The sequence below is a fragment of the Salvelinus namaycush genome, chromosome 18 (assembly GCF_016432855.1).
Source record: "Salvelinus namaycush isolate Seneca chromosome 18, SaNama_1.0, whole genome shotgun sequence".
In the NCBI taxonomy this organism is placed as follows: Eukaryota; Metazoa; Chordata; class Actinopteri; order Salmoniformes; family Salmonidae; genus Salvelinus; species Salvelinus namaycush.
This window is the reverse complement of record NC_052324.1, coordinates 11,142,912-11,215,000: the sequence shown is the minus strand read 5'-3', so window position 1 is coordinate 11,215,000 and position 72,089 is coordinate 11,142,912. Positions and strand designations below refer to the sequence as shown.

Genomic DNA, 72,089 nt, shown 5'->3' with positions numbered 1-72,089 from the left:
TTCCATGAAGGCAGGCTTAATAGAGACGCCCTTACCTACACCGAGTCCTCCACTGCCCCTTCTTCACAAAGAGACCACACATCCCAGTCTCCGGCCCAACACAGGGCTGCTCTATGGGGCTTCTATTTCCAGAGGAAGGCTGGATGATGTGGCTGTTACACCTCCACGATTGGCCTTTACAGCTTGGAAACAGCAGTGCAGCACACCTATTTCTTCCATCCACTGTCTTAGGTCTAAGCACAATATACTCCCTGTCTAAAAAAAAAAAAACTTCACTCATCACACACTATGTCAGCCACTTTAAGATTTGCTGTTAGAATGGGATTTCACACTTTTGCCAGCATATCTCACATTCCGTGCGTCTGAAATTACTCCCTATGTAGTGCACTTTTTTCCCATAGGGCTCTGGTCAAAGGTAGTGCACTATATAGGGAATAGGATGCCATTTCAGACACAACCATAGTCCACCTCCACACAGTAATGAAGTAGTAGACAGATGGTGATTGCTGAGGAGCCCATGGCAGCCATATGGTCTACTTACTGTTGGTACAGGTCCCCTTTAATGAACATACAAGCCAGAAGGAATGTGTTTATGTCTGTATGCCTGTGTGCCATGACTGTTCACAGATTTGACACTGCAGCAGAACCAAGCCACCTTTGTTGACCATTAAAAAAACAAACATTTATTGATGAGATACAGGGACTTAGTGAATGTGGTATCGCCTTAGTTACAACAATACCATTGTTGAAATGTGGATAGGAGAGGAAAGCGGTTGACCTTCGACCCAGTCTTGGAATGGAGATTTTTGCGTCTTTGTCTGAGACCTCTAGTCAATGCACCTTTCCTCACTCCTCAAGGTAGAACTCAGCAGACAGTGAGAGATCAAACAATGCAATAAATCCACTGTAGAGTTCAATCCCTCTCAGTCAAGGCTGGAATAGAGAATATATGAATGATCTAAGAATCCCAATTTAACCACTTGTCCCTATACCCAATGTGTTGACTGACTGTTGTGTGGTTTGACAGGCCAGACGGCGCTCCACATCGCCATTGAGAGGCGCTGTAAGCAGTACGTGGAGCTGCTGGTGGAGAAGGGGGCAGATGTTCACGCCCAGGCCCGCGGACGCTTCTTCCAACCCAGGGACGAGGGGGGCTACTTCTACTTTGGTAAGACACCATAACGTTAGGATCAGATCTGATCCATTCTTCTGTCTACAGAAACCGCAAGATTCAGATTCGAGATTCAATATTTTCAAGTCCTCAGTCATCAGGGGCTTAAAGTGGCAGTACATTAAGTGTAGGAGTATAGTTTAAAACCTCTTGGATTTAAAGTTCCCTGTTTAGGGGACCTGCGTGGTCCTGGTACCGGTTCCGACTGACAGTTTTGCTTATAAATCGTCCCACGGACACAGTAGTATGTTTTTTGTGCCTGTGTGACTTGGGATGTGAAATCAAAAACCATTTGAAGCTTCTCTCCTATCATTTCATTCACTCTTCCACCTGTCCAACTCCTGGCTGAACCCTACGTCAAAGCCACTGACAAAGCGCAGGCCTGCAATCAACAGGTCACTTCCTGTTGAACGTGGAATGAGGCAGCGCTCGGTAAATTGGTTTGGAAAGGTTGAAAGCGTCTGAAAAAGTGTTCGGTTGGAAAAGCTTGGTTATTAGCTAGCTACTGTACCTTTTGATTTTGGATCCCGCGACACGATTGGCATCAGTTGCTGGGACCGCTGCTATCTGTCCAGGGATCCTGACGACCAAGGGTCTGATGATGAGCTGCTTGGCGTAGCAGCTAACCTAGCTGCCACTGTTAGCTGCCTATCAAGCTAGAGGGGTTTCCTTGAGGACTTGAACGCAGCCTACAACGCGATTAGCCATTGTGGCTGGGACCACGGATTATCCCAGGCTTGTGGTTGTCTAGATCCCTATTTTGTTGCTGTTTCCATCTTCCCTGCGACCTGCCCTGTCTGGAATTGCAGGGAGTAACAGCGTAGCCTACGTTGCTACCATGACAAAGACCAAAGCCGTTGGGAGTACCGTTGAGGACAGTGGTGTCTCTCTATCACAGGTAAAGGATCTTTTAAACAAACAAAAAGAGTTCTACAAGCAGTTGTTACAACAAGAAAATAGCTTCAAGTATTGTGTTCAAATACTAGTGCAGTCCATTATTTTATTAGTTGACAACTTGAGCAGAGAAGTCCAGGACCTGAAGAACAGTTTGCAGTTCTCACAGGGTCAGCTAGATGAGTTTAAGCAGGAAAACGGCAAGATGGCAAAAGTCTATAAGTCATTGAGAGAGGACATTAGTTCTATATGTGAATCCATGATAACAATGCCAGAGAAATCAGATTATCTCGAGGGACAATCAAAATGGAACAACATTGTTCTAGATGGAATTGCAGAATCTACACATGAGATCTGGACGGAGTTTGAGGACAAAGTGAGGAAAATTATCTCGGAGAAACTGAAGACGGACCACATGAAGATTGAGTTAGAATGCGCCCACAGGACTGGAGAACCCAACACCGGCCCAGGTGATAGGCCCAGGTTGATAGTCTTCAAGCTCCTGTATCAGGACTCAGATGCAGACACAGGAGGTGGATAGTACGAGTCTCTGAGTTTATTAAAGTACAAGGGGCAGGCAAAAGGTAAGTCAAGGCATGCAAAGGGTCGTAGTCCAAATCAGAGTCAGGCAGGTACAGGATGGCAGGCAATCGGTAGGTCAAGGATGGTGCCATGACTTTCACTCCTGGGTGAGGATCAAAGAGAGCCCCCCCCCCTCTCTCTCCCACCAGAGAGGAAGGGGGGTGGAGTTGGGTCGGTTTTATGACTTAACGACCAGTCGTAAATGGTTTCTAACTCTCTTCCCTCTGCCTCTCAGTATCCACGAATGGAATGTCTGAGTGGTATAGAGAAATTCTTGCCCAAAGAACTTCAACATCCAAAAGTGGATAATGAAACAATATTCCTAACATAAAGAATGTGGGAAATGGTTCGGTGGGGATCCAAACAATGATGATGTCGTATCATTTGTGATTTTGTGGTATCATTAAAGATGTTGTAACGGAAACATTGTAACTTTAAGATCTTTCACAATGTATATGTCAGAGTTACATCTAAATGTTGTAAATCTCATATGATTAAATATGAAACTATTTGTGAGAAGATGAAATGGGATTTTATCCTTCTAAATGAGAATTGTTTTTCATGTAAAGTTTTACCCAGTTAGTAACCACGCCCACGTGAGCACAGACATTATGCAAAAGGATGGAACGCCCCTTATTCCAGAGTGCTTATAAAACGACTCCTAACTAAATTTACAGTAGACCAGAAAACATGGAGTGGTGGCTACACATGGAAATGATTGCAATTTAAATACAGACCAGGGGCGGCAGGTAGCCTAGTGGTTAGAGCGTTGGGCCAGTAACGGAAAGGTTGCTGGATCAAATCCCCGAGCTGACAAGGTAAAAATCTGTCGAACCGCCTGAGCAAGGCACTATTCCCCGAGCAACGAAAGACATGGATGTTGATTATGGCAGCCCGCCACACCTCCTTGATTCAAACGGGTTGGGTTAAATGCAGAAGATACATTTCAGTTGTACAACTGACTAGGTATCCCCCTTTCCTATACGGACGGTAAGCAGGATGTCACAAATGGTTTAAAACTACTAGACCAGAAAGTGTAAAGCTATGGTTAGATGGTAAAATGGTTAGACTCTACCAGACCAGGAAAGGGTAACTCAACAGAGAGAAGACAAAGACTAGACATGCAGCTCTGCATGTAATGTAGTCTAGGAAACTCAACCGAAGATGAGAAAAGAAGAACATTTCCTTATCAAACAACCATTGGAACGTGTTGTATCCAGTCTAACGAACACTTCCAGCAAAGAAAGCTACTACTAAGGACAACCAGGTGAACAGGTGAACAACCAGAGACTTACACAACCAGAGACTTTCTTTTAAACTATTCGTCACATACTGATTGGGTGATTTCAACAGAGAGAGACGACAAAGACATACAAGCATAAATATGTACATTGCATTTCTAAATTTGAATGAGCGGTTGTTTGGGTGCTAAATATCCATATTTACGATGAGCGTATTATTCAACTGTATGTACGATAGTTGAATTCCTTTGTCTCTCCTTCTCCCACTCTTTCTAAGCCGTTATATCGGGTTAGTCTACCAGGGACTTTTCATTGCATTGTTAGTAATCAATGTATAATCGATCCTGTGTGTGTGTGTTTATGTAATTCTGTGTGATTATTTAGTTAGTAAATAAATAATTAGGCCACTTTGTGTATCGCTGAGTCATCATTTAGACTAGGGTTCGTGCAGATTTTACGGATTATGCGACATTCAGAATGAGACTGATATGAGGTAATAATAATTGGCTAAGATGGCTAAGATGATAACGATATTCTGATATTCTTGAGTTAACTCATTAAACAAACTTTTTCCGTGGTGCTCCAAGATTGCTTTTGAGTTAATTGTTACATGATGAATGTAATCATCGTAATAATTAAACATAGTTCATTAATTTCATAAAATAATCGTCATTGCATGAATTGTACCAACATCACGACACAGGCAAAGAGTCGTAATCCAAATCAGAGTTAGGCAGGTGCAGGACGGCAGGCAGGGTCAGGACAGGCAGAAAGGTCAGGGGAAGAGTAGGAAGAAACTAGAGCACAGGAACCACGGCAACATGCCGGTAGGACTTGACGGGACAAGACGAACTTGCAACAGACAAACAGAAACGCAGGTATAAATGCACAGGGGATAATGGGGAAAATGGGAGACACCTGGAGAGGGAGACAAGCACAAGACAGGTGAAACCGATCAGGGTGTGACATCCTGAGGTTCAAGGACAAGGTAGCGGTTCTGGAAAAAGCCAAGAACTTGAGGGGAACGTATATCTATTTTACAGTCATCTAAAGCCTATTCTTTTGGGGTGTTTCGCAATAGGCCAACAAGTGCTAACAGTCAGTATCTAAATAATGTGTATGAAATGCTTGATAGTGTATGTGATGTAAACAGAGAGGCCTACATTCTTAGGGACCTGAATATTGACTGGTTTTCATCAAGCTCTCCGCTCAAGAGGAAGTTTCTCACTGTAACAATGCCTGTAATCTGGTTCTGGTTATTAATCAACCTACCAGGGTGTTTACTAACACTACAGGAACAAGATCATTCAGGTCTTGATCACATTTTTACTAATACTGTAGAACTCTGAACTAAAGCTGTATCCGTACCCATTGGATGCAGTGATCACAATATAGTGGCTATATCTAGGAGAACCAAGGTTCCAAAAGATGGGCCTAAAATAGTGTATAAGAGATCTTACAATTTCATTTGCTGTGACTCTTATGTGGATGATGTAAAAAATATTTGTTGGTCTGATTTGATTAGCAAGGAGCATCCAGACGCTGCACTTGATGAATCTATGAAATTTCTTTTTCTAATTGATGATAAACATTCACCTGTTAACTGACTGGCAGCTTCAAACTGACTGGCAGCTTCATTAAATAGTACCCGCAAAACACCAGTCTCAATGTCAACAGTGAAGAGGCGACTCCGGGATGCTGGTCTTCTAGGCAGAGTTCCTCTATCCAGTGTCTGTGTTCTTTAGCCCATCTTAATCTTTTCTTTTTTTTGGCCAGTCTGAGATATGTCTTTTTCTTTGCAACTCTGCCTAGAAGGCCAGCATCCCGGAGTCGCCTCTTCACTGTTGACGTTGAGACTGGTGTTTTGCGGGTACTATTTAATGAAGCTGCCAGTTGAGGACTTGTGAGGCATCTGTTTCTCAAAGTAGACACTCTAATGTACTTGTTCTCTTGCTCAGTTGTGCAACTGGGCCTCCCACTCCCCTTTCTATTCTGGTTAGAGCCAGTTTGCGCTGTTCTGTGAAGGGAGTAGTACACAGCTTTGTATGAGATCTTCAGTTTCTTGGCAATTTCTCGCCTGGAATAGCCTTCATTACTCAGAACAAGAATAGACTGACGAGTTTCAGAAGAAAGGTCTTTGTTTCTGGCCATTTTGAGCATGTAATTGAACCCACAAATGCTGATGCTCAGATACTCAACTAGTCTAAAGAAGGCCAGTTTTATTGCTTCTTTAATCAGAACAACAGTTTTCAGCTGTGCTAACATAATCGCAAAAGGGTTTTCTAATGATCAATTAGCCTTTTAAAATGCTAAACTTGGATTAACTAACACAACGTGCCATTGGATCACAGGAGTGATGGTTGCTGATAATGGGCCTCTGTACGCCTATGTAGATATTCCCTAAAGAAATCAGCTGTTTCCAGCCACAGTATTCATTTACAACATTAACAATGTTTACACTGTATTTCTGATCAATTTGATGATATTTTAATGGACAATTTTTTGCTTTTCTTTCAAAAACAAGGACACATGAGTGATCCAAACTTTTGAACGGTAGTGAATGTTTCATTGCTTTTCAACCTCATATCGTGGATTCAGAGGAATCTATCTAAGATAACTCAGAGGGTTTCTTTAATGGAAGCTTGTCTAATGTCAAATATGTAGGGTGTGGTGTACCACCGGGAAGCTCTCTAGGCCCTCTACTTTTTTCTATTTTTTACCAATGACATGCCACTGGCATTAAACAAGCCAGTGTGTCCATGTATGCTGATGATTCAATCACATACGTGTCAGCAACCACAGCTAATGAAGTCACTGAAACTCTTAACAAGGAGTTGCAGTCAGTTTTGGAATGGATGGCTTGGAATAAACTGGTCCGGAACATCTCTAAAACTAAGAGCATTGTATTTGTTACAAATAATTTCCTAAGCTCTAGACCTCAGCTGAAACCTGTAATGATTGGTGTGGCTGTTGAACAAGTTGAAGAGACTAAATTACTTGGTGTTACCTTCGATTGTAAACTGTCATGGTCAAAACATATAGATTCAATGGTTGTAAAGGGTGGCTATTTGAAGTATAAATATAAAATATATTTTGATTTGTTTAACACTTTTTTGGTTACTACATGATTCGATATGTGTTATTTCATAGTTTAATTGTCTTCACTATTTTTCTACAATGTAGAAAATAGTAGAAATGAAGAAAACCCTTGAATGAGTAGGTGTACTATTTTACTATTTTACAAAGTTATCAGGTGAAATCTTATAGTTAGTGATTTTATAATTTGACGATACTATATTTAGAAAGCATATAAGTCATTTCAAGCCTTATTCAAACAGTTTTGTTGAATAGGAAATACGTCATATGAAATATTTCATGTTTTCATATTTTTATCATATTTGCACTGTTTACTTGAGCTTGTGTCCTCAAAAGTGACTACACCGCAGCAATTTCAAACTTTTTTACCAGAAAGATGAGATTTTAGCCTTTATTGGAGTATGCAGCGTTACTAGTTATTGTTTATGGTCCTCTCATGATAAATAATTACTTTCGGGATCACGTAGTTTACATTTTAGATTACATGTAGTTACATTTAAGAGTTAAGCACATGATGAGACTTCATACATGTCCTATTTATGGTAACATTCTTGCCCTAGCATTGTATTATTGAACTTTGGCAGTATTTTGATACTGTTAAAGTCATATTCTATTCCTCTTGGTTTTTTAATGACATGTCTGTAGTTTTCCATGACAGGCGCCTGTGTTCCTGACATTGTGAGGTCATGTCAGCGTATCTTAAAGCAGTGCACTTGAAAAGTGGTTTTCTAGCTACCTCAGTGTGCCTTTATTTTACATGCCCAGAGGTTTGGGCTACAAAGACTGGATCGCTGCGCAGTTGGATAACTTGGAGTACTATACCACTATTAAGGTAGAGTTAAGCATCTTTTGGAAAATGCTCTCAGTTACCATGGTAAGCAGCAGTGGAAAAATTACCCAATTGTGATACTTGAGTAAAAGTATAGATACCTTAATAGAAAGTTACTCAAGTAAAAGTTAGTCACCCATTAAAATACTACTTGAGTAAAAGTCTAAAAGTATTTGGTAATAAATATACTTAAGTATCAAATTAAAATTAAAAGTATAAAGTTGTCCAAAAAAAATAGTAAAGTACAGATACCCCCAAAAACGACTTAAGTAGTACTTTATAGTATTTTTACTTAAGTACCTTACACCACTGATGGTAAGATTAAGTGACATTAGAGCCCACCCTTCCCTTTTTACATGGCAGGTTTGGGCTGGGAAAACGCAGTCAGAACAGTTCGCTAGGCTAATGATAAACTCATATAACCACCCAAAACTAGTCTGAAGTCATATCATCAGAAATGTCATTATTAGTAGGAGGCTTCTCCAAAAAAGAAAAGAAAACAATGATGTCACAAGTTCAACAAGTATTTCCGAACAGTTTAATGAAAGGTGTCTGTGTCTTGCTGCTGAAAAACCCCCAACATACATACTTCCCTTCAAATGGGCGGGCTGCCTCTGTTTTGCTGACCTCACCGAGGTTGCTGGTCCATTGACAGAGAGCCTCCAAATGAAACTTTGCCCTCTGCTAATTGGAGAGTATCCCTGCAACTCTCATCCCTGAACCAAACATCCCACTACAGGTGTAGGATCTTAATTGATCACCCTGTTGCAGGAGAACTTTCCTGCAATACACTACAAGTTTTACATTTCCTGCATTTTTGAGGTTTAAAAATGTACACTTTGAAATTTAAGACTTGATTTTCCCTTTACGAAAAATGTATCAACCCCTACAAAAATTGGCATTAATTATAATCCACATAATAATTCACATTTTCTGTTGCTGTAGGATTATTTTCCTGTTGTAGCAAACTGGCACAAATTAAGATCCTCTGGAGTAGACTAGCCTACATCCCATTCACCTCAACAGCCCTTCCAGCCTCAAGTTCAACAAACTAATACCATTTTCACACTTTCATGTTGACCCGAACTAGACTGTGCTGACTGATATTTCATTTTGACATTGTCTTTTCTGGCACTGTGTTTGCAACTATGGTGAATGCTTTACCAGGCCAGTGCAGAAACCTACAGCTCTGCTCAGGAATGTGAAAGGGATATAAAGGAGATAGAGGGAGAGAAAGAGAGACATGCAAAAGACAGGAGATTTGAGTAGGCAATTATTTCCCCAAGAAACTCACTACTGCCATTGTTATTGTATTAATGCGTTATGTTCCATCACACGAGGGATTATATCCAGTTGCACTAAGTGCGACTGTCATTCCCAAATCATTCCAAACTCCTGGCGTGTCTGTGGCACAGTGCAAGTCATTCACTCTGGAGCTTTGTGCTAAGGTGACCAGGAAACCTGGCAGAGGGGCGGCAGCTAATGTGATTTAGCGCTTACTCCAACACTCCACGAGCTCCCGTGCAAATCCATGAAGAAGAACATTTCCCATGCGAGGTGACAGGGTAATCTGTCACCCGTGGCAACGGCTCATTTTCAGTAGCTGCTTTTGGCACACTGGTTTCAATGCACAGGCCCCTCCCTCAGACAAGTAGTACTAATTATGCCCTTTTCGTTGCAAGGTTTTAAATCCAATCTTTGATCCACTTATAGGTAGGCTTAGCCTGATGACTCACACTAAATTCTTCCGCCGCTCTGTTGTTCGCTACATATTTTTGTCTGCCACGTCCATAGGCCCGGTGTAGCGTTTGGCCTGAGTAAGAAGTCTGGGTAGCCAGGCAAAGAAAGCCTTCAAAGACATGTTGAAAGTGGTTTGCTGTTCCATATGAACTTACATCACTTCCCAGAGTGGAAAGAAACTGCCTGAGTGCCAGTTGGGCAGGGTTTGCACGTTTGGGTCTTTTTCTATTGCTTCCGTTGTAAAATGGGATACCCTTGATTGATGTGCTTGTTGCTGTGTGTATCTGACTGTATCTCTTTGACCAGGCGAGCTGCCTCTGTCGCTGGCAGCGTGCACAAACCAGCCGAACATGGTGCACTACTTGACCGAGAACGCCCATAAGAAGGCTGACCTTCGACGGCAGGACTCGCGCGGCAACACAGTGCTACACGCCCTGGTGCACATCGCCGACAACACCCGGGACAACACCCGTTTCCTCACCAAGATGTACGACCTGCTGCTGACCAAGTGTGCCAAACTCTACCCAGAATGCAGCCTGGAGGACGTTCTCAACAACGACGGCATGTCGCCCCTTATGATGGCAGCAAAGCTGGGAAAAATTGGGGTGAGAACGAACTCATGTATCACGTGTATGAGGAATCATACTCTTAACTGGATAGTTTGTATAACACATGGAAATGCTATCGTGTGGTGCCTTGTTGGATTATATATTCTATTATTGACAGAAGATATAATCGCATGCGTTGTAAAACAGACAACCAAGGTCAGCTTTTGTTATTATTATTTCTCCCAGGTTTTCCAGCACATAATTCGCAGGGAGATCAAGGACGAGGAAGCGCGTCACCTCTCACGGAAGTTCAAGGACTGGGCGTACGGCCCCGTGTACTCCTCCCTGTACGACCTCTCCTCACTGGACACCTGTGGAGAGGAGGTGTCCGTGCTGGAGATCCTGGTCTACAACAGCCGCATCGAGGTGCGTGAAAGCCCGCTTAGATAAAGCCTTGACTCTAAAGCTCTGGGAGCTAACGCAAGTCTACAGTGTATTTTTTTGTGGCTGAGAGTGTGAGGTGGGATGGGGCAGGCAGAGGCCAAGTGTGGATTTTTGCCTTTTTACCTGTAATAGATTTGTTTACCTGCGATAAAGGGAGAGCCAGCATGGTATGAAAGATGGAGTGTGATTTCTCTTTCACACCATACTCTCTTCCTATCATTATTGTGAGTTTTCCTGCACTGTCCGTAGAATCGCCATGAGATGCTGGCTGTGGAGCCCATCAACGAGCTGTTGAGGGCCAAGTGGCAGAAGTTTGCTGCCGTCACCTTCTACATCAGTGTTGTCTCCTACCTGGTGACCATGATAATCTTCACCCTGGTGGCCTACTACCGCCCATCCCAGGGAATGGTACGGACATGACCAACAACTCAAATACAAATGCAACAAATATATGCACTTATTCAATGTCGGTTTGGATGAAAGTGTCTGCCAAGTGGCATTATTATGTGTATTGTGCAAACAGTATGGGTGCCATGATCAGCAAAGCTTTAACTCTGTTTGTCCCTGCCCAGCCTCCGTACCCTTACACCACCTCCACAGACTATCTGCGTCTGGGAGGGGAGGTTATCACCTTGGGCTCCGGAGTCTTCTTCTTTCTCACCAACGTAAGTCTGCAGCCTGCAGCCACTACATCTTCTCTCCGGTTGAACCATCCAATCAGAGTTACAGCTTTGAATGTTGACTCTACAATTAACAACTTGTTTTTAAAGAGGCCTCAAAATGTGTACACAAACACACACTTTCACTATAAATCTTCGATCTCCCCTGTAAATTGACCTCTCTCTCTTTCTCTTTCTCTCTCTTTCTTTCTTCTTGTGTCAAACCCCAAAACTAAAATACAGTATGTTTGTGGGCAGCCATTACCAAAATCTCTCTCTCCCTGTCCCCTCTTTGTAGATTAAGGACCTCTTCCTGAAGAAATGCCCCGGGGTGAACTCTCTATTTGTCGACGGCTCCTTTCAACTGCTCTAGTAAGACTCCAGCTCCCCCTCCTTAACCTTCAGCTCCTTTGTAACACCCTCTGACTTGTACCCGAGGCTAATTTATCATCCTCTCTTAATTGAGTCTTCTATTTAATTCCACATTAAAGCCCCCCCTTTTCCTGGCACGTTTTCTAGTTTACATCTTCTTTAATTAAACTCACGATCCCAACAAAGAGCGGAGGATGTTGAGCGCCGCTCCGAAGGGTGTTTTGTTTGCATCATTAGTGCTGCATCTGCGAGAGCCAACATGGTGTCCGTTAAATCCCAAATGGTATTCCTGTGTACTGGGAATGTTGCCTGTATCTAACACGTAGGAAAGGATAAGGATTATTGCTGTTTCCTGGAATCTGAACACCAAGGCCATTAGGGTACACTGTTGCAAAACATTTTGAATCGGAAAATGAAAACGGGTTTCTTACTGGACAAGTTCAGTTAGTACCTAGGGGTTTCGGTCCGTTTTCTTCAATTTTGTGCCTAATGAACACTATATCTCTAGCTTCATCTACTCTGTGCTGGTGATAGTGACTGCGGCCCTCTACCTGTCGGGTATCGAGGCCTATGTGTCTGTGATGGTGTTTGCACTGGTCCTGGGCTGGATGAACACTTTATACTTCACCAGAGGCCTGAAGCTCACCGGCACCTACAGCATCATGATACAGAAGGTATCGACTCCTTCACTCTTTCATCCATCACATTGAATTTGAAATCAAATTGGACACTAGACACCTGATCACAATTGATCCTTCTTCCTTGGCTCTCAGATTCTCTTCAAAGACCTGTTCCGGTTTCTGCTGGTCTACGTGCTCTTCATGATTGGATACTCGTCAGGTACAGTGTCCCCTACTGCACACTTCTTCTCCACAGTCTGTCGACCAGTTGAAACAGAGGAGAAACCTACCTTATCATCTCCTCCTGTTTCCCATGTCACCCCCCAGCTCTGGTGTCCCTCCTGGCGGTGTGCCCCGGGCCTGACGAGGTGTGTCCGGAGGAAGGCGGCTGCCCCACCTACCCCCAGTGCCGGGACACGGACACCTTCAGCAACTTCCTGCTGGACCTGTTCAAGCTGACCATCGGAATGGGTGATCTGGACATGGTCAGCAGCGCCCAGTACCCAGCTGTCTTCCTCATCCTGCTGGTCACCTACATCATCCTCACCTTCGTGCTGCTGCTCAACATGTTGATCGCTCTGATGGGAGAGACAGTGAGCCAGGTGTCCAAGGAGAGCAAGAAGATCTGGAAGCTGCAGGTGAGTGAGGAGGACAGCTGATGGACAGCTAGGTCCCCTATGCAGTAAACACTATTCATGAAAGCACAACGCAGCAAATGTTGTCACGGAAAACGAAAATAAACATATATTATTGGAAGTCCAGGTAGTCCCTCCCTGTTTCAGTCATTTTTCTTACGTTTGGTACCTAGTAAATAGGACCCTGGGAACCCCTGGTGATGGCCTTATGCACAGTGCATCCTCTAGTTCACTGTCACATTAGTATGTTATGAAAAACATTACTGCATGTTGGTTGACGTTATGTTTTAACAACAGTGGGCTACGACAATCCTGGACATCGAGCGCTCCTTCCCTGTGTGTCTGCGGAAGTCCTTCCGGTCCGGGGAGATGGTGACAGTGGGGAAGAACTGGGACGGTACCCCTGACCGCCGCTGGTGCTTCAGGTACACATGCTAATTTCACTGAACTCTCACCCCTCTCTGCGTCAGAGAAACGTGTCTGATTGGTAAGTCAAATGCAAACGTCTTCTGTGGTCGTTTCAGGGTGGACGAGGTCAACTGGTGCCACTGGAATCAGAACCTGGCCATAATCAACGAAGACCCGGGAAAGAACATAACAGAGACCCAGCAATGCTCTGGTACAGTGCATCAAACCGTCCGTGGCCTGAGGAGAGGTGAGACTCTTTTACTGCGTTCTATAAAAAAAAAATGCACTGATGCATACGTACAGTTCACCAAGGCTAATACACAGTGTATAAGGGCAAGCCAAATCACATCAGCCAACATTTGACTTTCTTTCCCCAACCCATGTAGATCGCTGGTCCACGGTGGTGCCACGGGTTGTGGAGCAGAATAAAGGGCCACGACCACGAGACCTAGTACTGGAGATGGAGCCACTGACCCCCAGACACAGACCCTGTGCAGAGGGCTAAAGCCCAGCTAGGGCTATGGCCCAGCTCTGGGGGCCTCCAGGAGCCCGGGTCCTTAAGAACACCCTGCAGATCGGCAGTACTCAGACTGACAAAGAAGAGTTGGGCCACAAAGTTTGCCACTTTGCACAAAACTCTGTTGGCATGAGATTAGAACCAAAGATATGTACAAAGTATTATAAGACAATAGAAAGGATTTAGAAAATATAGGAATGTAGTGTATGGTCAAAGGAAACCATTAATTTGTTTATCAAAAGCTTTTTTATGAAACTAGTTGTGAATGGTGGTCATACCTCTGATTATAAGTATCCTCTACCGTGGTGGTTTTAACCCAGGAGGAAGGACCCTCGGAAAGCTGTTACCTGACAGAATGCCATGGCTTCAACTTTCAACATATCCAAATGTGTGTTTTCAAGAGTTGACCATAGATGAGACGTATGTCGATGTGATCTATTGGGAGACTGCTGATGAAAGCATATTGTACCTCTGTATTTAAGAAACCTTGCTCAGGGAGTTCAAGAAGGCCAAAAATATTTATTATATTCTTACACATATCGTTGTTGTTTTTAGTATCTGGAAAAAGGACTGAGAGGAACTGATTAAAGTTCAAACAACCATTTTGGGATGGGATGTTCAAGCACAATATGTACTGTATGTATGTAGCTATGTACTAAATGACAACAAAAAAAATAACGCTAGCTTTATATGGCCCACTGTTTTTCATTTCCATCAGTCTAGTCCTGTTGATAGTCCGAAGCACAGGGCCCTAATTTTATTATTCATGCTTGGATAGGATTGCTTTGATCATAACTGCAATTTTTACTTGTTTTATGAAGTGTGTATATCATTGCAAAGCATATCGAAAAACAAACAAACACTGAATTGATTTGTTGAGAGGAAGATATATTCTCCCCAACAGTATTTACGTGGATGTGGATTTTCTTAAGCTTTGGGTGTTATACCAAAATGAAAATATGCCTTCAATTATAACTGAAACATTTGCTACTGATCCAACATCACCCAGGGAATGGTGGTGAAGATGTAAGCTGTTTTTCCATCATGTTTGGTTGAGGCATTTTGATTCATAATGGACATTAGCTTCCTGTGTTTCAAAATGTTTTTATTTTCTTTTATACAATTCCTAATAAATTTTGCGACAACGTTAACTCCTGGTCTTTTTGTCTTTTTCTGAAAAAAAATGACATTATGTACTATTATATTGTATAGGCTACAGCAGGGATCGTCAAATAGATTCAGCCGCGGGATGATTATTTTATTGAGCGGGTAGCCGTGACATAATTACAAATCATTTGTAGACTACCCAAACAGATATATTATTTGACTAAAATAATAATTTCAAACCTTGCTTACATTTGTATAAAATATATTGTGCGTGGGAATACTTGAACAGTTTTCCAAAATTAAAATCACTTGAAGCTGATTTCCTGGTGTTTTTACAGTCTTTTATGTCTAACAATAAAAAATAAAATTATATTTTTTACAAAATGTAACCAATTTGGCCTGCGGGCCACAAATTGGTGAACTCTGGGCTACGGTAAATTATTTATTTCTGTTCTGAAGCTGCAATCTACTGTAATCCTTATGTTGGCCAGCAGATGGAAGCAGATGTTTAAATTCCTAAATGATATAGTCAGTGCCCTCACGTCGCAAAAGCACCCGTGTTGTATTCATTAGGCACCAAAAGGAAGAAAAAAGACCACCTGACCTGAACTTGTCCAATAAGAAATCCTCTTTGTCCATTGGAAATGTTTTGCTACGGTGTTTCCCTAATGAATACAACCCTGACCAATTACTTTTTAATCTAAACACATTCTCATTCCTCAGTCAAAGCCCCACTACCTCCGAAAGCACCTCCAAGATTTTCCCCTTCATCCAGCAAACCTGCTCCTTTGTCTTCCCCTGCCGTCTAGTTGAACAGTCATGTGTTTCAGATACGTTGTAGGCATAAGTGCTGCACGACCCTCCAACCATGATGCCCGGGCCTGTATTCAGAAAGAGTTTCAGAGTGCTGATATATAATCGTATTAATTATGGTCTAAAAGGGAAATCTGACCCTATAGCACTTTGTGAATATGGCCCAGAGCTTCACCTCTCACCTTTCCATCACTTCCCCCACCTTCCTTCCTCCCCTCCCTCCCTACATTCCCAGCCTTACTGAAGCACACCGGGAATCTCTTGCCACATCACAGAGGAAAGACTAATCTGCTCTAACTTTAACTACGCCACTAATCCTTCAGGTTTATCTAAGTAGTGTGAGCACCTGACAACTTGGCCTGCCCTCCCCTCTGCAGCCTCTTAGGCTGCGTTTACACACGCAGCCCAATTTCAATATATTTTCCCACTAATTAGTCTTTATGACCAATCTGAATAAGATCTGATGTGATTGGTCAAAAGACCAATAAGTGGGGAAAAAAATCTATCAGAAATGGGTAGCCTGAGCTGCAGTTTTGGCAGCACACCTTGTCCAAATATTGTCACCCAGCCAATTAGGCCATTAGAAGTAGAGCCTGATGAGTCTGATGATATTTGGACTTCAGTTTTGCTCAATCCACTCATGCTTACTTTTCTCACTCACTGCTGCTTTTCTTTTATTTCAGTGTGCCTACATTATGATATAGGCAGCATCCAACTTGGATCAAGTGTCCTGCCCAGTCACCCTGGTCTCGAGCATCTCGTATTATTCTGCACGTAAATCCGGGACACTCGAATTCGTATGATATGTTTTGTTTGGTATGGTTACGTAAGACAGATGGTTACTAAAGGCAAAAAACGAAAGTAGGGTGGTTGGTCGGGGTGGATGGGTGAGCATATAACGTGAACATCTAGCAACCCAAAGGTTGCTAGTTTGATTCTCTTCACGGACAACGTTAGCATTTTAGCTAAATAGCAACTTTTCAACTACTTACTATTTTTTAGCTACTTTGCAACTACTTAGCATGTTAGCTAACCCTTCCTCTAAGCCTAACCTTAATCCTTTTAGCTAACCCTTCCCCTATACCTAACCTGAACCCTTTAACCTAACTCCTAAACTTAACCCTAACCTTAACCCCTAGCCTAGATAGAATTCGTGACATATCATACATTTTGAAAATTCGGAGCATATTGTATGTTTTGCAAATTCATAAAATAAATGTTATTTAACTAGGCAAGTCAGTTAAGATCAAATTCTTATTTACAATGACGGACTACCCCAGCCAAACCCTCCCCTAATCCAGACGACGCTGGGCCAATTGTGCGCCGCCCTATGGGACTCCCAATCACGGCCGGTTGTGACACAGCCCAGGATCAAACCCGGGTCTGAAGTGACACCTCTAGCACTGAGATGCAGTGCTTTAGACCGCTGCGACACTCAGGATCCCTGAGAATTATAATTCGTAACATATCATTATTAATTAATACATACCATACAAAATGTAACGTATTATACAAAATGGAGTCTGCGGATTTACGTACAGAATAATACAAAATGCTCTTAGACCAGGTTGGCCCAGCCGATTGCTAAGGTTGTTGATTACTTTTACAATATTGAATATCAGTCAGATATTTCCACACATTCACTTTTTTTATTTTTTATTATTATTTTTTTATTTTAAAGACACTCAATGGTAAATGAAAGATATCGACATTTTGGCTGTACTTTAAACGCATGAACCAACTCAGCTTTAAAACAACATATCCACAGATACTGATCATCATGGATCAGAATGTGGCGGAGACGGGAACTGTAAGTCTTTCATCGACGGAATGAACCACAACTAACATATTTACCACATTCCTCATAACCATTAAAAGATGATAGATGGTAGAGTCCAGAAACCATTGAAACCCACTGGGCACAGACGTCCGTTAAATGTCGTTTTGATTTATGTTTGGTTGAGTTGTCAAATAACTTGAATTCAGTGTGAAATCAACCAACATTTCCACTTTGTCATAGGATTTAGGTTAAAAGTTTGGTGAAAAAAATACAATTTTCTTTAAGACTTTTTGCAAATCCAATCAGTTTTGCACATTGATTTAGTGCAAACAACTTTGATTCAACCAGTTTTTGCCCAGTGGGAAGATAGATTATAGATTACAGAAAGGAGAATAAGAGCCATGCTGACACATCTTTATCTCAGAATCACTCATTGCCCCTCAGACATTTTATTCTGCCAAACGTAATTAGGCTTTCCTTTGAAGTAATTCCCTAAAAAGCTTTTCATATGCACCTGTGAAATACCTCACCTGAGTGGGACATTTCTGAATGAATATAGCCATTGGGGGAGTTGGGAATAGGGACCAGGGCCTCGTTTTCCAGTTGCAATGTAATTTAAGCATTACGATGATCATACAAGATGCATTGTTATCTATGTGACAACTTTTTAATGCTGGGCATACACTACATGACTTCTAAAATCTTAACTACTTGGATGCACTCACATTTCCCGATTCCCTTGTCCCAAATCTTTCATTCCTTCCATCCTCAATCCCAGGATGTTCGGTGCTCACATTACAAATTATTCCCTAGTTGCTCCTGCCCTGCATTTCTCGGTTGTCATAGGAAAAAAATGAGGACAGGCAAACAGTGACCTGCTTAATTAGTGTGCACATTATCACAGTACCTTGTAACTTTTTCCACATTTTGTTATGTTACAGACTTATTCTAAAATAGATTCAATATCTTTTTTTTGCAATCTACACACAATACCCAAAACGTATCTTAATTAAGGCTAAGTTCATTGTTAAAATAGTTGAGCAACCCACTGGAGGCCCATGCTATGGGCATCTGTCCTCCGGAGTGTTGAAGTGTGCCCTTGGCTATCCGTAAATAAATAAAAAACTAGAAAATGGTGCTGTCTGATTTGCTTAATATAAGGAATTAGTGATGTGGACACCAAGGAATTTGAAGCTCTGAACCTGGTCCACTATTTTAACAATGAACTTAGCCTTAAGATGCTTTTGAGAAACCGGGCCTTGGACTATAATTGAGTGTCTATGCCTGCGTTTACACAGCCAGCCCAATTCTGATATTTTTTCCATGAATTGGCCTTTTGAGCAATCACATCAGATCTTTTTCAGAGCTGATCTGATTGTTCAAAAGACCAATAAGTGAAAAACTATCAGAATTGGGCTGCCTGTGTAAACCAAGCCTAAATAGCAGGTTGATGTTATGGTGACAGCAGAGCTACAGCAACCCACTGGAGGCCCATTCTATGGGCATCTGTCCTCCTGATTTCTTGTGAAATTGCCAGGGACTCAATGTGGCGTGCTGGTGGATGAGTTTTGCTAATAAGAGAAGCATTTCTGCTTTACAGATCCCCTCTTTACTGTGTGAGTGAGCGTGCATGAAATCATTGTGCATGAAATCAGTGTGCAGTGAGTCTCCCATATCCACAGGCTCTGGTGAAGACGGCTGCCTCATCAGCCTGGGAGCTTATCAGAGGGTTTAGGTGGGTGGAGTGGAGTGTAGTGGTGGTGGGGAGGATGGAATGGGAAAAAACAACCACAGCTCAACTTTCTGGGGTTAAAGGTGACAGTGTCATTAAACATTTAAACGGAGTGCTTGTAGTTTGAGGCCGGGATTCAATCCAAGGTGCGTTATAGAGCAGCGCACTGGACAGCTGACAACGCAATGCGCCTTTTAAAGGCGCTTTCCTCAACATTTGCGGATATGGTATTTCACGGTAAACATTGCACGTCAGCTCAAGCGTACATCATCTATAAAGTCAAATGTAATGCGCTGCTCTCCTGCTCGTGCACAGATAAGGGTCTACCTGTGCTCAAGCAGCTGCCTCTTTGCCCTATCCCACTTGCCACATTTATTGGATTGGTTGAACAGCGCAGAAGAGAACATCCCCCAATTAAAAAATAAATACAAAATAAATCAAGATCAGTATGTAGGGGGGGGGATCTAGTTTCATGTGTTTCTTTTACGCCTGCTACATTACCCCTACCCCATTTGTTGGTCTGCCCTGTAGCCTACAGAGCTTACATGTGCCCGGTTGTGTCTTTTCCCAGTCTGCCCTGTACAGAGATAGCACCCGCCCTGTATTGGTTACTGTCGAGTGTGTGTAGCAAGCTACCTCGTTTAAATATTGACAGTACTGCCACATCAGAATAACATTTGATTAACACTTGATAACACTTGATTTACATCATCATCAATATTCGGTCTGGTTGGCCGATAGCATATGTGCAGCAGCACTTAGTCATTTATTTCCTTATAGAATCATCGTGCCGGAGGTGCTGCAGCTGATTAATTGAAATATATTTCCCAGAAGTTATAGAATTACTGCTGTTTGTTCAGAAGAAATTAAATAATTCAGAATAGCCTACTTACTACTCCATGAGTAGGCCTACACTTTAGCCACAAAGGATCAATAGCTTCTTTAAAAAATTGTCTAGCTGTGGATTGTGTGTAGCATATAGGGGGATATACACTGCTCAAAAAAATTAAGGGAACACTTAAACAACACAATGTAACTCCAAGTCAATCACACTTCTGTGAAATCAAACTGTCCACTTAGGAAGCAACACTGATTGACAATAAATTGCACATGCTGTTGTGCAAATGGAATAGACAAAAGGTGGAAATTATAGGCAATTAGCAAGACACCCCCAATAAAGGAGTGGTTCTGCAGGTGGTGACCACAGACCACTTCTCAGTTCCTATGCTTCCTGGCTGATGTTTTGGTCACTTTTGAATGCTGGCGGTGCTTTCACTCTAGTGGTAGCATGAGACGGAGTCTACAACCCACACAAGTGGCTCAGGTAGTGCAGCTCATCCAGGATGGCACATCAATGCGAGCTGTGGCAAGAAGGTTTGCTGTGTCTGTCAGCGTAGTGTCCAGAGCATGGAGGCGCTACCAGGAAACAGGCCAGTACATCAGGAGACGTGTAGGAGGCCGTAGGAGGGCAACAACCCAGCAGCAGGACCGCTACCTCCGCCTTTGTGCAAGGAGGAGCACTGCCAGAGCCCTGCAAAATGACCTCCAGCAGGCCACAAATGTGCATGTGTCTGCTCAAACGGTCAGAAACAGACTCCATGAGGGTGGTATGAGGGCCCGACGTCCACAGGTGGGGGTTGTGCTTACAGCCCAACACCGTGCAGGACGTTTGGCATTTGCCAGAGAATACCAAGATTGGCAAATTCGCCACTGGCGCCCTGTGCTCTTCACAGATGAAAGCAGGTTCACACTGAGCACATGAGCACATGTGACAGACGTGACAGAGTCTGGAGACGCCGCGGAGAACGTTCTGCTGCCTGCAACATCCTCCAGCATGACCGGTTTGGCGGTGGGTCAGTCATGGTGTGGGGTGGCATTTCTTTGTGGGGCCGCACAGCCCTCCATGTGCTCGCCAGAGGTAGCCTGACTGCCATTAGGTACCGAGATGAGATCCTCAGACCCCTTGTGAGACCATATGCTGACACATGCACATTTGTGGCCTGCTGGAGGTCATTTTGCAGGGCTCTGGCAGTGCTCCTCCTTGCACAAAGGCGGAGGTAGCGGTCCTGCTGCTGGGTTGTTGCCCTCCTACGGCCTCCTCCACGTCTCCTGATGTACTGGCCTGTTTCCTGGTAGCGCCTCCATGCTCTGGACACTACGCTGACAGACACAGCAAACCTTCTTGCCACAGCTCGCATTGATGTGCCATCCTGGATGAGCTGCACTACCTGAGCCACTTGTGTGGGTTGTAGACTCCGTCTCATGCTACCACTAGAGTGAAAGCACCGCCAGCATTCAAAAGTGACCAAAACATCAGCCAGGAAGCATAGGAACTGAGAAGTGGTCTGTGGTCACCACCTGCAGAACCACTCCTTTATTGGGGGTGTCTTGCTAATTGCCTATAATTTCCACCTTTTGTCTATTCCATTTGCACAACAGCATGTGAAATTTATTGTCAATCAGTGTTGCTTCCTAAGTGGACAGTTTGATTTCACAGAAGTGTGATTGACTTGGAGTTACATTGTGTTGTTTAAGTGTTCCCTTTATTTTTTGGAGCAGTGTATATTTTTACTTATTTATCAGGGAGTGTTGCAAATACAATCGGGAAAACGCAGGTTGGAAAGAAAATGGCTCCTGCTGAGAAGAGACGACTAATCTCTCTGCTGTAGATGACCAAAATATTTGCTCAACATCCAAATAGGCCTATTGAGTGCATATTGTTTTACAAAGTAAAACAAGAGAGACAGATGTCAGCTTTTGGCAAAAGCACAATCAGCGCATCGGCCATCACCAGCCACTGAGCTGCCCATCATTGGGTGAGTCAGTGCAAGAGAGATTCCCTGCACCATATTTCTTGTACCAGTCTAGGCACATACCCTTTAAATCCAAGTCATATTAGGATAGATTTATAATTGAAACCCACTGTAACCAAACCTATGTCCTGGCCATGGAGTTGTATGGAGTCCTCTAGTGGCCAAAAGACTGCATTAGCATGGCATTTTCTTCTTTAAAAAATAAGAAAATGGTGCGATATGGTTTGCTTAATACAAGGAATTTGAAATGATTTATACTTTTACTTCTACTTTTGACACTTAAGTATATTTTAGCAATTACATTGACTTTTGATACTTAAGTATATTTAAAACCAAATACTTTTAGACTTTCACTCAAGTAGGATTCTACTGGGCGACTTTCACTTTTATTTGGTTTTAAAACATTTAGATTATGGTATCTTTACTTTTATGCAAGTATGACAATTGGGTACTTTTTCCATCACTGCAGTACTACTATATAATACTACTGCTTTCTCGCTTCCCCCTTTTCAGCTTAAAGCACTGCAAGGCTTTTCTCCTCATGTGGGGCATCAATGTTAATTATGCAACAGTAACGGTAAACCATGGACATAACAGAAAGAGAAGCAGTAGCGAGTACCAAAGTCACCCAAAGGCTGCCTGCCTGTAAACAGAGAAACATTCTGTCCCTCAGATGTAGTTGCACACTAACAGATGAAAAGACCAAAGCGGATTGCAGAGGGCAGCATATGGTACTACAGTATGTGCTCATAGGTGTCGTTCATGGAGCTTCGGCCTCCCACTAACGAACTTACCTTGGTTACCGTAATCAGTTAGGACCTGATGGGAAAGTCCTTTACACAATAGGTTTAGCAAGGAGAGTGAGAGAGAGAGAGAGAGAGAGTGCGAGGGAGAGAGTGCGAGAGAGATAAAAAAAGAGAGTGAGAGGACAGATGAGAGAGATTGCAACTCATTCAAATGAGTTCATTGCAGTGAAATCATATTATTATATCATAGCAAAGCTTCCCGTGAGAGGGAAAAACGACCAGAGTCATGGACATAGAAGTCATCATCCACTTTATTTACTTCATGTCAAACAATATTACAGAACAGAGAGAATAAATTAACCATCTACATCATAATAAAGACATTTCAGTCCTGAGATTGACCCCCAAAAAAAGCAGTTACATTAGATTATCCACTATGGTACCTGGGCTGGAGGAAGGGGGCTGAAAGGGGTTGGAATTAGGGGTGAGGGAGAGGGCATACAGCGGCACAAAAGATTGGATGTGGTAGAGGTGGGGTGGGAAGGGGAGGTGAGGGGGGACGTCGGGGCGATTATGGTGAGATTGTAGAGGTGGGCTGGGATATAGGGGGGTAAGCAATCGCAGGTATGCTTGGCTGTAGGCACATTCAAAAGTTGAAAATCCCAAGGCTAAAGAATTTTACAGCTTTTTCATTTTTTTGAATTCAGAACCATCCATTTGAAATCCAAGATCAATAAATATTATTACGGTTTCCAAAAAACTAACAAAAAACTAAAGGTATTCTTTACACATTTTTCATCCTGAGGAGGCAAAATCATAAATACAACACTGCAGGGAGAACAATAAGAGAGATGCTTTATAGATTTCCTATTTCCATATATATTATTTTCTCAAGGTTGTGGCACCCTCATACTTTGGCAGCATTGGAGATCATTGTAGAATCAGTCCTGTTTGTCTACAGGAACATTCTGTGTGCCAAACAAACAATAAATAGATACTAAAACAAACCAAAAAATCCCCAGACTTTTAGATCGCACACAGCCATATAGACACTCCATGAAATAGATGAGAGATTTGGGGGTCCTTCTAGAATTAATCTTGTAATAGGGGAGACGGGGGGCAATTGTAACAGTTTTTGTATTGTACTCTATCGCTCAGAGACCACTTGAACTAGGCCAGTAATTTGTATATATAATTAACTTGCATATGTCTCCTAATAACTCATATCATTTATGTCTGTACATAAGACGGTCGGAACACAATATTGATGTTAATCCTAAAAGTCAGGACGTTATACTTCTCCCCTGCTATTGTAAAAGTAGCTGGGGTCAAATGTATCACCTAAAAACATTCATGCTGATGAATGATCCTATTATCATAGACAAATGTAATGATTCTGAAAGAAACATTTCTATGTACGTAATCAATAATTACAGTAACACTCATGTTTTTGCATGAGCATTCGCTTCCTCTCAAAACATCTGAATAGGGGGGCAAGAACAAATTCTTATTTACAATGACGGCCAAACCCTAAACCAGATGACGCTGGGCCAATTGTGCTCCGCCCTATGGGACTCCCAATCACGGCCAGTTGTGATACAGCCTGGAATCGAACCAGGGTTTGTAGTGATGCTTCGAGCACTGAGATGCAGTGCCTTAGACCACTGCGCCACTCAGCAGCCCAATGGTGATGGAGATGCCCAGATCATATCTGTCCACAACTTCTTTGGCACTCTACAGGACCCCAAGGCTAGTTACAGATATTATGTTATAATTCATACAATATTAAATAGTGAGATATTTGGCTGTGATTTTTCAAGCAGGAAGATAACCGGAATGGGCATGCACTGTGGGCGTTTCATCACTCTAGCTTGTGTCTGCTTTGATACATTCAAGGTGTTCAAATTGCCAACAGTCTCCCTTACATACAGTTATAACATTGAGGAAAATGCAACTTCATAGGCACCTGAAATTGTACCCAGCTGGACTTTGTTGACAGAGAAGGGATTCTAAGCTGATTATACTTCTTTGATCTTTAATCTGTGCTATAAATGAACTGTTTTGATTATTTTATTGATGTTGTATTATTTTTTAAAGATAACGACGCTACAGTACATCACCAGTACTTTACATTCAAACATAATGATATTCACACGTCCGTCTGTCAACTGTATCACCTGTGCCTACGAGGAGTCATTGTAAGCACTCTGCTCCAAATCTGTGGGCAATTCAATCCCTAGTATAGATCATGTGCAACATCCATAAGGTTCTTAGGTCACCTGTACAAGCCTCCTCAGGAAGACCAGAATTATCAACGGAAACAATGCTTTGCTTTTAACAGGTAGAAGAGCGAAATGGAGAGGACTGTGTTGATGATATGATGTTCCAGTCGGCAGTGGGAAAATGGAGGAGGACAGGAGAGGTCCCGGGATAGGGGAAGTCAGAGGACATGTCTCAGCCAGCCTTCTAGGTCTGGGCAAAAGCAGTGTCTAGTAGGGGGGAGAACCACCCCAACCCGTGTCATCTGTGTGTGCAAGGTACAGTATATAGAGGCAGCGCCAAGGCTCTACAGAGAGAGCATCTGCCCTTTTTTGTTGACTGAGATATCTTAACAGCCAGTCTATCCCTCTTCACCTCTCTCCCCTTTGCCTCATAGTATCGTCCCTTTCCCAGAGTCATGGTGCCGTTGAGATACCTGAGATACAGAGCGCTGGAGGAATACGTCAATAGACATTCTGTGAGGATAACTTTTCTCTATACAGCCATTGGCCACAGGAAGATAGCACAAAAGATGTGGAGGTCATTCTCTGTGTAGTGAAGGAGTGGGAGATTGCTATATATCCACTAACCTCTGCGCTTCCAGGAACAAATGGCAAGTGATAAACATGAACATACCATTTGTGCTTCATACAAATGGAAACCTTTCAATACCGCTCACTGAAGACTGTCCTTCAATAAGATAGAGACCTAGGCCAGGATTCAAGTAAGCTGCACTGTGACGACATCACACTGCACTTGACTTATGAAGGTAATTTACGCTTGAGCCGACATCTGCAGTATTGACCAATGAAATTTACCAGTAAAAAAAACTGTATGATATTGGTCTAGTTTGTTGGAATCCTGGCCAGAGACCTTAATTGATAGGCAGAAGAGCTTTGACGCGAGCGACCAGTGTGCATCATAACATCCCCAGAGACACACACTACTGTTTCTCAATGCATAGAGTCACAGGTTGGGTGGCTGAAACCAGAAGCAGCACCAGCCGCAACGTGACAATTATCCTGATTACTAAATGCTTCAAGGGCCTGCTCTGCCTCGCCATCTCGCTCTCTCCCTGAGATCTGTCACAGAGAGCAGAAAGGGCCCCTCAGCCAGCCAGCCAGCCAGCCAGGGCCAAGGCACATAGAGTAATCCAACAAAAAAATTCCCCTCCATCATCAAAAACAGTAGGCCATCTTTCAAAGGTGCCTTTGCCGCCTCAGAGCCCAGGGTGGTGTGGAGGAGGAAGGCCATCCGAGATGGCGCTGCAGTGGCTGTGGTTCAGTGTCCACCCACCCCCTCCACACTTCCCCATCCCGTCAGTCCTCCTTACCCTGGGTTTGTTTAAGCACTGGTGAACCCTGTTGGCCCTGGATGAGGGGGAGGGAGGGAGGGCGTAGATAATGACATGCCATATGCCACTCTGCAGCCGAGAGGCCCTGCACGGATGGAGCCATGGATGGGCGGTCACAAGTCTTATTGAAAATGTAATTCCATTATCCTAATATGGGCTGAGCATCCATTTTCGCAAAGGAGCCTAGAAATCCTAGATAGAGGCCAGTGCAACAGAGGTATATTCCACGAACAGTAACCTCCCTTGGGACAGACGGTTTGGAGGCTGTGTGGGAACTAAAATAAAGCCCCCTATCCCACTCCATGAAGCAACATGAGGGATGCATGGTAATAGTATTACTCCATTCTAACAATACAAAATAATCACTTTCATTGATCATGGGAAATGTTCTCTATTTTTATCCATGGAACGATAAATTGAAGAGACTTTCTTTTGGAATGTTTAAAGATTTGGCCCAGTTTAGATTTGGTTCATTAAGAAATGTTAGCGCCCATGACTGAATTCAAACATGAGTTGGTTTCAGGGTGTGGTTTGATGTGTGTGTCTCTCGTGTGTGTTCACAGGTGGGAAGAGTTAGCCAAATCATTTAGCCAATTAGCTGGTGTGGCAGTTGGTTTGACTTTTTTATTTTATTTATTTAATTGACATTTGGAGCTATTGACCTTTTAAGATATTGTCCCATGTACATTGTTTAATTTACTGATGGTCCCACTCGGGCTCCCGAGTAGCGCAGCAGTCTAAGGCACTGAATCTCAGTGCTTGAGGTGTCACAAAAGACACACTTGTTCGAATCCAGGCTGTATCACAACTGGCCGTGATTGGGAGTCCCATAGGGCGGCGCACAATTGGCCCAGCGTCGTCTGCGTTTGGCCGGTGTAGGCTGTCATTGTAAATAAGAATTTGTTCTTAACTGACTTGCCTATCTAAATGAAGGTTGAATAAAAAACTAGCCCCATAGTGATGTCAAATGTAATGTCAAGTCATGGGCATTAAGATAGGGTCATGTGCAACGCTCAGAATTGACAACTACTTACTGTTGGCATGTGAGCAGGATAATTTTACGCTACCCTTCATTCCGTGACACATTTTTCTCCTATCATCTCGCAAATATTTATGACCAAAATGATCTTATTTACACTTCCGAGTCAATTTTGACACTAGAATAAAGGTTTCTGACTCATATCGATGCCACATAATCCATTTTCAAAAAGAGAAGTTGCTTTTCAAGGGCAGTTGCTCTTTAACTCTAAACCACAGTATTATCCTCTACCCTCTCATAATGACAACTCTGAAAAAGCAGAGAGCTACAAATGAACATTAAATAAATCACTTGTCTACAGGACTAGAGTTTGAGAGGATAGTGTCCATAATGGAGTTCAGAGCTTTATATTTGGATATAATATAAGCCTCAATATAGGTCTGTATGGAGTACAGACAGGAAGGAAGAACCAAGCTGAGTACTAAAGTCCTGCACATCCACTGTTAAAACACAACCTCCCAAAAGTGACAGACAGAAGATGACAGGCCAGGCCGGAAGAGATAACCGCCTGGAAGGGTGCTCCGAGACGTTCCTTTTGTGGTGACAACGATCTGACAGACACGACCAAAAGAAGAAAGACAATCCGTCACAATGCCAAGTCCCCAGGGACTTGTGTGGTTAACTTGAGTGTTGAGTGTCTGCCACAGTGACGTCGGAGGCGGTGAGCTCACAGTTCAGACCTGTTCCTAACATATCCTTGTCCAATGATGAAAAAATATGACTAAATTTTAATGTATCTTGTCATTATCTAAAAAACACTAATAGACAAAATATGTGATGGGAAACAACAGGAATTAATAAGGGATATTAAAATATTTATCAACAGTTTTAGAGATTATTCTTTCCCTAAAGATAATCCCCCTGCTCTCTGAAAAACAGGGTAAATTGCATTACAATCCTGTGGACAAATGTACCCTACTCCCACTGTCAGTCGGCCTGGTGTTATCCAATACTCCCATTAGATGGGAGACGCAACACCAATAAACTCTCCTTGTGGGAAAATGCTGACACCAAATGCTCCACACACTGCCTGTAGTCTCACTATAGCTCTCCTCCAACATCACGTGACATGGTTTAACGCTTGGGTGCTGAAGCCAAACGGAAAGGGATTTGGAATCTGATACATCTTCTGTAAATCTGTCAAAATATTTCAACAAGACTGAATAAAACGATGGCAGAAACATGTGCTGGGATGTTAAGCTGTTGAAACAACATGAAAATATTTCACTGTGGAATGTTAAGGAGGATACTTACTGTATTAGTGCAAGTCTAGATACTCCTTGGTCTAAGAGCTTTGCTTTGTCAGCCTTCCAAGGATTTCCACAAACACTACTGTATTACCGTATTCATTTAAAGGAGCAATCAGCGTTGCTACATACATTTTTGGACTTATAAATGAATGATATGTACCCATTGGTTCTTGAAGAATACAGTGCCGTGAAAAAGTATTTGACCCTTTCTGATTCTCTATTTTTGAATATTTTTTTAAATACTGAATGTTATCAGATCTTCAATGAACACCTAATATTAGATAAAGGGAACCTGAGTTTACAAATAATTAAATAAATAAAATAAGTTTTGTTAACAAAGTTATGCAACACCCAATGCCCCTGTGTGAAAAAGTATTTGGCCCCTTACACTCAATAACTGCTTGTGACACCTTTAGCTGCAATGACTCCAACCAAATGCTTCCTGTAGTTGTTGATTAGTCACTCACGTCGCTGTGAAGGGATTTTGGCCCACTCTTCCATGCAGAACTGCTTTAACTCAGCGACATTTGTGGGTTTTCAAGCATGAACTGCTCATTTCAAGTCCTGTAACAACATCTCAATTGGGATTAGTTCTGGACTTTGACTAGGCTTTTCCAAAACGTCAAATTTGTTGTTTTTTAGCCATTTTCATGTAGACTTGATTGTGTGTTTTGGATCATTGTCTTGCTTCATGACCCAGCTGCAATTCAGCTTCAGCTTACAGACGGATGGCCTGACATTCTCCTGTAGAATTCTCTGATACAGAGCAGAATTCATGGTTCCTTCTATGGATGACATGGGTCCCATTATGCCTGGTGAAAACCAAACACTGCCTTCCACAGTAAGAATCGTATACCAACGGTCAAGCATGGTGGTGGTAGTGTGATGGTTTGGGAATGTTTTACTGCCTCAAGACCTGGACGACTTGCCTTAACAGAAGAAACCATGAATTCTGCTCTGTATCAGAGAATACTACAGGAGAATGTCAGGCCATCCGTCTGTAAGCTGAAGCTGAAGCGCAGATGGGTCATGCAGCAAGACAATGATCCAAAACACACAATCAAGTCTACACGAAACTGTCTAAAAAGCAGCATATGTGAAGTTTTGGAATGACCTAGTCAATGTCCAGACCTAATCCCAATTGAGATGTTGTGGCAGGACTTGAAACGAGCAGTTCATGCTTGAAAACCCACAAATGTTCCTGAGTTAAAGTAGTTCTGCATGGAAGAGTTGGCCACAGCGACGTGAGAGAATAATCAACAACTACAGGAAGCGTTTGGTTGGAGTCATTGCAGCTAAAGGTGGCACAGCCAGTTATTGAGTGTAAGGGGGCAATTACTTTATCACACAGGGGCATTGGGTGTTGCATAACTTTGTTTATGAAATAAATGAAATAAGTGTGTAATTGTTGTGTTATTTGTTCACTCAGGTTCCATTTATCTAATATTAGGATTTGGGTGAATATCTGATAATATTCAGTATCAAACATACGCAAAAGTAGAGAAAACTATAAAAGGGGGCAAATACTTTTTCCCAGCACTGTATAACTTATAAATGCCTCATGAGATTAGTTAGAACTGTCGCACCCCATCAGAACACAAAATATAAGCTTGTTTTACTCCATTTTTGGAAAAACATTGTAAATGTAAACTAACACTGTACAGCCTCATAACATGGTTAAAACTATCATTTGGATATCATGGATGGTCAGTCCTTGCATCCATAGCTCTGTCTTTAAATTTCTCCAGCCCCAATCACCCTGCTTTTTACCGAAATAGTGGTGGGGAAAACGCTTTGGCAATGTTTCAACTGCTGATTGCCTCTTTAAGGCTCATGGTAAAGGGGGTTATCTTGAGGGGGAAATGCAAATCACATTTGCTGATGCGTTGAGGTGCAAAACGATGAAAGTTTCAGTTTCGCCGTTAGTCATCTCCTTTTTGTGGCTCTACTAAAGCTAAGGATATAGAGTTGGAATATCTTCAAATCCTGGGATAGAAAAGACTGTCGGTCGATAACTACTTTCTTTCAGTGGTAGGCCTATATGAACAATGGTATGGATGCGGCTATTTGAACACATTGTGTCAAATTTAAAAGATCAATCCATTATATAAAGGTTAGTTTGGTGGAAGAGGTTCCACAGTGATCACAAAAGCATTTATGAAGCCTTTGGGACATGGTTGTTGATCGTATAAGGTTATTAAAAGGACCCTTGCTTCCTAAATTGTTTCAGTTAAAGTTTAACACACATTCCACACACAAACCTCAGATCTATACACACCACGATGAGACTTGCCAAAAATATGATCCTCTCGAGAATCATAGATATTTGGCATGAGTCAATCTTTTTCTCTATCAATTTTTTGTGTGGAATATATTAAAAATAAATAATGACAGACCTCACAGCCAAAATGTGGCTTCTGAATATATTCTTAAATAAGATTTATTTTACACCTCAAAACAGAAAAGTATGGGGATCGGGCACGTGGTACATTGGGAATGTATTTACAACTGTAGTTTACATTTTTTGGTGTAAGCTCAGAGAAAAATGTTAATACAGTCATAATAATTGCACTTCATAAATATCCACTGTTGCCAGCATTTCCACGTGACAAAGCCTCAGCGCTCTCTCCAGTTAATAAATTCAATTTACCAGTGAAATTTGACTGACCAAGGAAATGCTAATTTAGGACCATAGGACTGCTGCACTGATCAATTATTATAATTTTAAAAAATATTTTCACTCGAGTCCCTCAAGCCAAGGCATTAGACATTTCAGTAATTTAAGTGCAGTACATTCAAGGGAAACTCACAGTCATAATAAATATTTCAATGTTCTGAATCCTAAAGTCAACGAATGACTCGGGCTCAACGCGTCTCAACCATGGGCTGAAACGGACCAGGAAAAAGCAGTGTACCTTGTCTCATCTCACATCACCCGAGAGAACAGGGCATGATTGTTACACATCAAGACTCCCCTTTGGTCCCAGCTCTCACTCCTCCTATATGATAGTGCCCAAAAGTGAAAGGGATATCCCACTTCTACCATACTTATAAAAGGGAAGCATGACAGGATTAGCACTATAACGGAACGAAGTCAAAAGCCTCCCATAGCAAAAAGCTGATTCAGCCTCATTTTCAGATTCCTAAACTGGGGTTTCTTTGTTTTGGGGGGATGGGTGAGTTTAGGGGACACAAATCTAGGGATTAAAAGGAATATATTAAAATAAATATATTAAAAGATGTATAACTAAACCACACACAAGAGGTCATGCTGGAAAACCTCCCAATCATACAGTAACAATCTTCAAAAGTGAGGGGGGGGGAAAAAAATCATTTTTTTTTTTTGCACATTTTCTTTTTTGTAAGTGTTTTCAAAATGTACTGTAGATTCCAGTGTTGTTTAGAGAAGATAGCTCTCTGGCTAGGTTACAGAACCAGAGCAGCGACTATGCCTTATACCAGGACATCAGAAACTGCACGTCAGCTTGAGGAGGAATAACAAGAAACAATAAAAAAGCATTTGAGACACTTTTCCCCCATAGCAGCCTATGCATATAATATACCTACAAATATAGAAAACAACAAAAATAGGTTCAAGATTTCAAGTTTCTTAAATATATCATATCCAAACTACCCAATTCCAAACTCCAAAGTTAACAACGCTTTTAAACTCCAAGCAGTGCAATTTATGGGATCAATTATAACAACAATTACTAATATTGTCATATATTTTTCATTCAACATTGTGACGTTTGTGTGTACACATCTGTGTTTGTGTATGAGTTTTTGAGTGTGTGGATGTGTATGTATGAAAATGTGTGCGAGTATGATGTATTTCTTTAGGAACTTTAGAAAGCAGCCCTACCCTTTGGCCCTTTGGGGCCTTCTTTGTGACTATAGCACCCCAGTTGCGTTGTATTTGGATGGGGGAACAACAGAGGTGGCTGTATGCACTTTCATATCAAGCTAGAATTCTCACCAAAAAAGTTGAATCAACTCAAAACAACAACATCAACAACAAAACAAGAAAGGAACAAATACAAATAAAATCACCCCCAAATTCCTGTTGGCAAACCACACTATGGGACATCTGGAGAATCTTCTGTCAGGGCACCCAAAACCACTGAAACCCTTTTTCTCCCTGACTGATAAATAACCACTCTGGGCTGGGAGGGAGAAACCCCCCAGCCGTCACCCAATACAAGATCCACTCTCACACCATCGCTTCCCTCCCTGGCGCCCCCGAGCTGCTTCAAGCAGTGCCAGTCTCAACAGGCCTATACGTCCCCAGGAAATCAAGGTCTTCTTCTCTGTCCCTCAGCTTTTGATCCAGATTTCGCATCATTCATTCATTCATTCGTGTCCCCTGGCTCTCGCCCTCATCCTCCCACGCTCTATCTGTAAACTGGGAGGCGGATGTGCGCGTGCTGGTGGTCCAACAGCCGTGGCACTGACACAGTCTCGTAGCCTTTGCCCAGCATCTGCTCTTTGATGCAGGGCGGGTGGACGTCGTTGATCAGGTACTCCAGAGACTGCAGGCTGCTGCTCAGCACCGATGTGTTGCACAGCTGGCTCTTACTGGGCAAGCTGCAGCACAGGCATCCCCCGCTCCCGCTGTCTATTGCGGGGTGGTGGTGATGATGATGGTGGTGGTGATGGTGGGGATGATGGTGGTGGGGGTAGCCCATCTCCCTGTGCCCCCCTGTGGCTGGCCCTCGGGTGGTGGTCCCCAGGAGCTCCTGGTGCGGGTTGTAACAGTCACTGTCGGGGGTGACCAGCACGCTGTTCCAGGGTGGGGCAAAGTACTGGCCCACCGAGAAGTTCCCATGCATCCCCATGCAGTTCAGAGGGGAAGAGCTGACCTTGTCCAGGCACCCCCCACCCCCTCCACTTCCCCCCGTCAGGTGGTAGGGTCTGGAGGAGGAGGAGGATGACACCTGCGCCTGGGCCATGATCCCTGCTCCCCCCGGGGCACCACAGCTTTCAGGGGACTTACTGATGGCCCCTCCTCCCCCGCTGCCCCCACTGTACATGCGAAGCACAGCCTGCTGCTGCTGTTGCTGTTTCTGCCACAGGATGTAGTCCATGCTGTCCGAGTATATCCCGGCCTTCATGGCCTCGCCACTGTGCACCGCCAGCGGCAGCCCTGCCCCTGTGTACACCAGGTTAGGCTGGGGCACCATGCCGCCCACGTAGCCACCTCCCGAGGAGCAGGAGGATACCCCCATGATACCCCCCGCACCCTGCTTGGAGGGGCTGGGGTTGGTAGAGGGTGCGGTGGAGGAGTTTGCACCCTGGCACACCTGCTGCAGAGCCTGGGCCTGGCAGTGCTGGTTGATTTGATAGATGATGCTCTGGATGGAAGGGAGGTTGGACTGTGGGGGTAGCTGGACCAGGCCTCGTCCCCCTGTCACAGGGATCCCAGAGCCGGCCACAGTGACGTTAGGGGGCACCGAGAGGGAGAGGCCAGGGGTCTCGGGGGGCTTCGAGGGTCCAGTGTGGTACACCATCCGGCAGTGGCCATTGGCTAAAGTACTACTGCTAGGGGGAGGGTACGGGGCGACAGCTATTTGGGCTGGGGAGAGCTTAGTTCGCCTGCCTTCCGAGTTCTTGAGGACGCCCTTAGTGGGGGCGAAGGGGGAAGAGACCTTGACAATGGCCAGGAGGCCTGTGTAGCCGCCGGTATGGAGGTGTGGGTAGGGGCTGTAGCGCTGGCTACCTGTGGTGTCAAAGCCGTTCACAGTCCGGTTAAGGTGCTTGTGCTGGGGAACTCTGATGTTGGTGGGGAAGATCTTGATGGAGAGTGGGCTGCTCTGCGTCTTCTGGGCGAAGGCATCCAGCTCAGCCACGCTGGGGTAGCGGGGAGAATGCATGGGAACCACCATCTCACCTGCAAGATAAATAGACAAGAGACACATGGGAGTGAGCACAAGAGACAGAACTAAGCATGGGACAAAGTAAAGTCAGTACAGGTCACCATACTTATAGGGTAGGACATTCAACAAGCACAACACTTACACAAATGACTGATGATTAGCTGAGAGAAATTGATGATAAAAAGATTGTGGGAACTGTTTTGTTAGACTTCAGTGCGGCTTTTGACATTATCGATCTTAGTCTGCTGATGGAAAAACATGTGTGTTATGGCTTTAAACACCTTGCTATATTGTGGATAAAGATTTACCCGTCTAACAGAATACAGAGGGTGTTCTTTAATGGAAGCCTCTCCAACATAATCCAGGTAGAATCAGGAATTCCCCAGGGCAGTGGTCTAGGCCCCTTACTTTTTAAAATCTTTACTAATGAAATGCCACTGGCCTTGAATACTGCCAGTGTGTCGAGGTACACGGATGACTCAACACTATACAAGTCAGCTACTACAGCGAGTGAAATCACTGCTACGCTTAAGAAAGAACTGCAGTTTGTTTCAGAATGGGTGGCAAGGAGTAAGTTAGTCCTAAATATTTCCTAAACTAAAAGCATTGTACTTGGGAAAAATCATTCACTAAACCTTAAACCTCAAATAAATCTTGTAATAAATAATGTGGAAATTGAGCAAGTTGAGGTGACTAAACTACTGTAAACGCTCATGGTCAAAACATATTGATACAACAGTAGGTAAGATGGGGAGAAGTCTGTCCATAATAAAGCGCTGCTCTACCTTCTTAACAGCACTATCAACAAGGCAGGTCCTACAGGCCCTAGTTTTGTCGCACCTGGACTACTGTTCAGTCGTGTGGTCAGGTGCAACAAAGAGGAACCTTGGAAAATTACAATTGGCCCAGAACAGGTTAGCACGGCTGGCCCTTAAATGTAAAAGGAGAGCTAACATTAATAATATGCATGTAAATCTCTCATGGCACCAAGTGGAGAAGGAATGGACTTCATCACTACTTGTTTTTGTAAGAAGTGTTGACATGCTGAATGCACCTGTCTGTTTAAACTACTAGCACACAGCTCTGACACCCATGCATACCCTACAAGACATGCCACCAAAGGTCTCTTCACAATCCCCAAGTCAAGAACATACTATTGGAGGGGCAAAGTACTACATTGAGCCATGGCTACATGGAACTCTACTACACATCAGGTAACTGATGCAAGCAGTAGAATCAGATTTAAAAAACAGAAAAATACACCTTATGGAACAGCGAGGACTGTAAAGAGATAGGCACAGACACACATACACATAAGACACGCACTCTACACACACATGGATTTTGTATTGTAGATATGTGATAGAGAGTAGTGGCCTGAGGGAACAGACTTAATGTGTTGTGAAGTGTTATGAAATGTAATGTCATGTAATATTTTAAATTGTATATAACTGCCTTAATGTTGCTGGACCCCAGGACCCCTCCATCTCATTTTCACCCCCTCCTGTGAAAGTATATCCCTCGACGAATGGATCTTAAAAAAAAAAAACTAATTCTGTTGAAGGCTGGCACCTTAGGCACTGTTAAATCAGTGCTTTGTGAAATTAATTCAGACTCTCTTTAGCGTCGAATTGGGTTAGCCTTTGATATGAGGAGAGGAGGGAGGAGGGGAAGGGGGTATAGAAGCATATTTAATTGCAGTGGCACAGTTGAGATTTATAAGTAGTATCGCTTACTGGGTTTTACCCTTCCTCAATGATTCGACCCAGGACTACTTGGAGATGGGGCGATGGAAACCCTAACTAAAATCACAATTAACCATCTGTAGGGAATTCTTAACCTGGTTTTAGGGTGAGCTAAATAATGAGAATAGCAAGTCACGTTTAATACAATGTGTTTCAACTCTGCTGTTACAAAACAATAAAGAATTAACATAGTAAAGTGTAACTCCAAAAGGTTTAGTTTTAAAATCTCTGAATTGTAAAGTTTAGATTAAAGTTGGCATATGGCTTATCTAGTTTTTATTTCTCTGTAATTTCAGTATTGGGGTCCACAGAATTCACTAGAACACATAGTAATATGCAGTCATATGTACATATGTATGACTGTAACACCAGCTAGATATCATGCCTAGTGCCAGAATTCCACTATCATAAGCAAGATCCTCTGTCACTCACAACTAAATGGTGGTTGTGGTATGCTACCTAGTACTTGGAGCCATTCCAACCCCCAAATGAAATCCCACAGCGTCTGAGTTCGGTCACACAGACTAGTATTATTGGCCTTTACTCAGGTAGCAACAGCTTAATCGACCCAGAGATGAGGTGGCAAATCAGGAAAATGTCCCTTTCTAAAAGCCCACCATTATTTGTCAGTGTTGGGGGGTGGGGTACAGAGATTGGATTTAAATGATATTCAAGCAATTTCATGGCTACTTAAAGTTGACAGGCAAAGGTTTCCCTGTTTTTCCAAACCTTTCTTTATACAACAGCTAAATACATCATAAAATGATCTGCAATAATATTTTGGTCGGGGTAGATGTTGTATCCTTGACATAACACTAAAACAGGCATGACTACCTGTCAACATGCTCTTTTGGAATGTTTGGAAAGGATGTCATTTGAGGGCATTGTGAAAATTCCAGAATTTGAAAATGTTCAAATTCCACATATCTCTGAGCTCACATGTTCGATATTGTACTGTTGAGAACATAATCAGAACTCAATTTCACATTTGATCAAGCTAATCTGTCAAGAGATAACCTTGATAGTCTGGCTGTAGCTAGCTACTAGGATTTCAAAGTAGTTTATATTTTTCACTCGTGCTGATATGACAGTCGGTGGTCGGAGCAGATTTATGCTGCAGAATAAGACAAGAGACTGTTCTCCTTCTAGCTAACTATAATAAATCACTTGAAACGACACTACTGTTTACAGTGATCTTTATTAAGGGCCAGCTCAAAGTAGTAAGAGTATTTGTGTACGAGTATATGCTTTTCAAAGCAATTTCACCAGGAGAGATCATGAATGTTATTGGCTAGCTAAACCACACTTGGGCTAGCTAATGTTTGCTTACTAGCTAGCTAACCTTGAGTTCACAGTACAATTAGTAAGAAAGGGTCTAGCTATCTATATATGATAACATTTGATCAGAAATAGCTTCATTGTTTCCACATTTTGGTTAGCTAGTTAGCTTTCTGTCTGCAATGGCTGCAGCCAGTGTAGCTAGCTAGATAGCATACATATTGTTTCCCAAGAAGTAAACTAAGTTTATTAGCTAGGTAACTAGCTGGCTAACATTCATTATACATGTGTTGTTTCATACAACCAGTCTTACCAACTAAAACATTTAGCTAGCTAGTTAGCCAGCTAGTCTTAGCTGTTTGAATGGCAGCCTCAGCACATTAATTGGCAATACACTGTCTAGCTATAGCTATCTAGATTATATCTCATTATCTGAATATTAATAATTATTGACATACATGTTTATTTCCCAGATATACAAGTGTCTTCTCACATCCTGTCAGTTTCATTCGTTTAATTTCTGATCCAGAAAATGCCTCATAAAAGCCATGTCTGTAGCTTGTGTTCCTTGCAGTATTAGCCATTGCTCTTTCCTTTCTGCCCTCAAATAACATCATCCATTCATTCTATGGCCAGAAAATGACATCTTCACCAAAAAGTAGAAATGACAACTAAAATGTAGTCATAGGCAAAAATGTTGTTGAGGCTTTTCGGTTTATGTGACAAAACAAGCAAGTATAGTGTAGAGAATCATTGTACCATCTAAACCGCTGTGAAATGTATTTTCCATAACCAAAAAGATAGCATTTTCAGCTGTTTAAAGCTGGTGTACAAAGACGCAAAAACGAAACTTAAGAACGGGAAGCATATAAATAGCGCACAAAGAACAGATCTACCGCTTCTAAGACTTGCTTTCAGTGAGAATTTACAGATCTATACCTAACATTTCTATGTCAATTTGGTCGGGTCGCCAAAAAAGTTATTAATTATTAAGTGTTATGGTTTTTGTGGAGACCTTTGCCTGTCACCTTTAACTATGTGCAACAAAAAGAGGGGTATCGGGGGAAGAACTCAATTTCACATAAATTTCACATAAATTTCAATAAATCATCTGCTACCAATGACTCGCAACCCCTTAAAAAAATAACATTTTTATGCAAAAGCGAACAAAAAAACCACCAAGACTAAACAAAATAGAAACGCGCCAGTCAGCGAAGGTCGTGGTGACCTGAGGAGTTTCGAGGCAAGGGGCTGTATGAGCGTGACTCACTCCATTTCAGTTTAAAGAGACTTTACAGCCAAGCAGTCACCAACTCTTATTCTTCTGCTCCCATTACTGATAGCATGGGAAGTTCATTTCTACTATCCAATGGGCCTCCAACTGTGAAAATGATTCAATCTACAAGATCCATATCATAAAGGAAATAAATTGGGAGTTAGAACGTGCATATTATTCGTGTCTGTGAAATTGTGAATGCTCCAACTACAAGACAGGAAAAGCCTATTTTATTTAACCCTTATTTAAATAGGCAAGTCAGTTAAGAACAAATTGTTATTTTACAATGACGGCCTACCCCGGCCAAACCCTCCCCTAACCAGGGCGACGCTGGGCCAATTGTGCGCCGCCCTATGGGACTCCCGATCACGGCCGGTTGTGATAAAGCCCAAGATCGAACCAGGGTTGTAGTGACGCACTGAGATGCAGTGCCTTAGACCGCTGTGCCACTTGGGAGATTGTTGAAGTAAATAAAACATATTGATGCTTCAAGCAAATATATTAGGTCTACACATCACAACCTTTTCAATAGTCAATGACAGTACTATCAGACTCCAGCATCACAATTGGTCCTAAATAAGACAAGAGAGACAATGTAGTATCCCTGTCCTGCAGTCAAATGACCAAATCACCCTCTAGTTGCCTAATGAGGGGAATGTTATTCATATTTTTCATAATTTCATAATTAATCAAACAAATTGAAATGCTGAAAATCCAGTTTTCTACGTCAAACGGTTTTGTTATATTTTAGTCTTCTGTGATGTACGTATATAACGTGTAATATTGGGATGCAAACTCGAAATATAATATGTTTCAACTGTATATCTGACATGGTACAGGTGTTTTTAAACCCATAACCATGTGTGTGAGGTGTATACTTTTGTTTCAAAGTAGAGTTGTTTAAGACTATTAAGAAACACTGTGACCCTGATTTAGCCCACTGGAGTAAAAGGTAAACAAGAAATACAATGTTATGTTTATGGCTATAAATGAATCTGATCACATTGTAATGGGTTGTGCTGAAAGGGTCATATATGACTCAAACCAAGGATGACTGTCCTTAGAAGGACACAGTACATACACAGTACATACGTAGGAATGTCCTAATATGGACACCTTACATGCATGAACATAGAGATCCAGATCAGTGGGCAGTAGGAATGGGGCTGCCTGACTGGGGCACAATTCTCCCAACCTAACCTTCCCTGGTGACAGCGTTGGTTGCACCACGCTTTGATGTTCCCACAGGCAGGGGAAACTGACAGAAGACTTATTTAATGTGCTCCAAAGGAAAAAAATCTTGGCATTCGCCGGTCCACATGCAAATGGGCCGGCTGCATTTTTAAATAAACATATTTGATCATCACATGGTTTAAATGAGGAGCGATATTCTGCTTTGGCATATCAAGGGGCTGTGCACCTCACCCCCCTGCAACATGCCCATCATTCCCCCTAATTACTGCCACATGAATAAAAAAAACTTTGCAAAACAACCAGAAAATTCATTCAAGGGTGGCTAATTCCCATTCCTTGTCAGTGACTGAGTCCATATTTTCCATGTCTGACTTTACTGTGCTGTCTCTCCTTCTGCTGCGGAGAAAAGTCCCACTACTCCCGATCTCCTCAGTCTCCTTCCATCTCTCCCTGGCTCGCCCGTTGTTTGTCAACAGGCAGAGCCTTTGGGGAGCGACCTGGCATCAAAGGGTTTCACACTTCAGAGGCCACAGGGATTAGAGGCTTGACAGGTCCCACAAAACCCATCTCAGCCCCACAAAAGCTTCTGGTTATTAGAGCCTACTGGCACTGAGGAAGAGGAGGCAAATGAGCGTCTGTGCTCTTTCGGATTCTAGTTGCCTACTATTCTGTTTGTTGCAGAGTTGATTAAATGTGACACGCACGCACAGGCACACTGACACACACACACACACACACACACACACACACACACACACACACACTTTGACGTGCATGGCCAGGGCATCTTCATCCGTCTTCTCCCAGGAGGAGCTGTGGGTTTGCAGGATAAGGAAGCTAAGGGCATGGAGGAGGTGAAAGGAGAGCGCCTAGCGGTGTTGAGGCCAGCTCTGCAGCGCTGCGGGACTCATTGGCTCCAGCTACAGTAGATCACAGCGTACAGATGTTACTGGCTGATAAACAGCCACCGAGGTGCCCGCCACTGCCTCCGCTGAGCTTCCCTACCTCCTCCTCACAGGGCTAGGGTTTCCTGTACACACACTCACGTGTACACATGTACACACACATGCACCTACGTGCATATGCGCACACAAACACAGTGGCATCAGTGGAGCATGTTGTTATGCTCTGCTCTGTGCGCTCTGCTGAAATGTAGGGCAGGGACGACAACAGGTGCCTGTGCAGGCGACAGCCTGCAATGCCTCCTGGGCTAAATGCTTCACACTTGCTTCATTTCAACACACGACAGCCTTGTACGGATTAATTATTTCCCTTGGGGATGGAATAAGACACTTTTTATTTTCCACAACAAGGCATGAGGTGACGACCAGCACTCTCACATGCACATCTGAAACGGCATCACCGAACAGAGAAAAGCCGGGAAAGACAAGCACGGCTTCATAGCGTAATGTTACAATATCACGATCCAAACCCAGACTTCATAGTGAGGTCATCCTCATACCATACGTTTCAATTGCGTATATACTATAGCAGTGAAGATAAAAGTGGCAGAGCCAGCACCATACAGCTAGTGGTGGTGAGAGCTGGGAGCTGGGTTGGGCTCCCACGCCAGGGAGAGGAGATGGCAGGGAGGCAATTAACGGACTGACCTTCGTCCTTAATCACCCAGCGCCTGGCACACAATGCCTGTGTGTCAGAGCAGGCACATCTCGAAATGCCATGGCTCATTAGCGCCTCACACCCGAGTGAGAGAGGCTATGTGTTTGTGTGTATACACTATAGCATGGCAAGACAGAACTGAAGTGAACTGAACAGCAGAGGGCCTTTTTCAACAGAATCGTGAAGCTCTTTAACCCCTAAGATTTATTAGCATAATATAAAAAAATCCCCATAAAAATATGTCAGTTTAAGCTAGAAATATATGTTTTTTTTGCATTGGATGAGTCTCAATCCACCAAATCCGCCTATGTCGCACTTCTGCATCTGCGGTGAAAGGTAACAGAGCTAGAGCAGTGTCTGTCAGACCATGAGACATCCCCTCTATGGAAAGATGAGACTCTCACAAACACAATAGTGTTCTCCGTTTTACTCTACGACCTCTACAAGTGTCAGTCGGTAGAGCCGACCTGCCAACTTCTGTCTGTAGCCTCCAACCTGTTCGGGCTACACACTAATATTTTCATATTCAGGCCTCACAAGACTCCTCTGAAAGGTCCCCTGGTACTAGTTGAAAACATTCATTGAAGTATACAGTACCAGTCAAAAGTTTGGACACAGCTACTCATTTAAGGGTTTTTAATACACATGGAATCATGTAGTAAACCCAAAAAATGTTAAACAAATCAAAATATATTTGAGATTCTTCAAAGTAGCCACTCCTTGCCTTGATGACAGCTTTGCACACTCTTGGCATTCTCTCAACCAGCTTCACCTGGAATGCTTTTCCAACAGTCTTGAAGGAGTTCCCACATATGCTGAGCACTTGTTGGCTGCTTTTCCTTCACTCTGCGGTCCAACTCATCCCAAACCATCTCAATTGGGGCCGTCATTGTAAATAAGAATTTGTTCTTAACTGACTTGCCTAGTTAAACAAAAAAAATAAAAACAATTTGGGTTGAGGTTGGGTGATTGTGGAGGCCAGGTCATCTGATGCAGCACTTCATCACTCTCCTTCTTTGTCAAATAGTCCTTACAAAGGGTGGCTACTTTGAAGAATCTTAAATATAAAATATATTTTGATTTGTTTAACACTTTTTTGGTTACTACATGATTCCATATGTTATTTTACAGCATTCTGCAGAGATACACCATCCCATCTGGTTTGCCCTTAGTGGGACTATCATTTGCTTTTCAACAGGACAATGACCCAACACACCTCCAGGCTGTGTAAGGACTATTTGACCAAGAAGGAGAGTGATGAAGTGCTGCATCAGATGACCTGGCCTCCACAATCGCCCGACCTCAACCCAAATTGTTTTTATTTTTTTTGTTTAACTAGGCAAGTCAGTTAAGAACAAATTCTTATTTACAATGACGGCCCCAATTGAGATGGTTTGGGATGAGTTGGACCGCAGAGTGAAGGAAAAGCAGTCAACAAGTGCTCAGCAACAAGTGCCTCTCAGATATAGGAGAGGCACTTCGGAAAAAACTTCCTTTTGGTATGTTTTTGGGACCATTTGTTGTTCCATGTCGTGAATCAGTTATTCAATGCGTCTGTACGGGCTAATGCCACTAAGGTGCCCCCCCCCAAAAAAATTCTTTTTAAACTTTTTAAATTTTTTTAAACAATATTTTTGAAACTTCAAGGGGTCTTAAAATTCAAAATCAAATAGCAAAATGATCCTTGTTATGACTTTCTTAAAACAATTCCATATACCTTAATAGTACCCTCCTCCCCCGGCTTAGACACTTATGGGTTAAAAGAACAAAGCAGAGTGGGTGGATGTAACTGTTCTCCCCTCTGTCTTTTGAGTGACGTGGAGCTCCCCAAGCACATCGTCCTTGGGGTGCCCTGTGCCATCTTTGTGGGTGGTTTGTGTGCGCGTGTGTTGCTCAATCCTGAACACTCAATTAACACTCCTTTAATTAGCCAGCGGTACTCTGAATTCTGATGAACTCATTTTTCTGTGTATGGGGTTGGAGTGGGGAAGGGTACGAAACAGCAATAAGGAGAGAACTGGGAACGGGATCAGACTCTAAAAAATCCATTGAATTTGGTGCACTTCTTCCAAGTGAGGGGTCAAATTGTGTTGATCAATAGAAGCCGTGGCAGATGGAGTGAGCAGGAGAGCGTAGAGTTAGGCGAGGTGGAGGCAAAGGAGAAAGTGAGGGAGGGGAGGGAGGGAGGGAGGGAGGGAGGGAGGGAGGGAGGGAAGAAAAATCGGAGAGCAGAAAAGGAGAGACAGACAGGGATGAGGAGTCAGAGGTTGTGCAGAGAGAGTGCAGTATGAAATTCAGAGGAGCATAAAACTGCTTTGCATTCTAATTAGTGGCTTAATTGAATATTCACAGGAATAAGCCGGAAAGAACTGCCTGAAATCCTCTCCCTCCTTTCTCCCATTTATTAGAGCTCCAAATGTTCTAAAATCGTGAGCAGGTTGGAGACATTTCTAGTTAGTAGTGAAACCAACGGGTAACACCGACACATCAGATGTGAGCATCTGCTATGTTCTCAATCTTTACTCTCAGCCAGTGTCAGCAATGTGTTGCTTACTTATACACATTCATCCATCCCCTCTTTCCTTCTACAGCAACAAAGCCAAAGAAAATACAATTTCAGTTAAAAAAAGAGGGTTGTAAAGACCATGTGGTTGAGCGGTTTGCAATGATGTCTTCACAGAACGATGAGCACATAACACGCATTAGCTTTGACCAAATAAGCAGAGGCTGTGAGGATAACAGGGTTAGGGCAATTCCAACAGGAGTTGATTCGTAGTGAGAGAAAGAGCGAGAGAGAGATGAAAGAAAACACTAGGTCAGCAGCAGTGCAACATCCACCAGGTTCACCGGGAACTTTTTCTCCAGAGAAGAGAAGCTTCTGTTAAATGTGCATGAGCTGTCAGCACTAGCGAAGCCCAGAGAGGGCATTATCCGCTGCAGCCCGGGGCCCCATCACCCACCCCCATGTGTCCTTTTAAAACCACAGGTCCCTATAAATTACAATGCTTTTAGGCCAAGCCATGCTAATCTACTTTTTTCCCCTTCCACCATCCTGCTGCATATTCAATCTATCCTGTCTCCACGGAGCAAGCAAGCGACGCTTTGCCCTTTCCACCTCATTGTTATGGAGCTACTCAAGTTAATAATTCATGTGTAGAACAGCCTTCGAATCCCTCATGCTTGAATCACTTACTTTGGAAAAAGTTTGACTTGTTCAAATGCATTGCCGTTCGGGAATGGAACGATTTGAAAGTGCATTGTTGCGAAGGGACACCCTTGACCCGTGCCTATCGTTTGGCCCTGGGCTAGATAGACCCTGATCCTATGACAGACATCCTCTCCGCCACCCTCTGTTACCAACACCGGACAAAAGCTGGGCTATGAAAGGAGGCGCAGGCGGGGGTGTATGGGGGAGCTGGAGACGGCTTTGCTCGCTGAACAATACCTGCCTTGTGCTAATGGAGGTGTCATCTGCCACAGGGCTGACTAGTTAGCGATTACAGGCTGGCCCTGGATTGCCGTGACAACTGCTGCAATGCACAATGGGCCCTGATAGAGCCAGCTGTTTGGTCCTCTGCAATTAACCCTGCATCCCTGTCGTCTCAGCCAGGGCGCCGCCTCTAATTGACTATTGGGCACACAAAGCAGGGGCTGTTGGCCAGACCCCCAGGACAGCACCCCCCACCTCCTCGTCGGAGGTAAAAACAATAGTAATAGTGCTCTGCCGACTCGGCCGTCAGCCAATCAAAAACCTGGCTCCCCCGCAGGAGCGTTCTGAGGAGAGCGATGGAGAGAGAGACACTGCAGAAGAGAGGAGCATGTGTGAGCCAGCGATCAACAGGGAAGAGTTGCCTGGCGGGGGGGGGGGGGGGGGGGACGACGACGACACGTTGAATATGCCCTCAGCTAGGGAAACTAATCAATTCAAGTCCATGTGGGGGGGAGGGGGGAGGAACCCTGCTGCTTGCTCTGCTCGGCAACAGGAAAAAAAGGAAAAACATTCCAGGTGCACATCTATCTAGGTTCATCTCAAGGTTGATGACTATTTACTAGGAGACGGCGTAGAGTTTTTTTTTTTATATATACGATTCAAAGATTAGGCTAGCTATAATTGTGCAGATTTGTATCAAAGCTCATGATGATGATGATATCTTGAATTATGATGATGATGATGATACATAGGTTCTACAACCCCACCCCCATCTGTGTACTCCCTGTCCCTGATGGTTACCCTGACTGAGTACCAGAGATATAGACATACTTCCTATAAGGCTTTGGAGGGAATTGAGAGTGTTCTACTAATGGCCGGTCGAGGCACTCTGCAATCTCCACCGTGATCTATCACAGCCAGCTACTGAGTCATAAGGGCTGTGTCAAAAATGGATTTAGAAATGAATATGGGAAAAAGCTCGGACATGACTCCCAAATGTAATATTTTATTTCATTAGAGTCTATCTCGCCTCGGATTCAATCAATTAATTTCCCGGCAAAAGCTTTAGCCTTCGGACACTGTGAGCACCTTTCCTTTTCTCAGGGTCTCAGTATACCGGAGTATCTTAGGTTAGTCTTGGTTTGATCCGTATAAGCTTAGGTCTGGGAGATAAACTTCACTGTAATACATTAGCTTTAACAAGTAGACAAGACCATTTTCTCCTCATTTTAGCATTTCTTCCCCCCCAAAATCTTGAAACAACATCTAATAAGTCTACACACTCCGTACACAGTCTTCACATTTTACTGCCTTGAAATTTAAAGGGAATAAATTCAACAAAAGAAATTGGTACCGATGTCCACAACCTACTCCCGATTTTCAAAGTCAAACAAAAATGATTGAACATTTTGTAGAGGGCTGCATTCCCGACAGAGATCAATGCGGCGCGGTCTGCATTTTTTCATGCTGAGGACGGGCCGGGCGGTCAGACAGAACCCCCCGCAGATTATTTGGAAACGGCCGTCGTTCTGCTTTGTATGCGTCAGCCTACCTGTTATATTAAAATCACCTCTTTGTCACATTATTCACACACTCTCAGAACTCACCGATTCAAGTTCAGTAGCCTACCACTCCTCCCCTAGTTGGGCCTGCGAGATCAAGTGCACCTACAGTACAGTAGGCCTATGTGTGGGCTCAATGAAATAGAGTAGGCTGCCGAACTGCCAATCACGTGGCCAATCACTGTTCAAGGAAATGTACTTAAATATGATTAGGCAATAAATTTACTACAGTGTCTGTAAATACAGTGCCTTCAGAAAGTATTCATACCCCTCGACTTTCCCCACATTTTGTTATGTTACAGCCTGAATTTAAAATTGATCAAATTTAGATGAGACACCCCATAATACCAAAGTGGAATTATGTTTTTAGACATCATTTCTGGAGTCGGGTATTCAACCCATTTGTTATGGCAAGCTTAAATAAGTAAACATTTGCTGAACAAGTCACATAAGTTGTATAGTGATTAACATGATTTCTGGTCCCTCAGTCAAGCAGTGAATTTCAAACACAGATTCAACCACAAAGACCAGGAAGGTTTTCCAATGCCTCGCAAAGAAGAGCACTTATTGGTAGATGGGTGACAATAAAAAAAAAAAGCAGACACTGAATATCCCTTTGAGCATGGTGAAGTTATTAATTACACTTTGGATGGTGTCTCAATACACCCAGTCTCTACAAAGATACAGGCATCATTCCTAACTTGCCAGAGAGGAAGGAAACCGCTCAGGGATTTCACCATGAGGCCAAAGGTGACTTTACAACATTTACAGAGTTTAATGGCTGTGACAGGAGAAACCTGAGGATGAATCATAACATTGCAGTTACTCCACAAAACTAACCTAAATGATAGAATGAAAAGAAGGAAGCCTGTAGAGAATAAAAATATTCCAAAACATGCATTGTTTGCAACAAGGTAAAAGTAAAAGTGCAAAAAATGTGGCAAAGATACTGACTATGTCCTGAATACAAAGCGTTATATTTGGGGCATATCCAACACAACACAATACTGAGTACCACTCTTTTCAAGCATGGTGGTGGCTGCATCATGTTATGGGTATGGCTAAAATGCTTGCTCGCTAGCCTAACTTCCTTTCATGGGCAACGATAAGGCAGCTAGTTTACATTAGACAATTACATCAAGCTACATATTGAACTACCATCCTCTCAGGCCACGGGCACAATGTATACATTTATGTTTGGATCAGAATCGTCTTAAAAATATTTGGCCAAAACGTAGAATTAACCACAAGTCCAAATCCCTATCGCCATTCACGGATAATTTAGGAAAGGGTCAATTTTAGCTAGCTAGCAACTATCTAGACACCGGAGGAAAACAACATGAGATGCAAAAATTAAACTTTTTTCCGTCAATTAAGTTTTGCTTTTGATGTGATGTGATTGGTGGGAAGCCAAATCCAAACTGGCTTCCATTGACACTCTTTTTTTGGTGCGCCAGGACCATTCACAGTTGAACTCACTCAGTTTAGCTCAATGCTGATTGGCTATTCTTTTATACTTTTTTTTAATCAAGGGAGGTCAAATGCTTGCTGGCTTCCCCTGCATTCAATGCTATGGGCGACAACAATGTTATAGTATTTTTGACCAGACAGCATCAGATAGATGGGCTACGCATACAGAGAGAGAGGGGCGCTGTTTCACTCGCTCGGATGCTTTCTCCGGAGAGATACAGTCAGCCTCTTGCAAATTGAAGGAAAGTTATGAAACACAGTGATATGAAAGATACATTACATAGCCAATTATTTGGGGAGCCTGGCTTCCCTTGGCATCCATCAATTCGCGCCACTGGTAGAATCTGGTTCAAAATAATTCACAGCTGTAATGGCTGCCAAAGGTGCATCCATCAAGTATTCACTATGGGGAGTGAAGACATATGCAATCAAGACATCTTTTATTTTTTAAAGAAAATGTTATTGCATTTTTCTTTCACTTTGAAAATGTGAAGTAGGTTGTGTACATCAGTGGGAAAACAACCCAATTTAATACATCTTTAGCTTTTAAGGCAGCAAAATGTGAAGATTGTGCAATGGGTGTGAAGACTTTCACTAAGCACTGTATATACCGCTAGATCAAACTACACTGAACCAAAATTTAAACCCAACATGTAAAGTGTTGGTTCCATGTTTCATGAGCTGAAATTTAAAAAAAAATCACTCTCACAAAATGCTAATTTCTCTCAAATGTTATGCACAAATGTGTTCACATCCCTGTTAGTGAGCATTTCTCATTTGCCAAGATAATCCATCCACCTGACAGGTGTGGTATATCAAGAAGTTGATTAAGCGGCAATATCATTACACAGGTGCACCTTGTGCTGGGGGCAATAAAAGGCCACTTTAAAATGTGAAGTTTTGTCACACAACACAACGACACAGATGTCTCAAGTTGAGGGAGCGTACAACTAGCAAGCTGACTGCAGGAATGTCCACAGAGCTGTTGCCAGAGAATTTAATGTTCATTTCTCTAACATAAGCTGCTTCCAACATCGTTTAAGAGAATTTGGCAGTACGTCTAACCTGCCTCACAACCGCAGACCACGTGTAATGACACCAGTCATGTGAAATACATAGATTAGGGCCTAATTCATTTATTTCAATTAACTGATGTCCTTCTATAAACTGTAACTCAGTAAAATCTTTGTGTTTATATTTTGGTTCAGTATAATTGGCTGGTTTGATGTAGCAACCTGCTTTTTATGGGCTGTAGGAGAAATGACTGAGGACTGATTGTTTCTGAAGAAAACAGGGCCTAACACACACATGCGCACGCTTGCACGCACGTACGTACGCGCAGGCACACACATACACCATCCTTTTCAGAACATATCCCCCAAACCTCAGCTCTTCAGCTGAACCTCACTTCCTCTAGTAACTAACACCGTGCATCATTTGAAGAAGTCTGGATTTTCTCCTTCCCTCTACCTCCTTTCCTCCTTCTATCTTTCAGTCTCCACCCCTCCCTCTACCCCTGCTCCACGTCTCTTCTCTCTCCTTGAGTAAGTGAGTTCCATTGGGGGTGCTCGCCGAGTGAAATCACCTCGGGCGAACACTTTATTATCTGTAGTCAAAGAGTCACCACAAATACCATTCTACACACACAAGTGTCACTTTCCATTTGTCCGCTCTCAGGCTGCATTAGCCCAGCCGAGCCTGGAGCAGAGCCTCGTCTCAAGCCCAGCCGAGCCTGGAGCAGAGCCTCGTCTCAAACGCGGCCGGCAGAGGAAAAGCAACAGCATGGGAAAGCACCACAGCATTCCTGCCCTGCAGAGCCCTGCACACACCCCTGCTACAGCTCCACTTGACCTGGAATTCCTCTTATCATTTATAGGATTATTATTAGAAGGAGGACGAATCCTAGTAGCGCTGGGGGCCATGTCATTATGGTGCCTCTATAGTCATTTTAATATACAGAAAGACCATTTCCATATGTCACGGTCAAAGAACTCCTATGGCTGAATATTCAATGAAGTTGCCGTATCTTACTAAATATTCATGGATATTTCTTGTTGTTGGTCATCTTGGCTCCATGTAGTTCTGCCCTTGAGTTGTTACTGTCTATTGATGTTTCGTATCATGCCGTGTTTTACATTTCGTGTGGACCCCAAGACGAGTAGCTACTATGTTAGCAGCAGCCAATGTGGATCCTAATAAAGTACTCAAAACTAAAGCTCAGCGTTGTTTGTGCAGTGTGTCGTGTGTCATGGACAGCCTGTATGCACCCTATTCCATTTGGGCTCTAGTCAAGAGTAGTGCACTACATAGGGAGTAGGCTGCCATTTCAGATTGTGCCAAATATTTATGTTTAATCCCCACGGATAAAAAGGAGGTTGCTGACTATATTAAAACAGCGATTCTAGCCCTCCATCTCCCTGTTTGAGCAGCTAGCTAGACCAACAACAACAGGGAGAGACAGAAAGACACATACAGAGAGAGACAGAGAGACACAGAGAAAGAGAGAGACAGAGAGAGACAGAGAGAGACAGAGAGAGAGAGAGAGAGACAGAGAGAGAGAGAGAGAGAGAGAGAAAGAGAGAGACAGAGAGAGAGAGACAGAGAGAGAGAGAGAAAGAGAGAGACAGAGAGAGAGAGACAGAGAGACACATACAGAGAGAGACACAGAGAGAGACACAGAGAAAGACACAGAGAAAGAGAGAGAAAGAGAGAGACAGAGAGAGACAGAGAGAGACAGAGAGAGACAGAGAGAGACAGAGAGAGACAGAGAGAGACAGAGAGAGACAGAGAGAGACAGAGAGAGACAGAGAGAGACAGAGAGAGAGACACACAGAGAGCGAGGCACAGAGAGAGAGAGAGAGACACACACACACACACACACAGAGAGTAAAGAGACACAAGGAGAGAGAATGAAAGAGAGAGAGAGAGAGAGAGAGAGAGAGAGAGAGAGAGAGAGAGAGAAGAGAGTGAGAGCTGGCCGAGCCGGTCCCTCTTTGTGCTGGCTGGGGAGGAAGAATGCAGTCTGTCAGCAGTAGCAGCCATGTCGGCTCTATTGTGGGACAGCGGCTTGTGCACCAAACAAACAGAGAATCTGGGGCAACATGTTAACCCCCACACTTCACGCGATACCCGACAAACAAAACAGGCCAAACAAAAAGAGCTATGCATCGTTGTTTGTTCCCATGAAAGACAAAAAGGGTGTTCCAATCAATCCTGTAGAAAAAAAACTACTGAAAATGTTTAATCTCACACCGCCGGCAAAGCCTGTAGCCCCAATCTCATTTCAAGCCCCGAGCCTCGCCAGTCTTTTTCTTTTCCATTTGCAATAATTTATGGGGCCCAACGGGTGACATAATAAATTAGAAATTGAAAGGAAAATTACTTTATTCACCGGCCTGTCCTTCGATTCGATTGGAGTATGGCTGTGACGAGACTGCCCCTCTCCCTGAAGTAAGCCTGGGCCACCCTCATTGTGCACACAGCATGGTCTAGAATGCAGAGCGTTATCAGCAAATACCCCGAGTCAGCAGCACTAGCTAGCGGCGGGCGGTTATGTGTTGCGACTGGCACACCAGCCAATATTGTCATGTGCGATTAGGCCTGTGCTCAGGAACCTGTGAACTCATTCCTGTGGCATCAAAGTCACCCCAGCCCCCTGCTCTCTCCCTCCCTCTCTGTCTCTTCCTCCCGCACTATTTATCTCCCTTTCTAGTCCCCGTCCAGCCCTGCCCCCTCCAACACAATGTCCCCCCCCCATTGCATTGTGTTCTGTGTTTGAAGCTGCACTCCAGAGCTGAGGGATAAAGAGCCAACATTCAATATCAACCCAGACTGGTTTCCAATTCCAAAACAGTACTAATGGCCTTTTTTACATTTATATATATACACGCTAATGATCCCTGAGACATAGGGGTCACCCACAGCCAACAGACCAGCATGCACTGGGGCACTTGTTTCATCTCTTCACACCTCTCCAGATGATAGCCCTGATAAACAGGGACAAAGGGAGGCTCTGTGTTAAGCAGCGCACACGCACACTGTACCCGTCTATATCACCTGTGATGACAACGAGGCACCTCTCCTGTCCTGGCTGCTGTCCTTCAGTAGTATTTGCCACTGTGCTACACTATTCCCTCGAAAGCCTAGAAATGGACCCGAGAGCTGGCGGCAGCACGCGCGCACACACACTCCCTCCACGTACACAACCAAACCCAGAGTTTGAGTACGGGACCTGAGGACTGGAGATTGTAGGAGCACACAGAGACAGAGGTAAGAGATGAGGCAGAGCTGAACGGAGCAGCAGAGGGTGGGAAAGGGAGAGAGGGAGGGAGATGGGGGGGGGGGGGGGGGCCTGGGCAGGGCTGTCAGACTGGAGGAAGCGCTGGTTCGCGGGCCTGCACGCAAATGGGAGAAGAGAGGCACCCGCAGGCTGCCTGAGGCAAAAGCCCGGGCCCTTCTGTTCTATCATTTAGGAGACAAGTCCTCCACTGATTCCCAATTAATATTTAACACTGCGCAGACAACAAGGCCCCGGCTGTCTGCACTACACCAGCAGCCAGGGAAGAGAGAGAGACAGGGAGAAGGAGAGGGAACTAGAGGGAGGGAGGGAGCGAGCAAGGGAGCGAGAAGGGGAAAGAGAAAGGCCAAAGATTTAGGAGAGCGACAGAGAGAGAAAAAGGGGGAAGAGCCAAAACAGACCGACAGATAGAAAGCAGCAGTAAAGATTACAGCTTTTCAGAAAAGAAACACCCTCCATTGACTCAAATCACTGTCCAATATGGATGGATACTGTGGTCTGGATATATGAGTAAGGAATTTCATTTGGATGTGTGGTTTGAATGGTTCCTTTTAGCCCTCAGGGACCCCCAGAGCAGAGGTGACAGTCAGGGTCAGCAAAAACACTCCATCCATGTTACACATCTGACACAGTTACTGAACACTGCTCTAGGTCTAATAGGTTGGATGGCCGACCCTCTTACACAGTTACTGAACACTGCTCTAGGTCTAATAGGTTGGATGGCCGACCCTCTTACACAGTTACTGAACACTGCTCTAGGTCTAATAGGTTGGATGGCCGACCCTCTTACACAGTTACTGAACACTGCTCTAGGTCTAATAGCTTGGACGGCCGACCCTCTGACACAGTTACTGAACACTGCTCTAGGTCTAATAGCTTGGACGGCCGACCCTCTGACACAGTTACTGAACACTGCTCTAGGTCTAATAGCTTGGATGGCCGACCCTCTGACACAGTTACTGAACACTGCTCTAGGTCTAATAGCTTGGATGGCCGACCCTCTGACACAGTTACTGAACACTGCTCTAGGTCTAATAGCTTGGATGGCCGACCCTCTGACACAGTTTTTATTTATTTCACCTTTATTTAACCAGGTAGGCCAGTTAAGAACAAGTTCTCATTTACAACTGCAACCTGGCCAAGATAGAGCACAGCAGTGCGACACAAACACAGAGTTACACATGGGATAAAAAAGTGTACACGCGCACGCACGTACACGCATATACAACACAGTTAAGATGGGCCACAATAATTCAAGTTAAAGGTTCTTTAGGAGCCATGCTTTTAGCATTGTGCTGTGGCCAACATTCGCTCAAGTGTTTTCACAGTCCATCCCTCTCCTCTCTCTCCATCCCTCTCAGTCCATCTCCTGTCCATCCCTCTCCATCTCCTGTCCATCCCTCTCCATCTCCTGTCCATCCCTCTCCGTCCATCTCCTGTCCATCCCTCTCCGTCCATCTCCTGTCCATCCCTCTCAGTCCATCTCCTGTCCATCCCTCTCAGTCCATCTCCTGTCCATCTCCTGTCCATCCCTCTCCATCTCCTGTCCATCCCTCTCCATCTCCTGTCCATCCCTCTCCATCTCCTGTCCATCCCTCTCCATCTCCTGTCCATCCCTCTCCATCTCCTGTCCATCTCCTGTCCATCCCTCTCCATCTCCTGTCCATCCCTCTCCATCTCCTGTCCATCCCTCTCCATCTCCTGTCCATCCCTCTCCATCTCCTGTCCATCCCTCTCCATCTCCTGTCCATCCCTCTCCATCTCCTGTCCATCCCTCTCCATCTCCTGTCCATCCCTCTCCATCTCCTGTCCATCCCTCTCCATCTCCTGTCCATCCCTCTCCATCTCCTCAGTCCATCTCCTCAGTCCATCTCCTCAGTCCATCTCCTCAGTCCATCTCCTCAGTCCATCTCCTCAGTCCATCTCCTCAGTCCATCTCCTCAGTCCATCCCCCTCTTCTCTCAGTCCATCCCCCTCTTCTCTCAGTCCATCCCCCTCTTCTCTCAGTCCATCCCCCTCTTCTCTCAGTCCATCCCCCTCTTCTCTCAGTCCATCCCCCTCTTCTCTCAGTCCATCCCCCTCTTCTCTCAGTCCATCCCCCTCTTCTCTCAGTCCATCCCCCTCTTCTCTCAGTCCATCCCCCTCTTCTCTCAGTCCATCCCCCTCTTCTCTCAGTCCATCCCCCTCTTCTCTCAGTCCATCCCCCTCTTCTCTCAGTCCATCCCCCTCTTCTCTCAGTCCATCCCCCTCTTCTCTCAGTCCATCCCCCTCTTCTCTCAGTCCATCCCCCTCTTCTCTCAGTCCATCCCCCTCTTCTCTCAGTCCATCCCCCTCTTCTCTCAGTCCATCCCCCTCTTCTCTCAGTCCATCCCCCTCTTCTCTCAGTCCATCCCCCTCTTCTCTCAGTCCATCCCCCTCTTCTCTCAGTCCATCCCCCTCTTCTCTCAGTCCATCCCCCTCTTCTCTCAGTCCATCCCCCTCTTCTCTCAGTCCATCCCCCTCTTCTCTCAGTCCATCCCCCTCTTCTCTCAGTCCATCCCCCTCTTCTCTCAGTCCATCCCCCTCTTCTCTCAGTCCATCCCCCTCTTCTCTCAGTCCATCCCCCTCTTCTCTCAGTCCATCCCCCTCTTCTCTCAGTCCATCCCCCTCTTCTCTCAGTCCATCCCCCTCTTCTCTCAGTCCATCCCCCTCTTCTCTCAGTCCATCCCCCTCTTCTCTCAGTCCATCCCCCTCTTCTCTCAGTCCATCCCCCTCTTCTCTCAGTCCATCCCCCTCTTCTCTCAGTCCATCCCCCTCTTCTCTCAGTCCAACCCTCTCTTCTCTCAGTCCAACCCTCTCTTCTCTCAGTCCAACCCTCTCTTCTCTCAGTCCAACCCTCTCTTCTCTCAGTCCAACCCTCTCCTCTCAGTCCATCCCTTTCAGTCATCCTTAACTGGACTGAATGGACAGAGGCCAGGGGAAAACGGTCTCAGTCACCATAGACAGTGCTGGATATGGACAGCAACTGTAAAATGATTGGTGTCGTTAATAAGAGCATTACAACATTGTTTATGAAGAAAGAGTCCTAATCTTGGCAGTGACAACAGAATCTCACAGCCCCCATGATACCAATGTGCAACACCTCCGCAGCATCCTACGCTCCAGCCCACTGAGTGCTCAGCTCAAGAGATGGCAGGGGCTACCATGTCATTTCCTGTGGGACAGCAGGGGCCGTGGACACTCCTTCCCCTACTAGTAATATGGTGCCACTGTCATGCACCTGTGATGCGCAAATGCCAGCTAGCTGGGAGGGGGTTTGGCTTGGAACGGGAGCCGACAGTATGTTTCTAAACCAAGTCCCACTGTGGCCAAAACTAGAGCGGTGGCCTGCCTCCCAGAGCCTAACCGCACTATGCAGTAACAATACTCCACACCCCCACGCCACCTACTCGCCCCATTAACAGACGGCAGAGGGCAGAGCAAAGAGGCATGGCACTGTGGGATGCGGCCCGCCGGAAATGATCATCTGAGTGCCAGCGCTGAGATGCCCTCCACCATCCTGGCACAACAGAGTGGCAGTGAGCATGAGACAGGCTGCTGATGCTTGTACTGTTTGCTCAGACTGTGCCGGTCCTCAAAACCATGCTCAGACCTGGGTTCAAATAGTCTTTGTTTTCTTTTTTTTTTCGCCAAATTAGGGCGGGTTTGAACTTTTGGGACTATTCCATTGGTTCCATGGTGCCAAGCAAGCTCAATCAAGTGTAGGTAAAGTTGTTACCTCATGAAAACAAATTGGTGCATTCTAAAACAATAATTTTTATATGGGTGGCTGTTGTAGAGATACACTTAGGGATACTGAGAAGAGTGTATATCAGGGAGTGTGGGCAGGGGGTGGAGCATGGAACGCTTGGCTGTCAATCACCTCTCATTTTGAAAAAAATCCTTCTGACCTCTCTTTCCGCTAAAGCGGAATAAGTGGAATAATGACGGTGGCAGGCCGGCCATGTGCAGTGAGTCTGTGGAATTCCAAACAGGGGATGGAAAAGAGGCAGTTCAATCAGTGGGGAAAGGTCAAATGCATGCAGATTCTCCCCGGGTCCACCGCTGCTTCTCTCCCTCTTCTATACCCTCCCTTTCTCTCTCCTCCTCTCTACATTTCCACTCCAATCCTCTCTCCCTCCGGGCTCACAGGCAATCAGGGAAAAGGTTGTTATTTCTGCTGCCACTCGTGACCACATTTAAATATTCTACAGAAACCCTTTCCCTTTCTCTCCCCACTTAACAGGTCATGGAGGTACAGTACTCAAATTGGATATGGAAGGGTAATTCTACTGTCATGTCTACCTCTGGCTCAAACACGAGAGAGAGAGCGAGAGAGAGAGAGAGCGAGAGAGCGAGAGAGCGAGAGAGCGAGAGAGACAGAGAGACAGAGAGAGACTGGAGTCATTATCTGGAACATAGGCTGTGTCTATATAGTACACTACTTTTTGACCAGGGCCCACAGAATATCAGCATCGAAAAAGAATGACTAGAACTGACATTCCCATTCTTTTATTTCTTGTTCTACTCATTCTCCATGCACCTCCCCGATTGGCTTCCAAGGCCTGCTGGATGATGATGTCAGCATGCCTTCTGGACATTGGGTTTAGAGCCAGGGCCTGCTGTTGGCTGGAGGCATGACAGGGAGACACAGATTGAACCTGAAGTCTGATCCAATCACAGGACAGAGCCCGAGAGGTCTGATCCAATCACGGGGCAGACACAGGAGCGGCTGTGACATGTGCGGTCTAACGAGGGAAGGACCTACGGCGGTCCGACCGGGGAAAAGAAGAACCCACCAACGTACAGAACCTATTCTGACAGGCCTGTCACAAACACACCATATGGATAGCCACGAGCGTCATCGTCACTCCTGCTTATCTTGCCAACATTAAACCCACCATACAAGAAAATAAATGACGTTACAGAGAATAAAATGGCCTGGACACACTCTTACATCCTTGTCAAATTGTAGACTGAAATCATGTAGGTGAAATGCTGTAGAGAGTACAGTACAGGCTTCTGTCTGGGACTAGAAAGAGGTGCTATGGAAGGGCTGCTGCGTGCTGCTGTGCTGTGGTCCCTCCTGCCCAGCCCTCTTAGAGCTACTAACTCAAACCTCAGAATCCTTCTCTGTCCACAACTCCCTTTCTAGGGAGAGGCCAGTTCCACAGGGGTAGGGGGCTGAGTGGCATCCTTCTCCCCGAAAAGCCCAGGGCCTTCCCTCGCTCTCCTCTGACTGGGCTTCCCCTCTCTGGGGAAGTGCTTGACGAGAGACCCTGGCTCCACCGCCGTCTCCTCCCCTGCCTCCATCTAGGGCAGCGTATACATTAGCTGCAGACAGACATGATGGGGGGGGGGTGGATGCTACAAATGTCACCTACAAAGGGAGATTTAATAAAAAATGACAGGGCCTGGCGCAGGGAGAGTGCAGCCACATACTCTGGGAATTTGGGGATGCTGAAAGCAAGTGCCTATGATTTATAATTTAAGTAATGCCTCCACACTCCTTTTAATTCCACGTCCAGAAAGATAAAAACATTCACAAAGTTTCTTTCGTCTCTGTGTTTCATAACTTTCCTTCAATTTGCAAGAGGCTAAATGTATCTCACTGGAGAAAGCATCCGAGGGAGAGAAACGGAGCCCCTCTGTCTCTGTATGTGTAGGCCATCTATCTAAAGTGCCGTCTGGTCAAAAAGAGTATTACATTGTTGCTGCCCATAGCATTGAATGCAGGGGAAGCCAGAGACCACTTGGCTTCCCTTGATATTTATTTTTTATAATAATAGCCGATCAGCATTGAGCTAAAGTGAGTGAGCTCAACTGTGAATGGTCCTGGCTCACCAAAAAAAAGTGTCAAGGGAAGCCAGTTTGGATTTGGCTTCACACCAATCCAATCACAAGCCAAACATAATTTACAGAAAAACTTGAATTGTTGTGTCTCTTTATGTCATTGTCCTCCGGTGGCTGGCTAGCTAGCTAAAATGGTCCCTTTCCTGAATTAGCCATGGATAGAGGTAGGGATTTAGACTTGTGGTTTTACTTAGTTCTCCGTACGATCAAATGATTATAACGGTGATTCTGATCCAACCATAAATTCATACATTGTTGTGCCCCTGGCCTGAGAAGATGACAGTTCAATATGTATTTAGATGTAGTAGGCTAATGTTAACTAGCTGGCCTAGTGCATCGTTACCGATGAACATAAGTTAGGCTAGCGAGCAAGCATTTTAGCCAGGTAGCCTAGGACAACAAAAACTAAAAGCGTGTACTATATGACAGAGTCATGAAAGAGAGGAGGATGGCATTTCTGGGAAAGTCAACATGTTTTTTTTTCTACTCAATCCCTCACACACACACACACACACTAGAGGTCGACCGATTATGATTTTAACGCCAATACCGATATTGATTTTAGAGGACCAAAAAAAGCCGATACCGAATAAAATCGGGCAATTTTTATTTATTTATTTGTAATAATGACAATTACAACAATACTTATTTTAACTTAATATAATACATCAATAAAATCAATTCAGCCTCAAATAAATAATGAAACATGTTCAATTTGGTTTAAATAATGCAAAAACAAAGTGTTGGAGAAGAAAGTAAAAGTGCAATATGTGCTATGTAAGAAAGCTAACGTTTAAGTTCCTTGCTCAGAACATGAGAACATATGAAAGCTGGTGGTTCCTTTTAACATGAGTCTTCAATATTCCCAGGTAAGAAGTTTTAGGTTGTAGTTATTATAGGAATTATAGGACTCTCTATACCATTTGTATTTCATTACCCTTTGACTATTGGATGTTCTTATAGGCACTTTAGTATTGCCAGGGTAATAGTATAGCTTCCATCCCTCTCCTCGCCGCTACCTGGCCTCGAACCAGGAACACATCGACAACAGCCACCCTCGAAGCAGCGTTACCCATGCAGAGCAAGGGGAACAACTACTCCAAGTCTCAGAGCGAGTGACGTTTGAAACGCTATTAGCGCGCACCCCGCTAACTAGCTAGCCATTTCACATCGGTTACACCAGCCTAATCTCGGGAGTTGATAGGCTTGAATTCATGAACAGCAGAGCTGCTGGCAAAATGCACGAAAGTGCTGTTTGAATGAATGCTTACGAGCCTGCTGGTGCCCACCATCGCTCAGTCAGACTGCTCTATCAAATCATAGACTTAATTATAACATAATAACACACAGAAATACGAGCCTTAGGTCATTAATATGGTCGAATCTGGAAACTATCATCTCGAAAACAAAACATTAATTCTTTCACTGAAATATGGAACCGTTCCGTATTTTATCTAACGGGTGGCATCCATCAGTCTAAATATCCCTGTTACATTGCACAACCTTCAATGTTATGTCATAATTACGTAAAGTTCTGGCAAATTAGTTCGCAATGAGCCAGGCGGCCCTAACTGTTGCATATACCCTGACTCTGCGTGCAATGAACGCAAGAGAAGTGACACAATTTCACCTGGTTAATATTGCCTGCTAACCTGGATTTCTTTTAGCTAAATATGCAGGTTTAAAAATATATACTTCTGTGCATTGATTTTAAGAAAGGCATTGATGTTTATGGTTAGGTACACGTTGGAGCAACGACAGTCCTTTTTCGCGAATGCGCACTGCATCGATTATATGCAACGCAGGACACGCTAGATAAACTAGTAATATCATCAACCATGTGTAGTTATAACTAGTGATTGTGATTGATTGATTGTTCTTTATAAGATAAGTTTAATGCTAGCTAGCAACTTACCTTGGCTTCTTACTGCATTCGCGTAACAGGCGGGCTCCTCGTGAGGCAGGTGGTTAGAGCGTTGGACTATCTAACCGTAAGGTTGCAAGATTGAATCCCTGAGCTGACAAGGTAAAAATCTGTCGTTCTGCCCCTGAACAAGGCAGTTAACCCACCGTTCCTAGGCCGTCATTGAAAATAAGAATGTGTTCTTAACTGACTTGCCTAGTTAAATAAAAGGTGTAGTATTTAATATATTTAATAATATTTATAAAAAATAATAAAAAATAAAAAGAATCGGCAAAATCGGCGTCCAAAATTACCGATTTCCGATTGTTATGAAAACTTGAAATCGACCCTAATTAATCGGCCATTCCGATTAATCGGTCGACCTCTAACACACACGCACACGCACACACACAGAAACCCATTGAACTAAACATTTTTTGGTACAAGATATATACAAAAGTATGTGGACATCCCTTCAAATTAGGTGATTTGGCTATTTCAGCCACACCCATTGCTGACAGGTGTATAAAATCAAGCACACAGCCACCCAATCTCCATAGAAAAGCATTGGCAGTAGAATGGTCTTACTGAAGAGCTCAGTGACTTTCAACATGGCACCATCATAGGATGCCACCTTTCCAACAAGTCAGTTCGTCAAATATCTGCCCTGCTAGAGCTGCCCCAGTAAACTGTAAGTGCTATTATTATGATATGGAAATGTCTAGGATAAACAACGGCTCAGCCACGAAGTGTTAGGCCACACAAGCTCACAGAACGGGACCGCCGAGTGATGAAGCTCGTAGCGTGTACAGATTGTCTGTCCTCGGTTGCAACACTCACTACCGAGTTCCAAACTGCCTCGGGAAGCAACGTTGGTACAAGAACTGTTCGTCGGGGGCTTCATGAAATGGGTTTCAATGGCTGAGCAGCCACACACAAGCCAAAGATCACCATGCGCAATGCAGGGTGTAGGCTGGAGTGGTTGAAACACGTTCTCTGGAGTGATGAATCACGCTTCACCAGCTGGCAGTCCGACAGAGGAGTTCGGTTAGGCGGATGCCAGGAGAACACTACCTGCCCCAATTCATAGTGCCAACTGTAAAGTTTGGTGGAGATCGAATAATGGTGTGGGGCTAGGATATCTTAACGCTAGAGCATACATTTACATTTTACATTTAAGTAATTTAGCAGACGCTCTTATCCAGAGCGACTTACAAATTGGTGCATTCACCTTATGATATCCAGTGGAACAACCACTTTACAATAGTGCATCTAACTCTTTTAAGGGGGGGGGGGGGGGGGGTTAGAAGGATTACTTTATCCTATCCTAGGTATTCCTTAAAGAGGTGGGGTTTCAGGTGTCTCCGGAAGGTGGTGATTGACTCCGCTGACCTGGCGTCGTGAGGGAGTTTGTTCCACCATTGGGGTGCCAGAGCAGCGAACAGTTTTGACTGGGCTGGGCGGGAACTGTACTTCCTCAGAGGTAGGGAGGCGAGCAGGCCAGAGGTGGATGAACGCAGTGCCCTTGTTTGGGTGTAGGGCCTGATCAGAGCCTGAAGGTACGGAGGTGCCGTTCCCCTCACAGCTCCGTAGGCAAGCACCATGGTCTTGTAGCGGATGCGAGCTTCAACTGGAAGCCAGTGGAGAGAGCGGAGGAGCGGGGTGACGTGAGAGAACTTGGGAAGGTTGAACACCAGACGGGCTGCGGCGTTCTGGATGAGTTGTAGGGGTTTAATGGCACAGGCAGGGAGCCCAGCCAACAGCGAGTTGCAGTAATCCAGACGGGAGATGACAAGTGCCTGGATTAGGACCTGCGCCGCTTCCTGTGTGAGGCAGGGTCGTACTCTGCGAATGTTGTAGAGCATGAACCTACAGGAACGGGTCACCGCCTTGATGTTAGTTGAGAACGACAGGGTGTTGTCCAGGATCACGCCAAGGTTCTTAGCACTCTGGGAGGAGGACACATACAATTACATTGTAGACGATTCCGTTTGGGGAAGGGCCTTTCCTGTTTCACCATGACAATGCCCCCATGCACAAAGCTAGGTCCATACAGAAATGGTTTGTCGAGATCGGTGTGGAAGAACTTGACTGGCCGGCACAGAGCCCTGACCTCAACCATATCGAACACCTGTGGGATGAATTGGAACGCTGACTGCTAGCCAGGCCTAATCGCCCAACATCAGTGCCCGACCTCACTAATGCTCTTGTGGGGGAATGGAAGCAAGTCCCTGCAGCAATGCGCCAACATCTAGTGGAAGCATTCCCAGAAGAGTGGAGGCTGTTATAGCAGCAAAGGGGGACCAACTCCATATTAATGCCCATGATTTTGGAATGAGATGTGCGACGAGTAGGTGTCCACATACATGACCAAAAGTATCTTAGTTGTCACTGTATAGGTGATTTGATGATGAAATATTGAAATTGAAGTGGTGCTGGAATAGTGGAGGCAGCTCCTGTTTTCTTTGCGACTTGCGGTAAATCTCCGTGGTTCTAAATCAATAGTTGTTTAGTAGTCCGAAACGATCTGAAACATTAACTTGCTTTACCGTGCTGTAGTAGGTCATGTACAGTTGAAGTCGGAAATGTACATACACTTTAGCCAAATACATTTAAACTCCGTTTTTCACAATTCCTGACATTTAATCCTAGTAAAAAGTCCCTGTCGTAGGTCAGTTAGGATCACAGCTTAATTTTAAGAATGTGAAATGTCAGAATAATAGTAAAGAGAATGATTTATTTCAGCTTTTATTTCTTTCATCACATTCCCAGTGGGTCAAAAGTTTACATACTGTACACTCAATTAGTAATAGGTAGCATTGCTTTTACATTATTTTACTTGGGTCAAACGTTTCGGGTAGCCTTCCACAAGCTTCCCACAATAAGTTGGGTAACTTTTGGCCCTAACCCACTTGCCAAAACTATAGTTTGTTAACAAGAAATGTGTGGAGTGGTTGAAAAACGAGTTTTAATGACTCCAACCTAAGTGTATGTAAACTTCCGACTTCAACTGTAACTGCTTGTTTGTCGACTTCACCAGACAGATGTTGCTCTCTGGTTTTGTTATAAACAAAGGTGGGGTTGAATTTATCTTGCCACTGTGTCTTCTTATTGTCTCAGCCTCAGGCCTATATATAACGGTGGCAAATAACTTATAGGTTATATTGCAAACAATGCAATTATCAAAACACACAGGTTGTAATATGGCTTTTTTCCCTGGCTTGGCTTCCTCAGTGATACTACCTACACACTGATATTTTTAAGCCCCCCCCCCCCCCTTCCTCCCCGCCTCCCGTTTCTCTCAGGGGAAATTGATTGTCTGGCGAGCCGAAATGAATGCTTCCCGCCAGTTAAGTCCTTTTTTATTGAGGGTATGAGGTATTTTTAATGGGAGTCACGTCAATGAACTGTGCAGCCCCTCGGGAATTTACATGCAGGGGGGGTTCTAATACCTCTGCTGCCCCACTCCTCACCCTCTCACCCCCCCTACCCACCACCGCTTTCCTAAGCACCCACCCACCCTCCTCACTGCTTTTGTGCAAAGGACAGAAGATGCAAATGGGGGGAGCAGCTCCCCTCTCCTGTCACTGCCAGGTAATAATCTCCCTCACACTCTCTTTCTCTCTGTGAGCGGTTGGAATCGTTCAAGCAGGCAGAGACAGGCAGCAGCGTTCTACTGAGAGCCCGGGTCAACTTACCCCATAACGCCCCCTCCTCGTCCCTCATCTCTAACTGGGCCACGGGTGATCGATCGACGATGACCTAGCTTTGCACGAGGGAGGCTCAGTGTGTGCCCACGTTCCCCCGGCCAAAGCCGACATCTGCCCCTCCGAACCCCTTTTGAGCCTGGCTGAACAATCCCCTCTCTCATTGAGGGGCAAGGGCTATAGAGTATAGTACAATTCTGAAATCCAACACACAGTCTCACCTCCGCCGGGACAGAAAGGAGGCCAGTCTTCTCAAATACACTCATTATAAACCTCAATGCGGCCACGGTGGTAATCTTTCAATCAACCGATTTAACAGGTGGACAGAGAGAGAGAGACAGAGAGAGAGACAGAGAGAGAGACAGAGAGAGCGAGAGAGAGAAGGGGGGACAAGGAGAAACTGTTCTTTTTATCTATTGATTCCAAATCCGACTCCCACTGGCTGCTCTTCAATAAGAGGTCCGGGGAGGAAGTGGGCTAATCCTGTCCAAATTGGAAGGAATCGATTAAGATGGCCATTCGAGGCCCGACCTCTTTTGTCCTCGCACTCTTCATTTCTCCCCTCTTAATCACTTTCTCATTCACTCAACTGGACGGGCTTCACTCCACTATAGGTCTGCTCCATCCTCATGGAACCAGGAAACACTAGCGTAGGTCTGAACAACCAGGTCCTCTCTTTACCTCTCCCCTTTGATAATTGACGCAAACAGGGGAAGGACATTGTTGAAAGCTAATTGGCCTGTCAGACCCAGGTTAGTATTTAATTTCTTGCCCTACAGCCAATCAGGGGCGTCGACAGCCTTTCAATTAGGAGCTGGGTAGGGCGAGGAAGGGGAGCAGGCACTGCTATCCCCATTAAAGGAGTAACATGTAACCTTTTAGCCATAATATTTGTGTTAAAAAAAAAAAAACTTGAGAAAGCTGAGAATCGCTTTACAACCTTATCGTACTTTAAAAGACATCTGTTACAAGTTGTCAACCTTGCAAACAAGAATCAATCATGCAACAGTGAAAGGTGTACACAAGCTGGCCAGACCAATAAAGCTATTTTATTGTGGCATGCGGAAGTCAGAGAAGTATGTTTCCTTTACTACTAGTGATATGCTATTGAAAAGTAGGGCTATTAGCAGGTGAAATTGTTACATGTACAATAGTTCTTTAAAGCTTCCCTAAGCTGAGGTAGAAACTGCTAGGTTAGTGTGCTCCTTCTCTACTTCCCCTTTAATCGGCTTGTGAGGTACTAGGACTGCCACGCAAACGTAGAACGTTCCCAGAGTATTTAGTGGCCTATAAGCGTAACAGCCCCTCTCCACCACCCCCCCCCCCCCCCCACCCCGACACACACACAAACAGGACAGTTTTGTTCCACTAAAGGGTTAATCCTGAGGCTTCAGGGAATTTAGGCAGAAATTCACCTTCCAGCGGGAATACGGCAGCTTTCTTTAATCCTTAGCTGGTCCAAACCAGTTTCTAGTTTCTTTCCCCTCCCGTTTTACATAACTTCCCATGGACATACAGTGTTTCATGTGAGGGAAGTTGGAGGCTTGTGTTCTGGTCTCAAACAGAGCAGCTGTGGTGCTTTACAGCCAGCCTACCGGGCCGCAGAGGCAGGGGCCAGACACTGTAAATGTTTACACACCCCGAGGGTCCCCAAGGGTCACCCAGGGCAAGGGAGGCACATTAAACACTAACACTGTTCAAACGCGGCGTTGCCAGGACTGCACAGTCAGCACAGCTAAACAGTCCCTCTCTTCACAATGAGGAACAACACAAGACGGCAACCCCAAAGTCTCACTTTACTGTAAGTGCACGCCACATCAAATACAGTGCCTTGACTTTTTCCACATTTGTTGTGTTACAGAGTGAATTTAAAATGGATTAAATTGAGATTGTGTGTCACTGATCTACACACAATATCCCATAATGTCAAAGTGGAGTAAAAATGTGCTTAACAAGTTACATAAGTGGCATAGACTCACTCTGCATGCAATAATAGTGGTTAAAATGATTTTTGAATGACTACCCCATCTCTGTACCACACACATACAATTATCTGTAAGGTACACAAAGACCAGGGACGTTATCCAAAGTCTCGCAAAGCATTGCACCTATTGGTAGATGGGTGAAAATAAATAAAAAAGCAGACACTGACTATCCCTTTGAGCATGGTGAAGTTATTAATTACACTTTGGATGGTGTATCAATACACCCACTCACTAAAAAGATACAGACGTCCTTCCTAACTCAGCTGCTGGAGAGGAAGGAAACCGCTCAGGGATTTCACCATGAGGCCAATGGTGACTTTAAAACAGTTATTAGAGTTTAATGGCTGTTATAGACGAAAACTGAGGATGGATCAACAACATTGAAGTTACTCCACAATACTAATCTAAATGACAGAGTGAAAAGAGGAAAGCCTGTACAGTAAACAATTATTCCAAAACATGCATCCTGTTTGCAATAAGGCACTAAAGTAATACTGCAAAAAATGTGGTAAAGAAATTAACTTTTGGTCCTGAATACAAAGCATTGTTTGGGGCAAATCCAACATTTCACTGAGTAGCACTCTTCATATTTTCAATCATGGTGGTGGCTGCATCATGTTATAGGTATGCTTGTCATCGGCATGGACTAAGGAGTTTTTGGGGGATACAAAAAAACCTGGTTCAGTCTGCTTTCCAACAGACACTGGAAACAAATTCATCTTTCAGCAGGAAAATTACAAACATACACTGGAGTTACTTACCAAGACGACATTCAAATGTTCCTGAGTGGCCTAGTTACAGTTTGCTCCTTGAAAACCTATAGCAAGACTTGAAAATGCCTGTCTAGCGATGATCAAGAACCAACTTGACAGAGCTTGAATTTTTTAAAGACTAAATGGGCAAATATTGTACAATCCAGGTATGCAAAGCTCTTGGAGACTTACCAAAAAACTCTCATAGCTGTAATCATTGCCAAAGAGGTTGAATACGTATCTAATCAAGATGTTCTATTTTTCATAATCGTATAATTTTTCCTTCCAGTATGACATTAGAATATTGTGTGTAGATCATTGACAAAAAAGGACAATTAAATCCATTTTAATCTCACTTTCTAACATACATTTTTTTGTAAAAAGTAGAGCTGACCCGAGTTAGTCGACTGGTCGAGTTGTCAATTTATTCATTGTCTTTTGTTTGGAGTGCTCCTGTCAATCTTGAGTAAGGACACGCACCTGTTTATACATAGAAGTACAGTAGGCCTAGGCTACCTGGCCTGCACGCAAATGTAGGCTTGTAAATGTGCCCATTTGGGGATCTGATACTATTTCTGATTGACTTAACTCACCATCACCGTGGAGTTTCTCAAAGTATTTTTTTATTTGAATCAAACAGCAAGTAAACAAAGTCTGTTTGACCTCCATTGAGAATGACAATAGTTCCTTTGAAAAATATTTCCAGCGCTCTCCCTTTCTATAACCACTCAGCATGAAAGGAGAAAAAATGTCATGCTCTGATCCGGTGGAAACGTCATAAAATAGGCCTATCTGATTATTTCTTATACCTTGCACAAATAGCCGACAAGCTGTGGCTGTCTGTCTAGAGCTTAATGGCGCAGGAAACTCTGAGGGCCCAGAATATTTGATACAATGTGTCAAGTTTGCTATCACAAGATTTTGGATCAAGTTAATTGTTGATACAATGTTCCAAGTTCCTTGCAGACAGGCTATGCGTAGCCAATGTGATTTATAGGATATTTATCTTTATCGGGATATTTTCTACCTGCGGGCTGCAATGTTTTTACTTGTTGGCTTAACGTAGGCTATTTTTACATATTGGCAATGGCAATAGAAGTTACTTTTAGATTCGTATCATTTTCATTAAGATCGAATTTTGATTAACCACATGACATTGATTTATGGATATTTAGACTTTATTATAAATTAAATGAAACTGTTCCAAAGAAATGTGCATATGAAAATCATAACTGGCATGCAGATCAGTAGAAATGGTACGATAACATGGCACACCAATTGGAAAAGGTTACAGACTGCTGGTGTAGCCTATGACCATCAACTTCAGGAGCGTAACGGCAGAATCTGCTAAGGCCAGTAGCAACGGGCAGCGGAGGGGGGGGGGGGGGGAATTCGGGAACAGGTTTTTTTCTTCTGTTTAGGCTATATTGATCTCTGGCTCCCTCTTTAGTAATTTGGGTTTCTTAATTTTTCATCGAAGTGCATAAAGCATCAGACAAGCGCAGTAGCCTACATATAGTTGAATTTATTCAAACTGTGTGTCTATATATGTAAAAAAATACACATTTTAACATTTTGACCAATCGATTGGTTGACAGAACAGACGACTCTTGGTCGACCAAGATTTTCATTAGGTCGGGGACAGCCCTAGTAAAAAGTTAAGGGGTGTGAATACTTTCTAAAGGCACTGTACATTTGGAAACAACAAATAACGTCAACCTAACAAAACCCTTGACCTTTCTTTTTCCCCCCTTGTCGTGGACTTACATTTTCGGCTGAGGGCTTGAGGCGGCTCCAGGGCCTTGCTAGCACACAGGGGGTGCTGGGAGGATGGGATGGGAGGGTTCTGCCTCCTCTGCAGGCAGGCCAGCATGGCGGGGGGGTGGGGAGACAACTACAGCCGGAGGACTGCCAAGGCCAACCTGGGGGAGAAAGAGAACGAGAGAAGGGAATGAAGAAAGAATGTGAGAAAAGCATCAGAACCCAAGAAGCAAAGCTTCACCGGCATGGAAGTCTGTAAAGCTCAGTAGCAGGCTGGGACAAGGACTGGCTCTATGCCGCCTACAACTGCCTGTCTTCTTAGGAACTCTGTGACAATGATAAACATGCACCTGCCCTGTGCTGGTGGCAGAAGTGTTCAAACAGGTTAAGAGGAAGGAGGGTCCAAACTGACTCCTTCAAACATGGCATCTGCTCTAGCGTGACTTCTGTCTATTAGATACACCTCTTTCTAACTAACACATAAAGTCCCTTCAGAAAGTATTCACACCCCTTTACTTTTTCCACATTTTGTTGTGTTACAGCCTGAATTTAAAATGTATTAAATAGAGGGTTTTTTGTCACTGGCCTACACAAAAGTAAAAGTATAAAAGTATTTGGCTCTAAATATACTTAAGTATCAAAAGTAAAAGTATAAATCATTTCAAATTCCTTAAAATGTACTGATAGCCAGGGGGAACACTCATTTACAAATTATTATTATTGTGTTTAGTGAGTTCGCCAGATCAGAGGAAGTAGGGATGACCCCGTGTTCTCTTGATAAGTGCATGAATTGGACCATTTTCCTGTCAGCTTAGCATTCAAAACGTAACGAGTACTTTTGGGTGTCAGGGAAAATGTATGGAGTAAAAACTACATTATTTTCTTTAGGAATATAGTGAAGTAAATGTTGTCAAACAAATAAATAGTAAAGTAAAGTGTAGATACCCAATAAAACAACTTAAGTAGTACTTTGAAGTATTTATACTTAACTTCACTAGGGTAGGGGGCAGCATTCGGAATTTTGGATGAAAAGCGTGCCAAAATTAAACTGCCTGCTACTCAGGCCCAGAAGCTAGGATATGCATATAATTGGTAGATTTGGATAGAAAACACTCTAAAGTTTCCAGAACTGTTAAAATAATTTATGTGAGTATAACAGAACTGATATGGCAAGCGAAAACCCAAGGAAAATCCAACCAGGAAGTACTATCATTTTGAAAGGCTGTTTTTCCATTGAAAGCCTATCCACCATACAAAGACTTAGGACCCAGTTCACGAGCTCTATGGCTTCTTCTACATGTGGCCAGTCTTTAGGCATTGTTTCAGGCTTTTACTCTGAAAAATGAGGGAGATACAGCCCTTTCAATCAGTGGACAGTGGACATTTCCATTCATCAGCAATGCGCCTGATTGGGAACGCGCCTTTCTTGTTTCTCCTTTCCTATTGACGAAGCTTTTGTCCGGTTGAAATATTATTTATTATTTATGACAAAAACAACCAGATGTTTGATTTTAAACATCGTTTGGCATGTTTCTACTAACTTTTATTGTACTTTTTAAAACTTTTCGCCTGGACTTAGTGCACGCGCCTTGTGCATTCGGATTACTGGACAAAAAGCTCAATTTCGAGTCTCAGAGCAAAGGGTCTGAAACCTTATTTACATAAGTTATGTTTTATTCTTAATAAAGTTGCAAAAATTAAAAAAACAGTTTTCGCTTTGTCATTACGCGGTATTGTGTGTAGATTGATCAACATGTTCTTAGAATAAGGCTGTAACGTAACAACATGTGGAAAACGGGGAGGGGTCTGAACACTTTCCGAATGCACTGTAAGTATTCAACCCCTTTGTTATGTCAAGCCTAAATAAGTTCAGGAGTAAAAATGTGCTTAACAAGTCACATAATAAGTTGCATAGACTCACTCTGTATGCAATAGTGTTAAACATGATTGTTGAATGACTACCTCATCTCTGTACCACACACATACAATTATCTGTAAGGTTCCTTATTCGAACAGTGAATTTCAAACACAGATTCAAGCACTAAAGTTATACTAACAAATGTGGCAAAGCAATTAACGTTTTGTCCTGAATACAAAGTGTTATGTTTGGGGCAAATTCAATACAACACATTACTGAGTACCACACTCCATATTTTTTGCTTGTAATCGTTAAGGACTGGGGAGTTTTTCAGGATAAAAAAGAAACGGAATGGAGCTAAGCCCAGGCAAATCCTCAAGAAAAACCTAGTTCAGTCTGCTTTCCACCAGACACTGAGAGATGAATTCCCAGGACAATAACAGCACAATAACCTATTATCAGCAGGACAATAACATAAAACACAAGGCCAAATCTACACTGGAGTTGCTTACCAAGAAGACAGTGAATGTTCCTGAATGACCAAGTTACAGTTTTGACTAAAATCTACTTCAAAATCTATGGCAAGACCTGAAAATGGTTGACTAGCAATGATCAACAAACAATTTGACAGAGCTTGAAGAATTTTGAAAAGAATAAATGGGCAAATGTTGCACAATCCAGGTGTGGGAAGCTCTTAGAGACTTACCCAGAAAGACAGCTGTAATCGCTGCCAAAGGTGATTCTAAAGTGTATTGACTTAGGGGTGTGAATACTTATGTAAATTAGATATATTTCTGCATTTCATTTTCAATACATTTGCTAGAATTTCCAAAAACAAGTTTTCACTTTGTCATTATGTGTATTGTGTGTAGATGAATGAGAATTATTATTATCTTTATTCGATTTTGAATTCAGGCTGTAAAACAACAATGTGGAATAAGTCAAGGGGTATGAATACTTTCTGAAGGCACTGTACAGTACATACACACACGTCTGCGCCGTGGTGATTGATAGCATTATCTATGGACAGCAAAAAAAATGGTAATGTTGAGAAACAGCAGTCTGTCTGTAGCAACTTAACATGCGACCGCTCTCGGAAACTGTCAGCAAAGGCCTGGGGGACCATGGTGTGTGTGTGTGTGTGTGTGTGTGTGTGTGTGTGTGTGTGTGTGTGTGTGTGTGTGTGTGTGTGTGTGTGTGTGTGTGTGTGTGTGTGTGTGTGTGTGTGAGAACAGGCAAATGGGTGGGGAGGGGGATTGCCAACCCTGCATCAGGGCCAGTGAAGGCACTAATCAATCTCCCCGTAGGCTATAAATCTCCAGCTCTATGACCATAAAGACCCAAACGCCTCACAGAACGTAAGTTATTGTGTGTATAAACTCTATCGCCTCATTCGTTGTAGACTAAACACTGAATGTAAAAACAGTAGATCAGAACCTCAAACTATAAGTAAGTCTATAATGTTTAAAGCATGTGTCTGTGTGCACCTATTTCCATACCCCATTTAAAAAGGGACTTAAATATTTTGTCTTGCCAATTCACCCTCTGAATGGAACACACACAATCCATGTTTCAATTGTCTCAAGGCTTAAAAATCCTTCTTAAACCTGTCTGCTCCCCTTAATCTACAATGATTAGAATTGGATTTAAAAACGGGTCGTGATTGGGAGTCCCATAGAGCGGCGCACAATTGGCCCGGTGTCGTCCGGGTTAGGGTATGGCCGGGGTAGGCCGTCATTGTAAATAAGAATTTGTTCTTAACTGACTTGCCTAGTTAAATAAAGGTTAAATAAACAAAATAAAAACAAATGACAACAATAGGGGATCATAGCTTTCACCTGGATTCACCTGGTCA

General features: G+C 43.8%; 2 protein-coding genes across 2 annotated transcripts in view; one reads left to right on the top strand and one right to left on the bottom strand.

Annotated features, from left to right (window-relative positions):
* LOC120062681 (transient receptor potential cation channel subfamily V member 4-like) overlaps window positions 1-14,787 on the top strand; it is a 19,868-nt gene extending 5,081 nt beyond the window's left edge. Inside the window, exons 4-15 of the mRNA XM_039012732.1 lie at window positions 1,028-1,168; window positions 9,860-10,158; window positions 10,348-10,527; window positions 10,795-10,953; window positions 11,118-11,210; window positions 11,503-11,576; window positions 12,085-12,250; window positions 12,350-12,416; window positions 12,524-12,834; window positions 13,129-13,256; window positions 13,356-13,486; window positions 13,626-14,787. Of these exons, the coding sequence (XP_038868660.1) occupies window positions 1,028-1,168; window positions 9,860-10,158; window positions 10,348-10,527; window positions 10,795-10,953; window positions 11,118-11,210; window positions 11,503-11,576; window positions 12,085-12,250; window positions 12,350-12,416; window positions 12,524-12,834; window positions 13,129-13,256; window positions 13,356-13,486; window positions 13,626-13,744 (1,868 nt within the window). The 3' untranslated portion in view covers window positions 13,745-14,787. The remainder of the gene's footprint in view (window positions 1-1,027; window positions 1,169-9,859; window positions 10,159-10,347; window positions 10,528-10,794; window positions 10,954-11,117; window positions 11,211-11,502; window positions 11,577-12,084; window positions 12,251-12,349; window positions 12,417-12,523; window positions 12,835-13,128; window positions 13,257-13,355; window positions 13,487-13,625) is intronic.
* An 18,256-nt stretch (window positions 14,788-33,043) lies between these two features.
* LOC120063484 (protein FAM222A-like) lies at window positions 33,044-68,488 on the bottom strand. The gene is made up of 2 exons (XM_039013867.1): window positions 68,383-68,488; window positions 33,044-34,539 (listed from the first exon to the last, which is right to left on the bottom strand). The coding sequence occupies exons 1-2, from the start codon at window positions 68,486-68,488 to the stop codon at window positions 33,044-33,046; spliced, it is 1,602 nt and encodes a 533-aa protein (XP_038869795.1).
* Window positions 68,489-72,089: the final 3,601 nt, after the last annotated feature.

Coding starts and splice junctions, on each gene's coding strand:
- LOC120063484 (XM_039013867.1), bottom strand. CDS start 68,488: ATGCTGGCCTGCCTGCAGAGGAGGCAGAACCCTCCCATCCCATCCTCC. Junction 34,540..68,382: donor TCAAGCCCTCAGCCGAAAAT/GTAAGTCCACGA, acceptor TTTATCTTGCAG/GTGAGATGGTGGTTCCCATG.